This window comes from Oncorhynchus tshawytscha, linkage group LG04 (assembly GCF_018296145.1).
Source record: "Oncorhynchus tshawytscha isolate Ot180627B linkage group LG04, Otsh_v2.0, whole genome shotgun sequence".
NCBI classification, from domain to species: Eukaryota; Metazoa; Chordata; class Actinopteri; order Salmoniformes; family Salmonidae; genus Oncorhynchus; species Oncorhynchus tshawytscha.
In genome coordinates this window covers 6,608,165-6,680,253 of record NC_056432.1, presented here as the reverse complement: position 1 = coordinate 6,680,253, position 72,089 = coordinate 6,608,165, and the positions used below count along the sequence as shown (strand labels likewise).

The window sequence follows — 72,089 nt, the reverse complement described above, 5'->3', positions numbered from 1 at the left end:
CTATATCTGTGTTGTTCTAAATTTATGGTATTCTATATCTATGGTGGTCTATATCTATGGTGTTCTATAGCTATGGTGTTCTATGTCTATATTGTCTATATCTATATTGTTCTATATCTATGGTGTTCACCATCTTCCCTGTCCTGTCCTGGAGGTCAGAGGAGGCAGAAATGGTAGCCAGGATCCTTCAGGCCTGGTCAATCTTCCCCACCCTACCCCCAACCATCCCCATACCGTACAACCCCACTGATGTTTACATGTAGGACTGACCATCTCTGAATGAGGCTCTGGTCAAACATAGGTTTGGGAATTATTCCTATCATATTTGTTTTGTTGAATATGTTTATGTGAAATGTTATGTGTGGTTGTGCATTTGAGCATGACTGATCGTTGTGTGTATATATGTCTGTGGGTGCGTGTATGTCTGTGTGTATTTCTGTGTGTGTGTGTGTGTGTGTGTGTGCGTGTTTGTTAGTGAGTATAAACACATGGGAGTTCAGAGGAATTCCAGTGGTCTCCCTACTGTCCTGTATCTCCGCATTCCTACCTCACTGGAGGTGAATAGGTCAGGGGTCACCAATCACATTACCATGGAGAGAGAGAGAGCTCTGTTCAAACCACCCTGGAATTCCAGGTTGGGACTCGGAAAAGAGGGGTGGGAGGGAGGGAGGAGGGGAGGATTGAGGGGGTAGGCTTCCACACGGTCCCCAGAGAAGAGAAGGAGATGGAGGAGGGGGGGGAGGAGGGGAGGATGAGGGGGTGGGCTTCCACACGGTGCCCAGAGAAGAGAAGGAGATGGTGGAGGGGGGAGGGGGAGGAGAGGAGGATGAGGGGGTAGGCTTCCACACGGTGCCCAGAGAAGAGAAGGTGATGGGGGAGGGTGGAGCGGGAGCCAGGTTGAGGGGACAGGGGTGAAGGGTTAAGGGTGAGGGGTAAGGTAGGATGCCATAGCCCTTTCCTGCAGTCAATGACTTAAAGCGCCCTCTTTGGCCTCATGGGTGGAATGCTATTCATATTTTTCATAATTTCATAATTAATTAGGATGATTTTGTTTTGTTATATGTCAGTCTTCTGTGATTTATATGAAGTGTAATAGTGGAATGCAATCTAACAACTGAATAAATGTCAACTCTATATCTGACGTGGTTCAGGTGTCTTATTATTGTTAAACCCATAACCACGTGTGTGAGGTGTATACTTTTGTTTCAAAGTAGATTTGTTTCAGACTACCAAGAATCACTCTGTGTGACCCTGATTTAATCACTCTCTGTGACCCTGATTTAATCATTCTGTGTGACCCTGATTTAATCATTCTCTGTGACCCTGATTTAATCACACTGTGTGACCCTGATTTAATCATTCTCTGTGACCCTGATTTAATCATTCTCTGTGACCCTGATTTAATCACACTGTGTGACCCTGATTTAATCACACTGTGTGACCCTGATTTAATCATTCTCTGTGACCCTGATTTAATCATTCTCTGTGACCCTGATTTAATCACACTCTGTGACCCTGATTTAATCACTCTCTGTGACCCTGATTTAATCACACTCTGTGACCCTGATTTAATCATTCTCTGTGACCCTGATTTAATTACACTGTGTGACCCTGATTTAATCATTCTCTGTGACCCTGATTTAATCATTCTCTGTGACCCTGATTTAATTACACTGTGTGACCCTGATTTAATCATTCTCTGTGACCCTGATTTAATTACACTGTGACCCTGATTTAATTACACTGTGACCCTGATTTAATCACTCTCTGTGACCCTGATTTAATTACACTGTGTGACCCTGATTTAATCATTCTCTGTGACCCTGATTTAATCATTCTCTGTGACCCTGATTTAATTACACTGTGTGACCCTGATTTAATCATTCTCTGTGACCCTGATTTAATCATTCTCTGTGACCCTGATTTAATTACACTGTGACCCTGATTTAATTACACTGTGACCCTGATTTTATCACACTGTGACCCTGATTTAATTACACTGTGACCCTGATTTTATCACACTGTGACCCTGATTTAATTACACTGTGACCCTGATTTAATTACACTGTGACCCTGATTTTATCACACTGTGACCCTGATTTAATCACTCTCTGTGACCCTGATTTAATCACTCTGTGTGACCCTGATTTAATCACTCTCTGTGACCCTGATTTAATCACACTGTGTGACCCTGATTTAATCACTCTCTGTGACCCTGATTTAATCCACTACAATAAAAGGTTTAAGGAGCTATATGTAATATCTTTGCATATTATAATTTCAGAAAATAGCCTTAATGTATTCACAGTAATAGTGGCGTGATAGTTTTTCACAATATTCTCTTTTCGGAGGGCATCTGCAAGTTCTGCTGTATCTGTCAGGGCACTCTGGGAGAGAGAGAGAAAGAAAAGAAAGAGAGAAGGTGAGAGAGAGAAGTGTTTTGTTTGGCCAGCCACGTCTGGTGTGTTTGGGTTGGCCAGCCACATCTCTGGTGTGTTTTGGTTGGCCAGCCACATCTCTGGTGTGTTTGCCTGGCCAGCCACGTCTGGTATGTTTTGGTTGGCCAGCCACATCTCTGGTGTGTTTTGTTTGGCAGGCCACATCTCTGTTGTGTTTTGGTTGGCAGGCCACATCTCTGTTGTGTTTTGGTTGGCAGGCCACATCTCTGGTGTGTTTTGGTTGGCCAGTCACATCTCTGATGGTTTTGGTTGGCCAGTCACATCTCTGATGGTTGTGGTTGGCAGGCCACATCTCTGTTGTGTTTTGGTTGGCAGGCCACATCTCTGTTGTGTTTTGGTTGGCAGGCCACATCTCTGGTGTGTTTTGGTTGGCCAGTCACATCTCTGATGGTTTTGGTTGGCCAGTCACATCTCTGATGGTTTTGGTTGGCAGGCCACATCTCTGTTGTGTTTTGGTTGGCAGGCCACATCTCTGTTGTGTTTTGCGTGGCCAGCCACATCTCTGTTGTGTTTTGGTTGGCAGGCCACATCTCTGTTGTGTTTTGCGTGGCCAGCCACATCTCTGTTGTGTTTTGGTTGGCAGGCCACATCTCTGTTGTGTTTTGCGTGGCCAGCCACATCTCTGTTGTGTTTTGGTTGGCAGGCCACATCTCTGTTGTGTTTTGCGTGGCCAGCCACATCTCTGTTGTGTTTTGGTTGGCAGGCCACATCTCTGTTGTGTTTTGCGTGGCCAGCCACATCTCTGTACCCATGATGACCCCTCTTACAGACATCTGACACATAAGTGTCTCAGTCTATATTGTGGCAGCGGAATGTACACATTCTCTGACCCTCTGAAGCAAAGAACCTGTAGTAGAGGATACAACATGAGTTACTGTGAGGAGGAGGAGGAGGAGGAAGAGGAGGCAAAGTGACACCAAGGGCTTGTTTTAGTGAGGTAATGGGTGGGTTAATATTTTTTAATTTAACCAGGCAAGTCAGTTAAGAACAAATTGTTATTTACATTGACGGCTTAACTGCCTTGTTCAGGGGCAGAATGACAGATTTTACCTTGTCAGCTCGGGGGATCCAATCCAACAACCTTTTGATTATTGTCCCAACGCTCTAACTGCTAGGCTACATGTCGCCCCAAATATCATTAATATCGTTTCTCAAACGACACACGCACACACACACACACACACACACACACACACACACAAACACACAGCCGTCCTAAAGGCTCTAGGGTCCGTGACTGATGAAGTCAAATAAAATATTAATTGTCACATGCACCATAAAGAGCAGGTGAAGACTACCAGTGAAATGCGGACCCTTCCCAACAATGCAGAATAAATAAATAAATAAATAATAATAGAAAAAAAAGTAACACAAGGAATAAATCCACAATGAGCAATGATAGTATGGCTATATACTGTACATGGGACACCAGGACCAAGTCAATGATAACATGGCTATATACTGTACATGGGACACCAGGACCAAGTCAATGATAACATGGCTATATACTGTATATGGGACACCAGGACCAAGTCAATGATAGTATGGCTATATACTGTATATGGGACACCAGGACCAAGTCAATGACAGAGTCCAATGTGTGGGTATAGAGTCTAGTTTGTGGGCATAGAGTCCAGTGTGTGGGTATAGAGTCCAATGTGTGGGTATAGAGTCCAATGTGTGGTATAGAGTCCAGTGTGTGGTATAGAGTCCAATGTGTGGTATAGAGGCCAGTGTGTGGGCATAGAGTCCCAATGTGTGGGCATAGAGTCCAGTGTGTGGTATAGAGTCCATAAAGTCCAGTGTGTATGTGTATAGAGTCCAGTGTGTGGTATAGAGTCCGGTGTGTGGTATAGAGTCCAGTGTGTGGGTATAGAGTCCAATGTGTGGGTATAGAGCCCAGTGTGTGGTATAGAGTCCAGTGTGTGGGTATAGAGTCCAGTGTGTGGTATGGAGTGGCTTGGGTGGCTGGTGTCGTTGACCATTTTTAGGGCCTTCCTCTGACACAGCCTGATATTGAGATCCTGGATGGCAGGGAGTTCTGCCACAGTGAAGTACTGGGCCGTACCCACTACCCTCTGCAGCGCCCTGCTGTTGGATGCCAAACAGTTGCCATACCAAGCAGTGAAGCAGCCAGTCAAGATGTTGTCAATGGTGCCGCTGCAGAACTTGGCCCCATGCCAAATCTTTTCACCCTCCTGAGGGGGAAGAGGCGTTGTTGTGCCCTCTTCAGGACTGTGTTGGTGTGTGTGGACCATGATAGGTCCTTAGTGATGTGGACACCGAGGAACTTGAAGCTCTCGACCGTCTCCACTACAGCTGGTCGATGTGTTTTCTTATAGTCCTTACTGACGTGGAAGGAGAGGTTGTAGTCCTGGCACCACACTGTCAGGTCTCTGACCTCCACCCTATAGGCTGTCTCATCGTCGTTGGTGATCAGGCCTACCACCGTTGTGTCATCGGCAAACTTGACGACGGCCTTCGAGCCTTCTTAATGTTAACCTGTTTAAAGGTATTTTTAAAGGTCTTACTCACATCGGCTACGGAACAGCTGGTGCTCTTACGCATGGTTCAGTGTTGTGTGCCTCAAAGCGAACATCGTCTGGTAGGCTCGTGTCACTGGGCAGCTGTCGGCTGGGTTTCCCATTGTAATCCGTGATAGTTTGCGAGCCCTGCCACACCCGACGAGCATCAAAGCCAGTGTCTAGGATTCAATCTTAGTCATGTATTGACGCTTTGCCTGTTTGGTGGTTGGTCAGATGGCGCAGAGGAGTGTCTGTGTGCATATACAGTGCATTCGGAAAGTATTCAGACCCCTTGACTTATTCCACATTTTGTTACGTTACAGCCTTATTCTAAAATGGATTTAAAAAATAAATAATAATCAGCAATCTACACACAATACCCCATAATCACATTAAAATATCCCATAATGACATCACAAAACCCCAAAAGGACAAAGTGAAAACAGATTTATAGATATTTTTTGCAAATGTATTAAAAATAATAAACAGAATAAATATGTATTCAGACCCTTTGCTATAAGACTCAAAACTTAACTCAGGTGCGTCCTGTTTCCATTATTCATCCTTGAGATGTTTCTACAACGTGATTGGCATCCACCTGTGGTAAATTCAATTGATTGGCCATGATTTGGAAAGGCACACACCTGTCTATATAAGGTCCCACAGTTGACAGTGCATGTCAGAGCACAAACCAAGCCATGAGGTCGAAGGAATTGTCCATAGAGCTCCTGTTTTGGCTTTTTCATTATGGGGTATCGTGATGTCATTATGGGGTATTGTGATGTCATTGTGGGGTATTGTGATGTCATTATGAGGTATTGTGATGTCATTATGGGATATTGTGATGTCATTATGGGGTATTGTGATGTCATTATGGGGTATTGTGATGTCATTATGGGGTATTGTGATGTCATTATGAGGTATTGTGATGTCATTATGGGGTATTGTGATGTCATTATGGGGTATTGTGATGTCATTATGGGGTATTGTGATGTCATTATGGGGTATTGTGATGTCATTATGAGGTATTGTGTGTAGATTGATGAGGAGAAAAAAAACCTATTTAATTTCAGAAGACACTGTATGTGTTTTCTCTGTACCAACATAATGGGAAAATATGCTGTTAGAACCTCTGAATGATTAGTGTTCACACACATGGTTATCACAATGACGGTATGAATCTATAACTGCTAGGAATCTCACCTCAAATCAGAGCCAACCAGAGGAAGGATGTGGGTACCAGCAGCATCCATGAACGGATCTGGCACGGCCAGGAAGAAATGGGAGCAAACACGTCACCATGGCAACCCTAGCTGCTACAGACATGCTGGCTCACATGGTAACGGAATTGGACAGGAGAACAGTGTAACCTAATGTTCCACAGAGTCGCCGATCTATTCACCCAACCAACCAACGTGTCAGAAAACAGATGTTCACACCATGCCAGGGTCAGAAAGTCTGTTACAGAATCAAACAAGTAGCATTCAGTCTCTCTGACTACATCAGTCTCTCTGACTACATCATTCAGTCTCTCTGACTACATCATTCAGTCTCACTGACTACATCATTCAGTCTCACTGACTACATCAATCTCTCTGACTACATCATTCAGTCTCTCTGACTACATCATTCATTCTTTACCTCCTTTCCCACTTCCTCTCTCTCTCCTTCCATCTCAAAATCAAATCAAATGTTATTTGTCACATGCGCCGAATACAACAGATGTAGACCTTACAGTGAAATGCTGAATACAACAGGTGTAGTAGACCTTACAGTGAAATGCTGAATTCAACAGGTGTAGTAGACCTTACAGTGAAATGCTGAATACAACAGGTGTAGTAGACCTTACAGTGAAATGCTGAATACAACAGGTGTAGTAGACCTTACAGTGAAATGCTGAATACAACAGGTGTAGTAGACCTTACAGTGAAATGCTGAATTCAACAGGTGTAGTAGACCTTACAGTGAAATGCTGAATACAACAGGTGTAGTAGACCTTACAGTGAAATGCTGAATACAACAGGTGTAGTAGACCTTACAGTGAAATGCTGAATACAACAGGTGTAGTAGACCTTACAGTGAAATGCTGAATACAACAGGTGTAGTAGACCTTACAGTGAAATGCTGAATACAACAGGTGTAGTAGACCTCACAGTGAAATGCTGAATACAACAGGTGTAGTAGACCTCACAGTGAAATGCTGAATACAACAGGTGTAGTAGACCTTACAGTGAAATGCTGAATACAACAGGTGTAGCAGACCTCACAGTGAAATGCTGAATACAACAGGTGTAGCAGACCTCACAGTGAAATGCTGAATACAACAGGTGTAGTAGACCTTACAGTGAAATGCTGAATACAACAGGTGTAGTAGACCTTACAGTGAAATGCTGAATACAACAGGTGTAGTAGACCTCACAGTGAAATGCTGAATACAACAGGTGTAGTAGACCTTACAGTGAAATGATGAATACAACAGCTGTAGTAGACCTCACAGTGAAATGCTGAATACAACAGGTGTAGTAGACCTTACAGTGAAATGCTGAATACAACAGGTGTAGTAGACCTTACAGTGAAATGCTTACTTACAAGCCCTTAACCAACAATGCAGTTTTAAGAAAAATACGTGTTAATTAAGAAAAATATCTACTAAATAAACTAAAGTAAAAAATAACAATAACAATAACAAGGCTATACAGAGGGTACCGGTACTGAGTCAATGTGCAGGGATTCCTTATATGTATTTAACCAGGATAGTCCACTCAGTAACACTGCAAATAAAACAATACAAAAATGAAGTGTGTGATCCTCCTGAGATCAATCAGGATCAATCAGGATCACTCAGGATCACTCAGGATCACTCAGGATCACTCAGGATCCATCAAGATCACTCAGGATCCATCAAGATCACTCAGGATCCATCAGGATCACTCAGGATCAATCAGCATCACTCAGGATCCATCAAGATCACTCAGGTTCACTCAGGATCAATCAGGATCACTCATGATCAATCAGGATCACTCATGATCAATCATGATCACTCAGGATCACTCAGGATCACTCAGGATCACTCAGGATCCATCAAGATCACTCAGGATCCATCAAGATCACTCAGGATCCATCAGGATCACTCAGGATCAATCAGCATCACTCAGGATTCATTGGGAAACATTGGGAATCATTGCCGGGTGGTTCCACACTGACGGCCATTTAAATGGTGACTCATACATTCTCTGACCAGCTGTGGTACACACCCCATCCACTACCTTGACACCAACACACACACACACACACACGCACATTCACACACTAATTTACATAGACATCTCTTTCCCCCACTGTTACCTTCAGATGTCACCTTCAGATGTTACCTTCAGATGTCACCTTCCGATGTCACCTTCAGATGTCACCTTCAGATGTCACCTTCAGATGTTACCTTCAGATGTCACCTTCAGATGTCACCTTCAGATGTCACCTTCAGATGTTACCACCCGATGTCACCTTCAGATGTCACCTTCAGATGTCACCTTCAGATGTCACCTTCAGATGTCACCTTCAGATGTTACCTTCAGATGTTACCTTCAGATGTTACCTTCAGATGTTACCTTCAGATGTTACCTTCAGATGTCACCTTCAGATGTCACCTTCAGATGTCACCTTCAGATGTTACCTTCAGATGTCACCTTCCGATGTCACCTTCAGATGTCACCTTCAGATGTCACCTTCAGATGTTACCTTCAGATGTCACCTTCAGATGTCACCTTCAGATGTCACCTTCAGATGTCACCTTCAGATGTCACCTTCAGATGTCACCTTCAGATGTCACCTTCAGATGTCACCTTCAGATGTCACCTTCAGATGTTACCTTCCGATGTCACCTTCAGATGTCACCTTCAGATGTCACCTTCAGATGTTACCTTCAGCCTGATTCTCAATGTAAGATACTACAGTGGGTGACTACAGCCACTGGGGAAGCCAGAGTCCCTTTAGTTGTGTATTTCTAGGCTACATCATCCATCTATAATAGCAACACATTTTGAGCTTTGAAGAACTGACCGCTAATGCATTTGCATACATATGCATCTGTTAGAGGGCGTGGAGACATTTAGTCAACAGTCAGGGAAACAGGGGATGGTTCTCAGATAGAGGGCACACCCTCTATCACCTTACAGAAAGATCCAGCTACCCCCCCTCCACCCTCTATCACCCTACAGAAAGATCCAGCTACCCCCTCCACCCCATCACCCCACAGAAAGATCCAGCCACCCCCTCCACCCTATCACCCTACAGAAAGATCCAGCTACCCCCTCCACCCCATCACCCCACAGAAAGATCCAGCCACCCCCTCCACCCTATCACCCTACAGAAAGATCCAGCCACCCCCCTCCACCCTCTATCACCCTACAGAAAGATCCAGCTATCACCCCCTCCACCCTCTATCACCCTACAGAAAGATCCAGCTACCCCCTCCACCCCATCACCCCACAGAAAGATCCAGCCACCCCCTCCACCCTATCACCCTACAGAAAGATCCAGCTACCTCCACCCCTCCACCCCATCACCCCACAGAAAGATCCAGCCACCCCCTCCACCCTATCACCCTACAGAAAGATCCAGCTACCCCCTCCACCCTCTATCACCCTACAGAAAGATCCAGCTACCCCCTTCCACCCCCCTCTATCACCCTACAGAAAGATCCAGCTACCTCCCCTCCACCCCCCCTCCACCCTCTATCACCCTAGAGAAAGATCCAGCTACCCCCCTCCACCCTCTATCACCCTACAGAAAGATCCAGCTACCCCCTCCACCCTCTATCACCCTACAGAAAGATCCAGTTACCCCCTCCACCCCCCCTCCACCCCATCACCCTACAAAAAGATCCAGCTACCCCCCCACCCTCTATCACCCTACAGAAAGATCCAGCTACCCCCTCCACCCTCTATCACCCTACAGAAAGATCCAGCTACCCCCCTCCACCCTCTATCACCTTAGAGAAAGATCCAGCTACCCCCTCCACCCTCTATCACCCCACAAAAAGATCCAGCTACCCCCTCCACCCCCCCCAGCCCATCACCCTACAAATAGATCCAGCTACCCCCCCCCCAGCTCATCGCCCTACAAATAGATCCAGCTACCCCCCAGCCCATCACCCTACAAATAGATCCAGCTACCCCCCAGCCCATTACCCTACAAATAGATCCAGCTACCCCCCAGCCCATCACCCTACAAATAGATCCAGCTGCCCCCACCCCACAAAAAGATCCAGTCACCTCCCCTCCAGTCACCCCCTCCCACCCCCAACCCCCATATTCACCACTTCTCATCCCAAATGCCCCCCCCAACTCCCCACCTTCTCCCCTGTGACCCCTCCACCCCCAACTCTCAGAACTGAAGTGTCCCCAAGAGGGGAAGCAGTCCTATGGCTAACTGCCAGTAATATCGTTGTATTTCTCTCACATAAACAGCGTATTAAAATACATGAACAGTGCGGTAAAATGAAGATGTTTATTTAGGCTTTTCTGTTGTTGTTGATTAGACCTTGCAAGGCCTCTTGAAACCGAGGTACTCATAGGATTAGGAGTTAGTAATTTAATAGACTCTCCACGGGGACACCACTGTCAGTCACCCGCCTGTTCCATGGTGAAGAGTAGAATCAGAATGAAGAGCGTCAAAACATTTGTGATAGCCTCTTCTGCCATCTACTGGCCATAAGAGAAAATAGCACCCTGAATTTCAGTGCATTCAGTATTCAAACCCCTTGACTTTTTACACATTTTGTTACGTCGCAGCCTTATTCTAAAATTGATTCAATTGTTTGTTTCCCCTCATCAATCTACACACAATACCCCATAGTGACATCACAATACCCCATAGTGACATCACAATACCCCATAGTGACATCACAATACCCCATAGTGACATCACAATACCCCATAGTGACAAAGCAAATATTTGCAAATCACATTTAAGTCCCACAGTTGACCGTGCATGTGATAGTAAAACCAAGCCATGAGGTCAGAGGATTTGTCCATAGAGCTCTGAGACAGGATTGTGTCGAGTAACAGATCTGGGGAAGGGTACCAGAACATTTCTGCAGCATTGAAGGTCCCCAAGTACACAGTGGCCTCCATCATTCTTCAATGGAAGAAGTTTGGAACCACCAAGACTCTTCCTTGAGCTGGCTGCCCAGCTAAACTAAGCAATAGGGGGAGAAGGGCCTTGGTCAGGGAGGTCACCAAGAACCCAATGGCCACTCAGACAGAGCTCCAGACTTCCTCTGTGGAGATGGGAGAACCTTCCAGAAGGAAAACTATCTCTGCAGAATTCCACCAATCAGGCATTTATGGTAGAGTGACCAGACGGAAACCACTCCTCAGTAAAAGGCATATGACAGGTCACTTGGAGTTTGTCAAAAGGCACCTAAAGACCCTCAGACCATGAGAAACAAGATTCTCTGGTCTGATGAAACTAAGATTGAACAATTTGGCCTGAATACCAAGCGTTGCGTCTGGAGGAACCTGGTACCATCCCTACGGTGAAGAATAGTGGTGGGAGCATCATGCTGTGGGGATGTTTTTCATCGGCAGGGACTGGGATACTAGTCAGGATCAGGGTAAAGATGAACGGAGCAAAGTACAGAGAGATCCTTGATGAAAACCTGCTCCAGGGAGCTCAGGACCTCAGACTGGGGGCGAAGGTTCACCTTCCAACAGAACAACGACCCTAAGCACACAGCCAAGACAACACACGTGTGGCTTCGGGGCAAGTCTCTGAATGTCCTTGAGTGGCACTGCCAGAGCCCGGACTTGAACCCAATCGAACATCTCTGGAGAGACATGAAAATAGCTGTGCAGCAACACTCCCCATCCAACCTGACAGAGCTTGAGAGGATATGCAGAGAAGAATGGGAGAAACTCCCCAAATACAGGTGTGCCAAGCTTGTAGTGTCACACCCAAGAAGACTCAAGGCTGTAATCACTGCCAAAGGTGCTTCAACAAAGTACTAAGAAAAGGGTCTGAATACTTATGGAAATGTAATGTTTCAGTTTTATATTTTTTAAAATAAATTAGCAAAAATTCTGAAAACTTGTTTTTGCTTTGTCATTATGGGGTATTGTGATGTCATTATGGGGTATTGTGATGTCATCATGGGGTATTGTGTATAGATTGATGAGGGGGGAAAAAACAAATTAATCAACTTTAGAATTTCTTTATTTTACTAGGCAAGTAAGTTAAAAAAAATATATATTTTCAATGATGGCCTAGTGGGTTAACTGCCTTGTTGAGGGGCAGAACAACAGATGTGTACCTTGGGGACTTGAACTTGCAACCCTTCGGTTACGTGTCCAACACTCTAACCACTAGGCTACCCTGCCACCCCAGGTGTAACCTAACAAAAAGTCAAGGGGTCTGAATACTTTCAGGCACTGTATTGCCCTTATTGTCTTCAACAGATGCTCAAGAATGTAGGGGGCGTTGCCAGTAGTGACAGATAAAACAGTCTTTAAGAGGTTAATTAAGTGGTCCTTAATGTGGTTGGAACTTTTCTACTTTACGGCTCTCCACATTAGTGACACAGAATATAATATGTTTCCAACCATTTTCTGGTCGGCCTACATTCTAAATAATTTGCATTTTTCATTCATTTCAATCATTCATTCATCCACTAAACCCACCAACCCATCCATTCAGCATATCATTCCTGATTCTTCAATTGATATATTCAAACCTGACTGTCGCTGTGGTCTCGTTTATAATGCACCACTAAATGTCCATCACAATAGATGCCACTTATCCTCTAGCCCCTGGTCTCTCGGGTCCGTCTGCCGGTAAACTGCTGTGACGAATTACACTGTTTGTCTGCTAGAAGCTACCTCTGGATGATTAGAATGTTTTCCTTTTGTAATTTTGGTCTTTTAATCATTACCCACTGGGCACAGACGTCAATTCAACGTCTATTACACGTTGGTTCAATGTAATTTCAACCAGTGTGTACCCTGTGGGTAGTCTATGTTATTTGTATTTGTGTGTGTGTGTGTGTGTGTGTGGTGGCTATAATATCCTGAATACTCTCTTCCAGTCCGTGTGTGTGAGAGAAGATGTTTCATGTTTCCACATGCAGTACCTGGTTCGAGTCCAGGCTGCATCACATCCGGTCATGATTGGGAGACCCATGGGGCTGCTTACAATTGGCCCAGTGTCATCTAGGGTAGGCTGTCATTGTAAATAAGAATTTGTTCTTAGCTGACTTGCCAATTAAATAAAGGTTATATTTAAATAATACTAATAATTGTTAAATTCAGCAGAGAACATTCTCGCACTCTATTCAGCGCCTCTCTTATCTTGAGGGTTTTTTTCTTTAGTAAAATGCATCCAATCCCCTTGATCCCCAACATAACTAGGCCAATCGTATGCTTCAATGTGACATGGTTCACAGTGCTGTAGCAAGCCAGGAACGTCTCATAACATACCTACAAATAACCCCCGTTGACTCATCAGTAGGAAAGATTTGTTTTTCTTTTGGTTCATTCAACAATACTACGAGCCTTGTTACAACAGGATGTTGTATCTATCTATACCTTATGTCATGTCTTATTACAACAGGATGTTGTATGTATCTATACCTTATGTCATGCCTTATTACATCAGGATGTTGTATGTATCTATACCTTATGTCATGCCTTATTGCAGGTATTCCCAAACTGGGGTACACGCAATGCTGCCAAATAAAAATGTGATTCACATAAAAAATAAAAATAATTTAAACTCTGGGGGAAAATGTCACATTTTCCAACAGGGCTATACATTTGCTTGAGGTTTTTTTCTCACCTGAGGAGCCTCGTTTTACTGCCAAAAATAAAATTAAACCATTTAGTGTTCAGCGAAATAACAACAACATGTCAAATATAGGTAGCCTAGTCAAATAATGAACATCCAATCACATTAACCGTTACTCTCTTAGCGGTCTGTATGTAGCCAAACGTAGCTGCTGCTAATTCCGTTTGGTCAAAAATGTATAAATGGTAAAAAAAAAAGTAAGACCCGCGTCCATAGAGACACAAGTTGTTCTGTTTCCATAGAGACACATACCAGCTCTACTGGTAGTACTGCTACTACCAGCAGTACTACACCTGCACCTGTCAATGACACAAGTTGTTCTGTTTCCACGAGCACATCCAATGCTAGCATCAGTAATTCTACATTTGTTGTTAGCCCAGCTAGCATGGACACTGACAGTTGTGAATCTGATGCAGCCGAAGAGCTACTGCCCCCTAACCCGGGAAAGCACCTAACAACAGACAGGGACGTTGGACCAGCGAAGAGGCGCAAATTTGATGAGAACTACATTGATTTGGGGTTCACTTGTATTGGGACTAGTGTCTTTCCTCAGCCACAGTGTGTTATATGTGTAAAAGTACCATCTCACAACCCGATGAAACCTTCACTCCTGTGCAGACATTTAGAAAAAAAACATGACCATTTGAAAAATAAGCCACAGGAGGTTTTTTGAGCGAGAATAAAGATGACTTTCGAGTAGTAAGACATGTATAAAAGCAACAGATACCATTAATAAGAAGTGGCTAGAAGAGTCTTATAAGGTGAGCTACCGAGTCACTAGGACAGGCAGGACCCATACTATTGTGGAGGACTTCATTCTTCCTGCTGCTGTAGATATGGCTGGGACAATGCTGGGGGGAAAGGCCAAAAAACTATTCAGACAATGTCTTCATCAAACAACACTGTTTCCCGACGCATCAGTGACATGGCAGGAGATGTTTTGAAACAATTACTGCTTCGCATACAAGCCAGAGAATTCTATGCGTTACAGCTGGATGAGTCAACAGACGTGGCGGGCCTGGCACAGCTCCTGGTATATGTCTGTTACAGCTGGATGAGTCAACAGACGTGGCCTGACACAGCTCCTGGTATATGTCTGTTACAGCTGGATGAGTCAACAGGCCTGGCACAGCTCCTGGTATATGTCTGTTACAGCTGGATGAGTCAACAGACGTGGCAGGCCTGACACAGCTCCTGGTATATGTCTGTTACAGCTGGATGAGTCAACAGACGTGGCAGGCCTGACACAGCTCCTGGTATATGTCTGTTACAGCTGGATGAGTCAACAGGCCTGGCACAGCTCCTGGTATATGTCTGTTACAGCTGGATGAGTCAACAGACGTGGCGAGCCTGGCACAGCTCCTGGTATATGTCTGTTACAGCTGGATGAGTCAACAGACGTGGCAGGCCTGGCACAGCTCCTGGTATATGTCTGTTACAGCTGGATGAGTCAACAGACGTGGCAGGCCTGGCACAGCTCCTGGTATATGTCTGTTACAGCTGGATGAGTCAACAGACGTGGCAGGCCTGGCACAGCTCCTGGTATATGTCTGTTACAGCTGGATGAGTCAACAGACGTGGCAGGCCTGGCACAGCTCCTGGTATATGTCTGTTACGTTTATAGGGGGTCAGTTTAGGAAGACATCCTCTTCTGCAAACCACTGGAAACCAGGACATGAGAGGATATCTTTAAATTACTGGACAGCTTTGTGACATCAAATGGACTTTGGTGGTCAAGATGTGTTGGTATCTGTACTGATGGCGCAAAAGCCATGACACGGAGACATAGTAGAGGGGTAACGTGCGTGCAAGCAGTTGCTCCTGACGCCACTTGGGTACACTGCAGCATCCCCCGAGAGGCTCTTGCTGCCGAGAGAATACCTGACAGCTTGGAAAACGTTTTGGACACTACAGTGAAAATGGTTTACTTTGTTAAAGAAAGGCCCCTGAACTCTTGTGTATTTTCTGCACTATGCAATGATATGGGCATTACAACATACAGAAGTATGCTGGTTATCAAGGGGCAAAGTATTGACACGTTTTTTTAAATTGAAAGAAGAGCTTAAAGTTTTCTATACTGAACATCATTTTCACTTGTCTGACTGCTTGCATGATGACGAGTTTCTCACACAACTGGCCAAACTGGGTGATGTTTTTTCTCGCCTGAATGATCTGAATCTAGGATTACAGGAACAAGTTGGAGCTCTTCTCTGTCTGCATTAACAAGGACAACACACAGGTCTTTCCATCATTGTATGATTTTCTGTGTGCAAATGAACTCAATCTTATGGACAATGTCAAATGTTATATAGCGAAGCACCTGAGTGAGCTGGGTGCGCAATTACGCAGGTACTTTGCTGAAACGGAAGATACAAACAACTGGATTCGTTAACCCTTTCAGGTCCTGCCTCCAGTCCACTTACCGATATCTGAACAAGAGACCCTCATCGAAATTGCAACAAGCGGTTCTGTGAAAATGTAATTCAATCAGAAGCCACAGCCAGATTTCTGGATTGGGCTGCGCTCAGAGTATCTTGCCTTAGCAAATCGCGCTGTTAACACCATGCCCAGAATGGACGCGAGCGTGCACCATCGTGCGCAAATTGATTTTGTCCCTCCACACCAAACACAATCACGACACACAGCTTGAAATATCAAAACAAACTTTGTGCCAATTATATTAATTTTGGGACAGGTCAAAAAGCATTAAAAATGTATGGCAATTTAGCTAGCTAGCTTTCAGTTGCTAGCTAATTTGTCCTATTTAGCTAGCTTGCTGTTGCTAGCTAATTTTCCCTGGGATATAAATGTTGAGTTCTTATTTTACCTGAAATGCACAAGGTCCTCTACTCCCACAATTAATCAACACATAAAACCAAATCGTTTCTAGTCACCTCTCCTCCTTCCAGGCTTTTTCTTCTTTTGACTTTATATGGTGATTGGCATCTAAATGTTCATAGTATTCCCACGACTGACCTACCTCAGTTCAACTTTCAATCACCCACATGGTGATAACCAATGAGGAGATGGCACGCGGGTATCTGCTTCTATAAACCAATGAGGAGATGGGAAAGGCAGGACATGCACCGCGTTCAGTGTCACAAATAGAATTTACTTCTATTTTAGAGCTTGGCAACACAGACGCTCATTGGCGCATGTAAGTGTACATTTATTTTGCAAAGCTCGCGGCACGCGATGCGAGCGGTGTGTTCAGCATGTTAGACACTGATGCCCTTTGCAAACACGTACCTATGTGAGAGTGAATTCTCAGCGCTCACTAGCATGAAAACTAAATACAGGCACAGGCTGTGTGGAAAATGATTTAAGACTGAGACTCTCTCCAGTACAACCCAACACTGCCATTATGTGCATCTTTTCAAGCACACCCTTCTCATTAACCTGTGGTGAGTTAAATTATTGATTATTATTATATTATTATTATTTGTGCCCTGGAGCTAGAGGGGGTACAGCTGACCCTGGTGCTAGAGGGGATACAGCTGACCCTGGTGCTAGAGGGGATACAGCTGACCCTGGTGCTAGAGGGGTACAGCTGACCCTGGTGCTAGAGGGGGTACAGCTGACCCTGGTGCTAGAGGGGTACAGCTGACCCTGGTGCTAGAGGGGATACAGCTGACCCTGGTGCTAGAGGGGATACAGCTGACCCTGGTGCTAGAGGGGTACAGCTGACCCTGGTGCTAGAGGGGGTACAGCTGACCCTGGTGCTAGAGGGGGTACAGCTGACCCTGGTGCTAGAGGGGGTACAGATGACCCTGGTGCTAGAGGGGGTACAGCTGACCCTGGTGCTAGAGGGGTACAGCTGACCCTGGTGCTAGAGGGGGTACAGCTGACCCTGGTGCTAGAGGGGGTACAGCTGACCCTGGTGCTAGAGGGGATACAGCTGACCCTGGTGCTAGAGGGGTACAGCTGACCCTGGTGCTAGAGGGGGTACAGCTGACCCTGGTGCTAGAGGGGTACAGCTGACCCTGGTGCTAGAGGGGGTACAGCTGACCCTGGTGCTAGAGGGGGTACAGCTGACCCTGGTGCTAGAGGGGATACAGCTGACCCTGGTGCTAGAGGGGGTACAGCTGACCCTGGTGCTAGAGGGGGTACAGCTGACCCTGGTGCTAGAGGGGGTACAGCTGACCCTGGTGCTAGAGGGGGTACAGCTGACCCTGGTGCTAGAGGGGATACAGCTGACCCTGGTGCTAGAGGGGGTACAGCTGACCCTGGTGCTAGAGGGGGTACAGCTGACCCTGGTGCTAGAGGGGGTACAGCTGACCCTGGTGCTAGAGGGGTACAGCTGACCCTGGTGCTAGAGGGGGTACAGCTGACCCTGGTGCTAGAGGGGGTACAGCTGACCCTGGTGCTAGAGGGGGTACAGCTGACCCTGGTGCTAGAGGGGGTACAGCTGACCCTGGTGCTAGAGGGGATACAGCTGACCCTGGTGCTAGAGGGGGTACAGCTGACCCTGGTGCTAGAGGGGTACAGCTGACCCTGGTGCTAGAGGGGGTACAGCTGACCCTGGTGCTAGAGGGGGTACAGCTGACCCTGGTGCTAGAGGGGGTACAGCTGACCCTGGTGCTAGAGGGGATACAGCTGACCCTGGTGCTAGAGGGGGTACAGCTGACCCTGGTGCTAGAGGGGGTACAGCTGACCCTGGTGCTAGAGGGGTACAGCTGACCCTGGTGCTAGAGGGGGTACAGCTGACCCTGGTGCTAGAGGGGGTACAGCTGACCCTGGTGCTAGAGGGGGTACAGCTGACCCTGGTGCTAGAGGGGTACAGCTGACCCTGGTGCTAGAGGGGTACAGCTGACCCTGGTGCTAGAGGGGATACAGCTGACCCTGGTGCTAGAGGGGTACAGCTGACCCTGGTGCTAGAGGGGGTACAGCTGACCCTGGTGCTAGAGGGGGTACAGCTGACCCTGGTGCTAGAGGGGGTACAGCTGACCCTGGTGCTAGAGGGGGTACAGCTGACCCTGGTGCTAGAGGGGATACAGCTGACCCTGGTGCTAGAGGGGGTACAGCTGCCCTGGTGCTAGAGGGGGTACAGCTGACCCTGGTGCTAGAGGGGGTACAGCTGACCCTGGTGCTAGAGGGGGTACAGATGACCCTGGTGCTAGAGGGGGTACAGCTGACCCTGGTGCTAGAGGGGGTACAGCTGACCCTGGTGCTAGAGGGGGTACAGCTGACCCTGGTGCTAGAGGGGATACAGCTGACCCTGGTGCTAGAGGGGGTACAGCTGACCCTGGTGCTAGGGGGTACAGCTGACCCTGGTGCTAGAGGGGGTACAGCTGACCCTGGTGCTAGAGGGGATACAGCTGACCCTGGTGCTAGAGGGGGTACAGCTGACCCTGGTGCTAGAGGGGGTACAGCTGACCCTGGTGCTAGAGGGGGTACAGCTGACCCTGGTGCTAGAGGGGGTACGCAGCTGGAGGACGAATGTTTGAAGGGTTACAGCTGGAGGTGGAATGTTTGAAGGGTTACAGCTGACCCTGGTGCTAGAAGGGGTACAGCTGGAGGTGGAATGTTTGAAGGGTTACGGGACTATAAACATTTTGGGAGCACTGCCTTATTGGAATGATTTTATTGATAAGATATTTTGGAAAAAGTTAAGATGTTGCTACACACATACCTACTTATTAACACAATTAAGGGAATGTATTTTGAAATTATTCATAAATATTATCCTGCCAACCACTATATGAAGTGTTTTTGAAGTTTAAAAAATAAATAAATTCAAAGTGTATCTTTGTAATGACCACCCAGAAACAGTGTTCCATCTTTTTTTGGGCATTGTATTCATGTAAGAAATCTGTGGTAAGACATCAGTACATTTATAATTGAACACATTTATGAAGATTTCACACTATTATGGAGAGATGTGCTGCTTGGATTCTTTACTTAGAAATAAGTTGAAATTTGTATGTAAATTAATTTCATAATTTTTGAGGGACAAATGTCATATTCACAAATGTACATTTACAAACAAAACACCACATTTCCTTACCTTACAAAAACAAATATTTTAAGACAATTAAATACTTGACCAACAAAAAAGCTGTTAGAAGTATAAATGCGTGTATGCCCCTTAAGGTCCTTGTGTAATGTGATATTGTACTCTCTAGCCCAATTGTCCTTTGTATATTCTTTAAATATACTTGTGTTCCCCCATGTACCATTGTATTGATTTGTTGTTAATAATAATAGCAATAAAACAATATACAAATAAAAGACAATGATAGAGGTTACGCTCATGATGTTAAATTGCAGTCGCAGATGAGTGAGATTTAAGAGGTGTGTCGTGTGAGTGTGAGAATAGGGTCAAACGCGTGTGTCTCACGGCCAATGCGCGAGAGCTTGCAGCTCTGTGGACCCGTACCAAGCCGATAATCAATTTACCAATATGTCGTACATACTTCCGGTTAGGTTACACTTTCAACCGGAAGAGCATCTAGAAACTGTCATGGCGGCGTTGTGTTTATTGTGCTCGCCACTAACTTGACAATTAGCTTTTCCGTGGCACTTATGCTTCTTAGAACTTATAATCACATCTAAATATAATTTTGTTATTTACATTTTGTAAATAGCAGCTATTTGTTCTCAGCCGGCTAGCTAACTTAGTGTCGCTGTGCTGTTTCCAGTCATGAAGACAGTTTTGATGGTGGCGGAGAAGCCGTCGCTGGCTCAGTCAATTGCCAAAATCCTATCTAAAGGTAAGTGATCTCTAATGTTTACTATGTTAAAGCAACTAGCCAGCTTCCTTATTGTAAACACCTAGCAAGCTAGGAATCAACAACCATGTACCAGGGACAAGCCAGCAGCAGCAGCAGTAGTTAGTTATCGTTCATCTTGTGATTAACTCCTTATCTAATATGATTATCTCCATGTAAAGCAACAGAGAAACACGTGTTTTTGGTGCTGTAAAATTAGTTTATTTTCTGTTTTAAGCCTTTAGCAGATGATAAGGGAACAATTGACTTCTTCTTGACCAATGACCAATACATTTTCGATGCCATTGTGGTAAACAACTAACATGAGAGTTGGAACTTATACTGAGTGATGTCAACAATAACAACAATAATAATATTAATCTTTACCCTACTGTCAAAAACAAACAAACATTAAAAACACATATTCAATCTTAATTTATAGCCTCAACATTTATCGCCAAAATAAATAAATACTTTTAATATTTTAGAATCGATCGGTTAGAAATCCACTTTGTCTGGAAGTGGCGCATATACAGGCTATATTGATGGGCTCAAACTCCAGGGAGAAGGAGGTACAGCGGGGGTTTTTCCTCAGCACGGGCATCCTGAGGGTGATGGGGATGGTCTCTAACCTGAGGGTGCTGTCCAGACCCGTACAGGAGTGGCTTTCAAGGCAGTTGGCTTCATAAAGGACCGGAGGCACCCGGTTCAAGTCAATTTTTTCCCTGGAAGGAGGAAGAGGAAACAACAAGATTGTCAGACTCGGAACCAAGCCACAATTGAAGGAAGAAGAACATATATTTAGAATGGAAACGTGCATTTACACACAGTCTCCGAAGCCTAGTATCCAAGGATGCATTGGTGATTCAGCACTCATAAGTGTGTGGCTGTACATGCATTTTAATAGTCTAATACATTCTTCCAATCAGTCCATCCGTACAGTAAAGGTACTCACACGTAGTTCCAGGCGGCTACACTGCGTTCGTTAAGGCGGTTGGGCAGGCTGACTAGCTGTGCGTGGTACTCCTGCAGGCTGCTAGTGCAGAAGCTCTCGTCCACACACTGGCCACCCAGGGGCACACACAGGCACTGACGCAGGGCCAGCACGCACAGGAGTAGCAGACGAAGGTGCTGCATAGGAGAACACACACAGGGAGAAAACAGAGTTTTGAGTATCAATGTTGAGTTGGAGCTGAAAACAGAAAACACAAGGGGGTTGAATATCATTGTTAAACCCAGGGATATACTGTTTCTGGTTTAATGATATAATGTCCTGTCATTAGGCTACTGGCAGCTGAAGCTGAGTGGATATAAAACACCAGGGAGTAAACATTACATTTGTGCAACTAAAGACAAAAACTAGCCTTAGCTTAAATTACTTTTATTTTTTTTACCATCTCTTTAATCTGTTAAAAGGAATTTGTCCAAATGCCAGAAAATTCCGAGCTACATTCAACTCCATAAAACCCTTCTAATCAAAACTCAAACGAATAATTCATTTGACGGTTTGATCTTCCATAAAAATACAAAAATCCTCAGCCGATCACTCAGTAGCACTGTTGCTCATACTCTGCTATAAGAATGAGCCTAATAGAAAGAATGAGCCAATAGCAAAGGAGGAAAATCAAAGCACATAGTCTGTCTTTACATTATGCCCCACAGGATAATTATAGCCAATGAGAATCAAGAGCAGTCATAGTGAAAGTTAGCTCTAGTCCCTAGCCCCTGATCACACATCACCTGGAGAGTACCACTGGCTAGTTACAGCTTCTGTTGTTATGGATCTCTTTGTATCTCACCTGGAGCTGTTGCATGTTGAGTTCTGGAGTGAGTTCTGGCTTCCGGTTCTGGAGTCTCTTTCTGTCTCGGCTGTTCTGTGTGTTTCTGTAGCGTTCTGTCTCGGCTGCTGCTGCTCTTGGTACCCTTTGGTTGGTTCAGAGCTGATGTCCATCGTCTCGAACCAGGGATGTATTTATGCACCTGAGATTGTAAGGGTGGTGGGGGTCAGCTTCACAGCTAGAGATGGGTAGAAGGGGGGTCACTCAGTCACTGGCTTGTTGTGTCTCTCATTACCATGGTCTTTACCATGCATGTACCGCCATTAGCATTCAGCCTTGAGAGAGGCATGTCATTAACTTTACTTCGTCACGACGTAGCGTTTAGCTCCGGTAGTATGAGCCCCATGACAGGGTCAGGGGAAGGTCAGTGGAGTTTCCGCTATGGTTTAGCCTTGATATACTTTGAAATCCTTTTTGTTTTTTATAAGAGTTGAATCATGCTATTAGCTTCCGTTTTTTTTTGTTGTGTAAAATAACCTCCCGAAATAGTTTGAATCTGTATTTTCAATAAGTCATGACATTTCAAAAACAAAAACATTTGATTAGTTTGACCAAGGCAAGTCAGCTAGGTAGCTTTTCCTTTTCACATCTTGTCACATGTAGACCAGTTGGGTCCTTAAAAGGTCTTTTTTTTAAAACAAGGGTAGTCTCCTCGGGTGGTCTCCTCGGGTGGTCTCCTCGGGTGGTCTCCTCGGGTAGTCTCCTCGGGTAGTCTCCTCGGGTAGTCTCCTCGGGTAGTCTCCTCGGGTGGTCTCCTCGGGTGGTCTCCTCGGGTGGTCTCCTCGGGTAGTCTCCTCGGGTAGTCTCCTCGGGTAGTCTCCTCGGGTAGTCTCCTCGGGTAGTCTCCTCGGGTAGTCATCTCGGGTAGTCTGGGAGAATTACCACCTTTTACAAGTCACACTATTTTAAGGATGGATTTTGTATGTTCCTCTGTTGGTTCTTTTCATCAAGTGGTTCACAGTATATAGTCTACAATGTTGACTGGGTGTGTGTGGGTGTGTCCCAAATGGATCCATAACACTATATATAGTGCCAACCAATAGGGAATAGTGTGCCATTTAGGAGACGCCATAGATCTTAACTCCTCATGTTTCTCTTCTTAACCCCAGGCAGCTGCTCCAGTCGTAAAGGTCTCAACGGAGCATGTTCGGTCCACGAGTACATGGGCACTTTCTCAGGCCAGAGTGTGCGCTTTAAGATGACATCAGTGTGTGGGCACGTGATGAGTCTGGATTTCATAGGTAGGTTTTTTTGTTGTTGATTTTAGGCTAAATCTTACATTTTTGACTGGATTCAATCTGTGTCTCAAATCTTAGTGGGATGAGTTGATAACTCCGGTGCCTGTTCGGTCCCCCTCTCTCCAGGGAAGTATAATAACTGGGACAAGGTGGATCCAGCTGAACTCTTCACTAAAGCCCCTACTGAGAAGAAGGAGGCCAACCCCAAACTCAACATGGTCAAGTTCCTACAGGTTCGTCTGTGTCTCTAGTCACAGCTGAAGGGGTTTTGACCTTTGGAAACAGGGTCGTTTTCCTGTCAATCGTTCATGTAGCTGTTCCAGCCCCCCCCCCCCTCTATATCAGTTGATTGGTCTCCTTTGTAAAAAATAAAAAAATAATTCTGCCACTGTCTTTCTCCAGGTTGAAGGCAAGGGATGTGACTACGTGGTTTTGTGGTTGGACTGCGACAAAGAGGGAGAGAACATCTGCTTTGAGGTAACCCCAATGCAACGTTACGTTCTCTAGTGCTAGAGGTGTCACTACAGATCCGGGTTCGATCCCAGGCTGTGTCACTACAGATCCGGGTTCGATCCCAGGCTGTGTCACTACAGCAGGGCCTTCCGAGTGGCTCGGCGGTCTAAGGCACTGCAGTGCTAGAGGCATCACTTGCTGCTGGTCTTAACCCACCCTCTCCTTGCTGCTGGTCTTAACCCACCCTCTCCTTGCTGCTGGTCTTAACCCACCCTCTCCTTGCTGCTGGTCTTAACCCACCCTCTCCTTGCTGCTGGTCTTAACCCAGTCTCTCCTTGCTGCTGGTCTTAACCCAGTCTCTCCTTGCTGCTGGTCTTAACCCAGTCTCTCCTTGCTGCTGGTCTTAACCCAGCCTCTCCTTGCTGCTGGTCTTAACCCAGCCTCTTCTTGCTGCTGGTCTTAACCCTCTCTCTAGGTTGGAAAGTGTTTTATTTAAGCTTATTCATAACAGTTATTACAAGGTTGTTACTTTCCCAGGTCCTGGACGCCATTGAGCCGGTGATGAACCGTCCGTACGGCAGTGAACGGACCGTCTACCGAGCCAAGTTCAGCTCCATCACCGACACCGACATCTGGGCAGCCATGAATAAGCTGGGAGAGCCCAACCGTAACGAGGCTCTGTCCGTAGACGCCCGGCAGGAGCTGGACCTGCGCATTGGCTGTGCATTCACCCGGTACACTACACGACCCGACAACACACCCCATTCCAACACGACATATATATACAGAGAGAGGTGGCCTTCACCTGGTACACTACCCTACACAACACTACAAAACACTACCCTACACAACACTACAAAACACTACCCTACACTACACTACACTACACTACAATACACTACACTACACTACACAACAATACACTACACTACAATACACTACAATACACTACACAACACTACACTACAATACACAACCCTACACTACAATACACTACCCTACACTACAATACACTACACTACACTACAATACACTACCCTACACTACAATACACTACAATACACTACACTACACTACAATACACTACCCTACAATACACTACAATACACTACAATACACTACCCTACCCTACAATACACTACCCTACACTACAATACACTACAATACCCTACACAACACTACACTACAATACACTACCCTACACTACAATACACAACCCTACACTACAATACACTACAATACACTACCCTACACTACAATACACTACAATACACTACCCTACACTACAATACACTACAATACACTACCCTACACTACAATACACTACAATACACTACCCTACACTACAATACACTACCCTACACTACAATACACTGCCCTACAATACACTACACAACACTACAATACACTACCCTACACTACACTACACTACCCTACACTACAATACACTACCCTACAATACACTACCCTACCCTACAATACACTACAATACACTACACTACAATACACTACAATACACAACCCCACACTACAATACACTACAATACACTACCCTACACAACACTACACTACAATACACTACACTACACTACTCTACACAACCCTACCCAACCCTACAATACTCTACCCTACCCAACCCTACAATACTCTACCCTACACTATCCTACACAACCCTACACAACCCTACACTATCCTACACAATCCTACCCTACACAACCCTACCCCACACAACCCTACACTATCCTACACAACCCTACACTATCCTACATAACCCTACACTATCCTACCCTACCCTACACAACCCTACACAATCCTACCCTACACTATCCTACACAACCCTACCCTACACAACTCTACACAATCCTACCCTACACAACCCTACACTATCCTACACAACCCTACACAACATTACACAACCCTACACTAACCTACCCAAAAATACACAACTCTACATTACCCCACCCCAGACTGCCCTACCCTACCCCAGACTGCCCTACCCTACCCCAGACTGCCCTACCCTACCCCAGACTGCCCTACCCCACCCCAGACTGCCCTACCCCACCCCAGACTGCCCTACCCCACCCCAGACTGCCCTACCCCACCCCAGACTGCCCTACCCCACCCCAGACTGCCCTACCCCACCCCAGACTGCCCTACCCCACCCCAGACTGCCCTACCCCACCCCAGACTGCCCTACCCCACCCCAGACTGCCCTACCCTACCCCAGACTGCCCTACCCTACCCCAGACCGCCCTACCCTACCCCAGACTGCCCTACCCTATCCCAGACTGCCCTACCCTACCCCAGACTGCCCTACCCTACCCCAGACTGCCCTACCCTACCCCAGACTGCCCTACCCTAGACTACCCTACCCTAGACTGCCCCACCCTAGACTGCCCCACCCTAGACTATACTCGACTACAATACCCTAGACTAAACTATACTACCCTAGACCTTCCTACCCTCATCAGTCTTTCACCTGGTCAGTTATTTCAGATCAGTGCAATGAAGGCGAGGAGAGATGATTTTCTTTTGTTGTTGTTGAGAAAGAGCCACAGAGTTTGACTGATTTGAATTCAGCCAATGTTGAGGTTATTCTGTCAACTATGCTGATGCCAGTGGTGCTATCCTGTTTTTTGGAATGTGTTCCAGGTTCCAGACCAAGTACTTCCAGGGTAAATATGGTAACCTGGACTCATCCCTGATCTCCTTTGGGCCATGTCAGACCCCCACACTGGGCTTCTGTGTTGAGCGCCACGACAAGATCCAGTCCTTCAAACCAGAGACCTACTGGGTCATACAGGCTAAGGTGAGCCCCCAACCCTAAACCGAGTCTTTAAAAAGATACATCAGGATTATTCTATGTAAAAAAAAAAAATCCTGAAGTGTTCCTTAAAGGCTAACCTCGTCCCGAACCTCGAACCTAACCATGACCCTCGATCCAGTCCCTCTAACCAGAGACCTACTGTGTGTTACAGCAATGTAGGCTGGTGGATGGCGATATAGGAGGATGTGCTCATTGTAATGGCTGGAATGGAATAAATTGAAAGGTATTAAACCCATCAAACATATGGAAAACATGTTTGACTCCGTTCCAATGTATTCCATTTCTGCCATTACAATGAGCTCATCCTCCTTGTGCTCCTCCCACCATCCTCCACTGTCATACAGGTGAGGTGAGCTCCCCCCAAAAAAATCCTGTCAGAGGGTTTCATGTGGGAATGGGGTGCTTCTTTGAGTAAATATTTTATATCCTGACCCTTCTCCCTCAACAACACCCAAAGATGACCTTGGATACTCTCAGAACCAGGTGCTGAAAGAGCCATTAGTCTAACATAATAAATGTAATGTTGTTCTGTAGGTTTTCAAAGGGAAAGAGTCTCCTCTGACTCTGGACTGGGACAGGGTGAGGGTCTTTGACAGAGAGGTGGGACAGATGTTTGTCAACATGACTAAGACCTCCAGAGAGGCCAAGGTAAGACCTGTCTCTCTACCTGTCTAGCTGCCTGTCTCTCTACCTGTCTAGCTGCCTGTCTCTCTGCCTGTCTAGCTGCCTGTCTCTCTGCCTGTCTCTCTGCCTGTTCTAGCTGCCTGTCTCTCTGCCTGTCTCTCTGCCTGTCTCTCTGCCTGTCTCTCTGCCTGTCTCTCTGCCTGTCTCTCTGCCTGTCTCTCTGCCTGTCTCTCTGCCTGTCTCTCTGCCTGTCTAGCTGCCTGTCTCTCTACCTGTTCTACCTTCCTGTCTTTTTTTCTCTCTGTCTTTCTGTCTCTCTCTCACTCTCTTTCTGTCTCTGTTCCTCTGATGGTCGTTAGTAGCCTACCAAACTTGCTTACTGCCTGGTACTCCGCTCTCTATTGCCCCTTTAATCACTCTGACATCAGTGCAAATGTAATCGAAAATCTAATCAAACACTTCATTAGATCCCATGAGTTCATGTTGTGCAACATTTCTAAAGGAATTGCGTGAGAAAACATAGTGATGGCCTCTACTAAAAATAGGAGCATCCCATCAGCTTTCTTTAGGCTAGGCCTACTATTTATCGGCATTCCTAATATTAAGCTCATTGTTTGTCTTTACAACAGGAGTCTTACAACAGGAGTATAGCCTAGCTAGCTGGCATGAAAATGAACCATGGGAAAATCATCCTCCATTCGCTATTTAAGTGCATAGATGACACTTCTATTTTTTTCCCCATGCCCCTGTTTCGAGACAGGTGGATGAAAATGGTCCTTTCTAAATCAAAACTAATTTCACACACATATTATTTAGTATTTCTAAAGACAACATTCAATTAAGAATAGTCTGATGGGGGGGGTGACAATATTAGCCTTACTTTAGGATGATGTATTATAACTTGTGAATGATGCCCAGCATGTGCAGTAAGGCAAGGAACAGCACATGCCTTTTTTTTTGCACATTTTTAAAATCCTCGTCGCACACCTCATGTAGTCTTAGCCCATAGGCCTATATGTTTTGATTTCTGACACAACTAAAGTGACCAAATAACTAATTTGTTTTATAACTGGTGTAGAGCCTAACTGGCATACATAGGCTGCGCATGAGCTTCAAGTTAGGAGAAGAAAATGTTCACCATAAAAATTCACCTTTTTAATAATGCATTATTACATGCATAATCCCATTTGCATTCACATTTTCGAGAATAGTGTTTTCCAGCTAATTTATTGAATTTGGGAACATTCGTGCTTATAGCTTACTGCCGTGTGTGCATTGCCAGTCCTATAACATTTTAAGCTAAATGTTCTGATCTGTTGCATCAGCCTCATTGCTTCTAAGTTTATTTTTGTTGATGTGAATGGTTGTATTAATTTGGCATCTATCGCATCCCACAACTGTCCCAGAGTATGTTTGGAATATTTACTTATTGTACAGATGGACAAGTTGACCAATAGCATAGGTCAAATTTTGTATTATGGGGGATAGTGGATTGTCATAGGCTAGTGCATTTCCTGTTTGTTAGATCTACTCATCTTATTGGCTGACAAAGTAAATTTGGACAGTTCTAACATCTTCTATATGCGCCTCAGAATTCAATAAGAGAGACGTGCACAGTTGCGTCCCCGATGTGTCTGTCTTCATTCACTTGTAGCCTACTTCTTAGCTGAAGTGCCTGTGAGATGAACCTGATAACGTGACAGGCATTGGCTATGTCTGAGCCAATTTTGGGCAAAATATCTGATATGATTGGTTAAAAGATCAGAATTGGGCTGCCTGTGTAAACGCAGTCAAAAGAACGCCTTTATGAAAGGTGTAGTTGTCTTCCCGTCCTGAAGGTGGAGTCGGTGAGTAAGAAGGAGAAGGCCAAGCAGAGACCTCTGGCCTTGAACACTGTGGAGATGCTTCGAGTGGCCAGCTCCTCCCTAGGTGAGACCACCAATCACAGCACAGACATTAGCATCTGTTCAGCCAGTAGGCAAGCCATTCAGCCAGTAGTCAAGCCATTTTTATTTTACCTTTATTTTACTAGGCAAGTCAGTTAAGAACAAATTCTTATTTTCAATGACGGCCTAGGAACAGTGGGTTAACTGCCTGTTCGAGGGCAGAACGACAGATTTTGTACCTTGTCAGCTCGGGGATTTGAACTTGCAACCTTTCGGTTACTAGTCCAATGCTCTAACCACTAGGCTACCCTGCCGCCCCATTCAGCCAGTAGTCAAGCCATTCAGCCAGTAGTCAAGCCATTCAGCCAGTAGTCAAGCCATTCAGCCAGTAGTCAAGCCATTCAGCCAGTAGTCAAGCCATTCAGCCAGTAGTCAAGCCATTCAGCCAGTAGTCAAGCCATTCAGCCAGTAGTCAAGCCATTCAGCCAGTAGTCAAGCCATTCAGCCAGTCAGCCAGTAGTCAAACCATTCAGCCAGTTAGCTAGTAGTCAAACCATTCAGCCAGTAGTCCAGCCAGTAGTCAAGCCATTCAGCCAGTAGTCAAACCATTCAGCCAGTAGCCCAGCCATTCAGCCAGTAGCCCAGCCATTCAGCCAGTAGCCCAGTCATTCAGCCAATAGTCAAGCCAGTCAGCCAGTAGTCAAGCCAGTCAGCCAGTAGTCAAGCCAGTCAGCCAGTAGTCAAGCCATTCAGCCAGTAGTCAAGCCATTCAGCCAGTAGTCAAGCCATTCAGCCAGTAGTCAAACCATTCAGCCAGTAGTCAAACCATTCAGCCAGTAGTCAAGCCATTCAGCCAGTAGTCAAACCATTCAGCCAGTAGTCAAGCCAGTCAGCCAGTAGCCCAGTCATTCAACCAGTAGCCCAGCCATTCAGCCAGTAGCCCAGTCATTCAGCCAGTAGCCCAGCCATTCAGCCAGTAGCCCAGTCATTCAACCAGTAGCCCAGTCATTCAACCAGTAGCCCAGCCATTCAGCCAGTAGCCCAGCCATTCAGCCAGTAGTCAAGCCAAGCCAGTCAGCCAGTAGTCAAGCCAGTCAGCCAGTAGTCAAGCCAGTCAGCCAGTAGTCAAGCCAGTCAGCCAGTAGTCAAGCCAGTCAGCCAGTAGTCAAGCCAGTCAGCCAGTAGTCAAGCCAGTCAGCCAGTAGTCAAGCCTTTCAGCCAGTAGTCAAGCCATTCAGCCAGTCAGCCAGTAGTCAAACCATTCAGCCAGTAGTCAAGCCAGTCAGCCAGTAGTCAAACCATTCAGCCATTCAGCCAGTAGTCAAGCCATTCAGCCAGTAGCCCAGTCAGCCAGTAGTCAAACCATTCAGCCAGTAGCCCAGCCAGTCAGCCAGTAGTCAAGCCATTCAGCCAGTAGTCAAGCCATTCAGCCAGTAGTCAAGCCATTCAGCCAGTAGTCAAGCCATTCAGCCAGTAGTCAAGCCAGTCAGCCAGTAGTCAAGCCAGTCAGCCAGTAGTCAAGCCAGTCAGCCAGTAGTCAAGCCAGTCAGCCAGTAGTCAAACCATTCAGCCAGTCAGCCAGTAGTCAAGCCATTCAGCCAGTAGTCAAGCCATTCAGCCAGTCAGCCAGTAGTCAAACCATTCAGCCAGTCAGCCCAGCCAGTCAGCCAGTAGTCAAGCCATTCAGCCAGTAGTCAAGCCATTCAGCCAGTAGTCAAGCCATTCAGCCAGTAGTCAAGCCATTCAGCCAGTAGTCAAGCCATTCAGCCAGTAGTCAAGCCATTCAGCCAGTAGCCCAGTCATTCAACCAGTAGCCCAGCCATTCAGCCAGTAGCCCAGTCATTCAACCAGTAGCCCAGTCATTCAACCAGTAGCCCAGCCATTCAGCCAGTAGCCCAGCCATTCAGCCAGTAGCCCAGTCATTCAGCCAATAGTCAAGCCAGTCAGCCAGTAGTCAAGCCAGTCAGCCAGTAGTCAAGCCAGTCAGCCAGTAGTCAAGCCAGTCAGCCAGTAGTCAAACCATTCAGCCAGTAGTCAAGCCATTCAGCCAGTCAGCCAGTAGTCAAACCATTCAGCCAGTAGTCAAGCCATTCAGCCAGTCAGCCAGTAGTCAAACCATTCAGCCAGTAGCCCAGCCAGTCAGCCAGTAGTCAAACCATTCAGCCAGTAGTCAAGCCATTCAGCCAGTAGTCAAGCCATTCAGCCAGTAGTCAAACCATTCAGCCAGTAGCCCAGCCAGTCAGCCAGTAGTCAAACCATTCAGCCAGTAGTCAAGCCATTCAGCCAGTAGTCAAGCCATTCAGCCAGTAGTCAAACCATTCAGCCAGTAGCCCAGCCATTCAGCCAGTAGCCCAGTCATTCAGCCAGTAGCCCAGCCATTCAGCCAGTAGCCCAGTCATTCAGCCAGTAGCCCAGTCATTCAGCCAGTAGCCCAGCCATTCAGCCAGTAGCCCAGCCATTCAGCCAGTAGCCCAGCCATTCAGCCAGTAGCCCAGCCATTCAGCCAGTAGCCCAGCCATTCAGCCAGTAGCCCAGCCATTCAGCCAGTAGCCCAGCCATTCAGCCAGTAGCCCAGCCATTCAGCCAGTAGCCCAGCCATTCAGCCAGTAGCCCAGCCCATTCAGCCAGTAGCCTCAGCCTTTCAGCCAGTAGCCCAGCCATTCAGCCAGTAGCCCAGCCATTCAGCCAGTAGCCCAGCCATTCAGCCAGTAGCCCAGCCATTCAGCCAGTAGTCAAACCATTCAGCCAGTAGCCTAGCCTTTCAGCCAGTAGCCCAGCCATTCAAAAGTGGATACACTGCATTCACAATCATCAAGCATGGCACAAATGTATCACAACTGTTCCTCTGAAGTCTGAATTGAATATGCTGTGTTCTCTTCCATTTTAGGAATGGGTCCACAGCACACCATGCAGATAGCAGAGCGTCTGTACACCCAGGGTTATATCAGCTACCCCCGTACTGAGACCAACCACTACCACGACAACTTTGACCTGAAGGGGACACTCAGACAGCAGGCTAACAACCCCTTCTGGGCTCAGGAGGTGAGAGCAGAGCGACACCGAGGCTGCGTGTGCTTCCACTATTTCTCCAACTCTTATTCCAGAAGTGTGCACTTGCAAACTCAGCGTCGTAGATTCTAAAAGCGTAAGATTGGCTGGAGAAAGTGTGTGAACTTTAGGAGACTGGCGGAGAATCAGGAAGCAGTCTGAGACTGAGGAGGTCACACACCGTATCGAAGACATGTACGCACGCACACACACACACCGATACAAAGACATGTACGCACGCACACACACACACCGATACAAAGACATGTACGCACGCACACACACACACCGATACAAAGACGCGCACGCACACACACACACACACACACACACACACACACACAGATAAAACATGTATACTCTAACAAGAGGACAAACCTATCAAATAGACAAGGACTCACACTGATTTAATGCGTAACATGTGATGAATTCAGGTTATTGTTATTGCATACTGCCCTGAATTACGTAATTTGGAAGTTACCTCTCAAATAAATTAAAAATGTAGTGAAAAGCATCTAACAAAGCTGGGACAGACACACACACACACACACATTATTATGCAGGCAAACACTTGCTCCAACACGTGATTAGTTGTGAATTAGATACATCCTCCTGGTTGACATTATTTGAAGTTACCTTCAAAAAATTGTGCCAAGACAAAATACAGTGAAACTGATCCCAGAGCAGCAAGCCTACGTTGAGACTCAATGAAAACCAGCCTTGACGTGGTCTATCCCCCTCTAGGTGAAGGCTCTGCTGTCAGAGGGACTGAACCGTCCCAGGAAAGGAGCTGACGCAGGAGATCACCCTCCCATCACCCCCATGAGGGCTGCCTCCGAAGGAGAGCTAGGTGGGTAGTGGCACCTTGAAACTAGCCTGGTAACATCTGCTTGCGTTTCCTCACTATTGCCGACTGCAGCACAAACAATTCATGGAACCAGGCTACCTTGTATCATGTCATGTTTCACCTGCTATATCTACATATCTTTCCTTTTGACTACTTCTTCTCCTCCTGTCCTTCGATTCCTTATGTTAGCTTCTCTCCATCACTTTCCAGTCTCCACCAGGGTCAATGTTCATTAAGGCACGTCCTTGGAGAAAAAAAATGTTTTGTCGACGTGAAACGGAAATGAGCATTTCATATTGGACAATTTGGTTGAGGTAGTCCCTCCCTGTTTGTTTGTTTGTTTTTTTTCCTTCCATTTGGAGCCTAATGAACATGACCCTGGCATCTCATTGTGCTGCCTTCATTCTCACACACCTTGCACAGTCTTTACATGATGCCTTAAAATTAAATGCAAAAAAATTATTACATTAGATTTTTTTTCCCCTTACCAGTCAATGTACACCAGTCCGTGTACAGTTAAAGACTATATATATTTTTATTCTACCCCCCCCTAAAATGTTTTTTAATTTTTTAATGATAAATTAAGTTGTCTTGATCGTGTATGTTGGTACCCCAGAGTTAGTACGTGGTGGGAACATTTTTAAGATTCGACAAACTTTTAGGGCAAGATGTTTCCAAAGTTTGTGTCAAAATTGCTCAAACTCAAGTCAATTTGGTTGGGGATTATTGATGGACAGGAATATTCAAACCTTGTCTCTGATTTTCAAGCAAATTTAAGTCAGGACTGAGAATGGACCGTTCAGGAACACTCACAACCTCTTGGAAATTCATTCTGTTGTGTCTAGCATAAAACAATTGTGTAATTGTCCCGCTTAAAAAATAAAAACCATCCCAGGTTTTTCAGAAGATTGAGGTGGGTTTTCCTGTATCTGTAAAAGGAAAATTAAAACGAGTGTTTCATGTTGAAAAAAGTGTTTTTCTAAAGTTTCTTCTGTTTGGTACCGAATGAACACACCCACTGCCTGTCTCCCCAACAGGAAGTGACGGGTGGCGTCTGTATGAGTACATTGTGCGTCACTTCATCGCCACGGTGAGCCAGGACTGTAAGTACCTGCAGACAACCATCTCCTTCACCATCGCCTCCGAGGGTTTCTCCTGCAGTGGGAAGACACTCATATCGCCTGGTGAGGTCCTGTTGTTGTTTACTGTTGTTGTTGTTGTCCTCTGGTCTTGTTTCCTAATATTGTTATGCTGAGAAATGTATTCTGATACACATGACTAATACAGTTCAACCAACTAATTAGTGTTGCCGTTTTCATGAATAAGACATTAATAAATCCTTCTAAATGCTTCATAAATGATACTAAATGTTAATAAGCTGTTGTCTAAAATCTTTATAAATGATACTAAATGTTAAGCTATAGTTTAAATGCTTTATAAATTGTACTATTTATTTATAATGCTAATAGATGTCTAAATGTTCTCTAAATGTTTGTTGTGACTGGGACACAGGCTTTACGGAGGTGATGCCGTGGCTGGGTATCCCTCTAGAGGAGGCCATGCCAGTGTGTGAGAGGGGAGATGTCTTCACAGTGGAGGAGATTAAACTAGTGGAGAGGCAGACCAGCCCTCCAGATTACCTTACTGAGGCCGACCTCATCACACTGATGGAGAAACACGGCATAGGTGTGTGTGTGTGCGTGCGTGTGTGTGCGTGTGTGTGTGCGTGCGTGCGTGTGTGTGTGTGTGTGGTGTGTGCGTGTGCGCGTTGAGGCTGTGGGTTTTTGATTCATATTATATCACCGCAGGTGTCTGTCTGTCTGTCTGTCGGTCTGGTCTGGTCTGGTCTGTGATTAAGTTCATGGTGGAATACTGTGTGTGTCCCCATCCCTCCCTCCAGGTACTGACGCCAGTATCCCGGTCCATATCAACAACATCTCTCAGAGGAATTATGTGACGGTGGAGAACGGACGCAAGCTCAAACCCACCAACCTGGGCATCGTCCTGGTGCATGGATATTACAAGACAGGTGTGTGTGTGTGGGCATCGTCCTGGTGCATGGATATTACAAGACAGGTGTGTGTGGGGGGCATCGTCCTGGTGCATGGATATTACAAGACAGGTGTGTGTGTGTGGGGGCATCGTCCTGGTGCATGGATATTACAAGACAGGTGTGTGTGTGTGTGTGTGAGCATCGTCCTGGTGCATGGATATTACAAGACAGGTGTGTGTGTGTGGGGGCATCGTCCTGGTGCATGGATATTACAAGACAGGTGTGTGTGTGTGTGTGGGCATCGTTCTGGTGCATGGATACTACAAGACAGGTGTGTGTGTGTGTGAGCATTGTCCTGGTGCATGGATATTACAAGACAGGTGTGTGTGTGTGTGTGTGTGTGTGTGTGTGTGTGTGTGTGTGTGTGTGTGGGCATCGTCCTGGTGCATGGATATTACAAGACAGGTGTGTGTGTGTGAGCATCGTCCTGGTGCATGGATATTACAAGACAGGTGTGTGTGGGCATCGTCCTGGTGCATGGATATTACAAGACAGGTGTGTGTGTGTGTGTGTGAGCATCGTTCTGGTGCACATATTCTTCAAGACCGGTCAGTACTAACTTTTAACACTCATCACACTTGCAGGTGGATCCTACATTTGCCATTAGCACAAGATAGAATGGGCATATTTTCATGTATGTTCTAGGTCATGTGTATCCATATGTGTGTGTGTGTGTGTGTGTGTGTGTGTGTGTGTGTGTGTGTGTGTGTGTGTGTGTGTGTGTGTATTTACCCCACAATGTTTGTGTAGATGCTGAGCTGGTGCTGCCTACCATCCGTGGTGCGGTAGAGAAACAGCTAAACCTGATTGCTCAGGGCAAGGCCAACTACCAACAGGTTCTGCAACACACACTGGACATCTTCAAGAGGAAGTTCCACTACTTCTTTGACACCATTGCTAGTGAGTACAACACACTCACACACACACACACACACACTGGACATATTCAACAGGAAGTTCCACTACTTCTTTGACACCATTGCTAGTGAGTACAACACACACACACACACACTGGACATATTCAACAGGAAGTTCCACTTGAAAAGGAACTAGCAGGAGCGCTTCAGGTATCCCATAAAACTCACAGGTGCTCTCGGATGGGAATAGTGATTGAAAAGCAAAGAAAAACAACCACAAATACTGTAATTTAGTCAATACTCTACTGCAATAGAGTCAATACTCTACTGTAATAGAGTCAATACTCTACTGTAATAGAGTCAATACTCTACTGTAATAGAGTCAATACTCTACTGTAATAGAGTCAATACTCTACTGTAATTTAGTCAATACTATACTGTAATAGAGTCAATACTCTACTGTAATTTAGTAAAAAGGTAGGTAGGTATGGACTAGCTAATGGATGGCATAAACTACCCATGTATCTGTCCTGTAGGTATGGACGAGCTAATGGATGGCGTAAACTACCCATGTATCTGTCCTGTAGGTATGGACTAGCTAATGGATGGCGTAAACTACCCATGTATCTGTCCTGTAGGTATGGACGAGCTAATGGATGGCGTAAACTACCCATGTATCTGTCCTAGGTATGGACGAGCTAATGGATGGCGTAAACCACCCATGTATCTGTCCTGTAGGTATGGACTAGCTAATGGATGGCGTAAACTACCCATGTATCTGTCCTGTAGGTATGGACTAGCTAATGGATGGCGTAAACTACCCATGTATCTGTCCTGTAGGTATGGACTAGCTAATGGATGGCGTAAACTACCCATGTATCTGTCCTGTAGGTATGGACTAGCTAATGGATGGCGTAAACTACCCATGTATCTGTCCTGTAGGTATGGACTAGCTAATGGATGGCGTAAACTACCCATGTATCTGTCCTGTAGGTATGGACTAGCTAATGGATGGCGTAAACTACCCATGTATCTGTCCTGTAGGTATGGACGAGCTCATGGATGGCGTAAACTACCCATGTATCTGTCCTGTAGGTATGGACTAGCTAATGGATGGCGTAAACTACCCATGTATCTGTCCTGTAGGTATGGACGAGCTAATGGATGGCGTAAACTACCCATGTATCTGTCCTGTAGGTATGGACGAGCTAATGGATGGCGTAAACCACCCATGTATCTGTCCTGTAGGTATGGACGAGCTCATGGATGGCGTAAACTACCCATGTATCTGTCCTGTAGGTATGGACTAGCTAATGGATGGCGTAAACTACCCATGTATCTGTCCTGTAGGTATGGACTAGCTAATGGATGGCGTAAACTACCCATGTATCTGTCCTGTAGGTATGGACGAGCTAATGGATGGCGTAAACTACCCATGTATCTGTCCTGTAGGTATGGACTAGCTAATGGATGGCGTAAACCACCCATGTATCTGTCCTGTAGGTATGGACGAGCTCATGGATGGCGTAAACTACCCATGTATCTGTCCTGTAGGTATGGACTAGCTAATGGATGGCGTAAACTACCCATGTATCTGTCCTGTAGGTATGGACTAGCTAATGGATGGCGTAAACTACCCATGTATCTGTCCTGTAGGTATGGACGAGCTCATGGAGGTGACGTTCTCTCCCATCGCTGCCACCGGCAAGCCCCTGTCTCGCTGCGGCAAGTGCCATCGCTTTATGAAGTACATTCAGGTCAGTGTTACAAAACGACAACAAAAGGTCACTGGGTCAACCCCCATCTTATCTGATCGATACTTATCTGATCTATACTGCTAATCACCATCTGATCAGTACTGCTAATCACCATCTATCTGATCAGTACTGCTAATCACTATCTGATCTGTACTGCTAATCACCATCTGATCAATACTGCTAATCACCATCTGATCAATACTGCTAATCACCATCTGATCAATACTGCTAATCACCATCTGATCAATACTGCTAATCACCATCTGATCAGTACTGCTAATCACCATCTGATCAGTACTGCTAATCACCATCTGATCAGTACTGCTAATCACCATCTGATCAGTACTGCTAATCACCATCTGATCAGTACTGCTAATCACCATCTGATCAGTACTGCTAATCACCATCTGATCAATACTGCTAATCACCATCTGATCAGTACTGCCAATCACCATCTGATCAGTACTGCTAATCACCATCTGATCAGTACTGCTAATCACCATCTGATCAGTACTGCTAATCACCATCTGATCAGTACTGCTAATCACCATCTGATCAGTACTGCTAATCACCATCTGATCAGTACTGCTAATCACCATCTGATCTGTACTGCTAATCACCATCTGATCAATACTGCTAATCACCATCTGATCAGTACTGCTAATCACCATCTGATCAGTACTGCTAATCACCATCTGATCAGTACTGCTAATCACCATCTGATCAGTACTGCTAATCACCATCTGATCAGTACTGCTAATCACCATCTGATCAATACTGCTAATCACCATCTGATCAATACTGCTAATCATCTATTTTAATAATTATACATCATAATAATACATAGGATTTAAAGGACGCTGTAAAGAAGATTTCCGTGACAAACCTTTTTAATCGATCTAAATGGTTTATGTCAACTATTTTCATAGTTCCTTAATGTGATTGCGTTGTGTGTTCCCCTTTAAGAGTGTCCCGCAAATCCGTGCTAGAAAGAAAAAAATGCAGCTCTGGTAAAATATAGTTATTTAGTTTTGAACGGTTTGGGCTGCTACAGACTAGCGGTTTTCTGTAACGGTGCAACCATGGAGACACTTCCTTTTGACTTTAACATAAACATCCTGTCACCAAAGTAGGTCTCTCTCGCCATCTCTCTATCTCTCTGCTCTCTCTCCCTCTTTTCCCTCTCATCTCCCCTGCTCTCTATCACCCCCCTCCCCTTCACTAATGTGGAAAAGTTGTCCCCCCCTATTGAGTTGGTCTCCTCATTGAAAAACATCACAAACTTGCCGGCCAGCTGGAGAGCAAGCCAGAGAGCTAGCCGGCCAGAGGGCCAGCCGGTCAGAGAGCCAGTCGACCAGCCAGCCGGCCAATGAGCCAGTCGGCCAGCCAGCCAGTCAGTCAGAGAGCCAGCCAGCCAGTCATCCAGTCAGTCAGAGAGCCAGCCAGTCAGCAGGTGTAGACCTTACAGTGAAATGCTTACTTACGAGCCCCTAACCAACAATGCAGTTTAAAAAAACAAACAGATAAGAAGTAAAAGTAACTAAAGAGCAGCAGTAAGCCAGTCTAGTGGTTACCGGTGTCTCATTAACCCTAAGCTAGGTCAGGGATGGTAACCGCAAAGATATTTTTTAACCAAGATAGTTAATCTCTGTCATTTTACAGTTGAAGCAAATGAAGCATAGTGGGCAGAACGCGGAAAGGAGGTAGGCAATGCCAAGTACGAGCTAGCGAGATGCTATTGGCGCATCGTAGCTTGTATTTACATATATCCGTTAGGGATTGCCTCCTCTGTGAAGTGAACTCAATTTGACCTAGCATTCCTTCTAAACAACACATTTTTTTATTCTATAAAACTTAGCACACGGTGTTCCTTACAGATTTTAGTTTTGGGAACAGAAACATTTATTGAGATCAGATGTTTAATCAATGAGAATGTGAATCTTGGTCCAGTTTTACCTAGTTCCATCCTCTCCCAATACACGCGACTGGACTTCCTCTCACCACCATATTTGGTGGTGAGAAAACATTCTATCGTGTGAAGAGACCGCCTTGAAAATGTTCATCTTGTCTTTTGTGTCATAAATAATCCTTGGTTCCTGTCTGTGCTTGGTAAAGATATGGGATGGCGACATAACCCCCCTCCTTGGGACCATCTGGCAGAACGTCCAGAATATGTTCTATAAGTTAAGATAGGAGACGGTGCCAGACACATGCCAGAACCAAACCTATGAGCCATGCCTTAGTAACGTGTCTGTAACCAGTATATAAGGGAACTAACGGGACTGCCCCGTTCGTGCTCCTGACAGACCGGTTCCTTATGCAGCTGTTTGACTGTGACGTCTCCAGCTTGCTGTTAATATACAATGATTCATTTAAGATGGACTTCGACTGTCCCATGGGTAGAATTTCCACCACAGGATGCTTCAGCTTTATAGCCCCTTGTGACGTGTCTGTCTATGGTAAAACTTGTTGGACGAGTGTGATGTTAGCATCGCTAGCTTTTGGCTAAAAGCTTCAGCTAAGTAGCGTACCGGTATGTTACTGTAAATTATTATAATTATCCATGCTAGGACACTACTAATTTGGTTACATAGTAATGTGCTATGCTTACTATTATTTTACTTTGGCAAAATGTGGAATATATAGTGAGTACTTACTAGTTACTCTTCTGCTACGTTGGGATTTGAAAGTTTGAGAAAGTAGCCAACTAGCCATTGATGCAGTGTCACTCTTATTTCTTAATAGATACAGGTTTACCCAGTAAGGGGACGGGATGGTCAATCAAAACAGGGAATACTCAATATATTTTTTTGGGGGTGGAAACTTGCCTCATTTAAGAGTCAAGTTCAAAATCTCTTGACTGCCTTCAACAACGAAAAGGCATGTGCCAAAATTAGATGACTGACACACACACACACACACACACACACTTTGGTTGTCGGGGAGAGTGGCATAAATTGAGCCGTTATTTACATTCAACATCACTCCGTCAACAGACCATATAGTTTTATTTCTAGATATTTCAGGATGTTGTGTATCCCTGGAAATAATCAGAATTCATGTAAATGTTACAATTTTGAAAACGACTAAACCCCCCAAAAAGTGGCCACTTGTGGGTATGTTGAGCTGCGTGACAGGGTAGGTTGAGCTGCGGGACAGGGTAGGTTGAGCTGCGGGACAGGGTATGGGTAAGTTACCCCTGACAGGGTAGGTTGAGCTGCGGGACAGGGTAGGTTGAGCAGCGTGACAGGGTAAGTTACCCCGGGACAGGGTAGGTTGAGCTGCGGGACAGGGTGTGTTGAGCTGCGGGACAGGGTGTGTTGAGCTGCGGGACAGGGTATGGGTAAGTTACCCCGGGACAGGGTAGGTTGAGCTGCGGGACAGGGTAGGTTGAGCAGCGTGACAGGGTAAGTTGAGCTGCGTGACAGGGTAAGTTGAGCTGCGTGACAGGGTAGGTTGAGCTGCGTGACAGGGTAGGTTGAGCTGCGTAACAGGGTAGGTTGAGCTGCGTGACAGGGTAGGTTGAGCTGCGTGACAGGATAAGTTGAGCTGCGTGACAGGATAGGTTGAGCTGCGGGACAGGGTAAGTTGAGCTGCGGGACAGGGTATGTTGAGCTGCGGGACAGGGTAGGGTTGAGCTGCGGGACAGGGTAGGTTGAGCTGCGGGACAGGGTAGGTTGAGCTGCGGGACAGGGTAAAGGAAAGTTGAACTGCGGGACAGGGTAAGGGTATGTTGAGCTGCTGGACAGGGTAGGTTGAGCTGCGGGACAGGGTAAGGGTAAGTTGAGCTGCGGGACAGGGTAGGTTGAACTGCGGGACAGGGTAGGTTGAACTGCGGGACAGGGTAGGTTGAGCTGCGGGACAGGGTAGGTTGAGCTGCGGGACAGGGTAGGTTGAGCTGCGGGACAGGGTAAAGGAAAGTTGAACTGCGGGACAGGGTAGGTTGAGCTGCGGGACAGGGTAGGTTGAGCTGCGGGACAGGGTATGGGTAAGTTACCCCTGACAGGGTAGGTTGAGCTGCGGGACAGGGTAGGTTGAGCAGCGTGACAGGGTAAGTTACCCCGGGACAGGGTAGGTTGAGCTGCGGGACAGGGTGGTTGAGCTGCGGGACAGGGTGTGTTGAGCTGCGGGACAGGGTATGGTTGTTACCCCGGGACAGGGTAGGTTGAGCTGCGGGACAGGGTAGGTTGAGCAGCGTGACAGGGTAAGTTGAGCTGCGTGACAGGGTAAGTTGAGCTGCGTGACAGGGTAGGTTGAGCTGCGTGACAGGGTAGGTTGAGCTGCGTAACAGGGTAGGTTGAGCTGCGTGACAGGGTAGGTTGAGCTGCGTGACAGGATAAGTTGAGCTGCGTGACAGGATAGGTTGAGCTGCGGGACAGGGTAAGTTGAGGCGGGACAGGGTATGTTGAGCTGCGGGACAGGGTAGGTTGAGCTGCGGGACAGGGTAGGTTGGCTGCGGGACAGGGTAGGTTGAGCTGCGGGACAGGGTAAAGGAAAGTTGAACTGCGGGACAGGGTAAGGGTATGTTGAGCTGCTGGACAGGGTAGGTTGAGCTGCGGGACAGGGTAAGGGTAAGTTGAGCTGCGGGACAGGGTAGGTTGAACTGCGGGACAGGGTAGGTTGAACTGCGGGACAGGGTAGGTTGAGCTGCGGGACAGGGTAGGTTGAGCTGCGGGACAGGGTAGGTTGAGCTGCGGGACAGGGTAAAGGAAAGTTGAACTGCGGGACAGGGTAAGGGTATGTTGAGCTGCTGGACAGGGTAGGTTGAGCTGCGGGACAGGGTAAGGGTAAGTTGAGCTGCGGGACAGGGTAGGTTGAACTGCGGGACAGGGTAGGTTGAGCTGCGGGACAGGGTAGGTTGAGCTGCGGGACAGGGTAGGTTGAGCTGCGGGACAGGGTAGGTTGAGCTGCGGGACAGGGTAGGTTGAGCTGCGTGACAGGGTAGGTTGAGCTGCGTGACAGGATAGGTTGAGCTGCGGGACAGGGTAGGGTTGATCTGCGGGACAGGGTAGGTTGAGCTGCGGGACAGGGTAGGTTGAGCTGCGGGACAGGGTAAGGGTAAGTTGAACTGCGGGACAGGGTAAGGGTATGTTGAGCTGCTGGACAGGGTAGGTTGAGCTGCGGGACAGGGTAAGGGTAAGTTGAGCTGCGGGACAGGGTAGGTTGAACTGCGGGACAGGGTAGGTTGAGCTGCGGGACAGGGTAGGTTGAGCTGCGGGACAGGGTAGGTTGAGCTGCGGGACAGGGTAGGTTGAGCTGCGGGACAGGGTCTGTTGAGCTGCGGGACAGGGTCTGTTGAGCTGCGGGACAGGGTCTGTTGAGCTGCGGGACAGGGTCTGTTGAGCTGCGGGACAGGGTCGGTTGAGCTGCGGACAGGGTAGGTTGAGCTGCGTTGACAGGGTAGGTTGAGCTGCGGGACAGGGTAGGTTGAGCTGCGGGACAGGGTATGTTGAGCTGCGGGACAGGGTAGGTTGAGCTGCGGGACAGGGTAGGTTGAGCTGCGGGACAGGGTCTGTTGAGCTGCGGGACAGGGTCTGTTGAGCTGCGGGACAGGGTCTTTGAGCTGCGGGACAGGGTCGGTTGAGCTGCGGAACAGGGTAGGTTGAGCTGCGTTGACAGGGTAGGTTGAGCTGCGGGACAGGGTATGTTGAGCTGCGGGACAGGGTATGTTGAGCTGCGGGACAGGGTAGGTTGAGCTGCGGGACAGGGTCGGTTGAGCCGGGACAGGGTTGTTGAGCTGCGGGACAGGGTCGGTTGAGCTGCGGGACAGGGTATGTTGAGCTGCGGGACAGGGTAGGTTGAGCTGCGGGACAGGGTATGGGTAAGTTACCCCGGGACAGGGTATGGGTAAGTTACCCCGGGACAGGGTATGGATAAGCAGCGTACACATTTCTGTACTGAATGAAATATTACCACAACCTTTTTAAAAACCTTTTTCTATTTTTATTTTCAAAACACAATTCAACACAATCGCTTTTTTTGTCTTTTTAATAATTTTAAGCATCTTTTAACACCAAACAAACACTTTGCTCCTTAACCCTTAACGTAGGCAAGGCCCTGTTGTTACTTAATATCCAAGGCCCTGTTGTTACTTAATATCCTAGGCCCTGTTGTTACTTAATATCCTAGGCCCTGTTGTTACTTAATATCCTAGGCCCTGTTGTTACTTAATATCCTAGGCCCTGTTGTTACTTAATATCCTAGGCCCTGTTGTTACTTAATATCATAGGCCCTGTTGTTACTTAATATCCTAGGCCCTGTTGTTACTTAATATCCTAGGCCCTGTTGTTACTTAATATCCTAGGCCCTGTTGTTACTTAATATCCTAGGCCCTGTTGTTACTTAATATCCAAGGCCCTGTTGTTACTTAATATCCTAGGCCCCTGTTGTTACTTAATATCCAAGGCCCTGTTGTTACTTAATATCCAAGGCCCTGTTGTTACTTAATATCCTAGGCCCTGTTGTTACTTAATATCCTAGGCCCTGTTGTTACTTAATATCCAAGGCCCTGTTATTACTTAATATCCTAGGCCCTGTTGTTACTTAATATCCAAGGCCCTGTTGTTACTTAATATCCTAGGCCCTGTTGTTACTTAATATCCTAGGCCCTGTTGTTACTTAATATCCTAGGCCCTGTTGTTACTTAATATCCAAGGCCCTGTTGTTACTTAATATCCAAGGCCCTGTTGTTACTTAATATCCTAGGCCCTGTTGTTACTTAATATCCTAGGCCCTGTTGTTACTTAATATCCTAGGCCCTGTTGTTACTTAATATCCAAGGCCCTGTTGTTACTTAATATCCAAGGCCCTGTTGTTACTTAATATCCAAGGCCCTGTTGTTACTTAATATCCAAGGACCTGTTGTTACTTAATATCCAAGGCCCTGTTGTTACTTAATATCAAGGCCCTGTTGTTACTTAATATCCAAGGCCCTGTTGTTACTTAATATCCAAGGCCCTGTTGTTACTTAATATCCTAGGCCCTGTTGTTACTTAATATCCTAGGCCCTGTTGTTACTTAATATCCAAGGCCCTGTTGTTACTTAATATCCAAGGCCCTGTTGTTACTTAATATCCAAGGCCCTGTTGTTACTTAATATCCAAGGCCCTGTTGTTACTTAATATCCAAGGCCCTGTTGTTACTTAATATCCTAGGCCCTGTTGTTACTTAATATCCTAGGCCCTGTTGTTACTTAATATCCTAGGCCCGGTTGTTACTTAATATCCAAGGCCCTGTTGTTACTTAATATCCAAGGCCCTGTTGTTACTTAATATCCAAGGCCCTGTTGTTACTTAATATCCAAGGCCCTGTTGTTACTTAATATCCTAGCAATACGGCCTTGCAATGATTGGCTCAACCCACACATCCCACAATGATTCACTTTCATGCTATTGAAGCTTATAGAGCCTCCGACTGATGTATCTAACAATAAAACAATGATCTACTTTGGTTTAGATACAAGCATCATGAAACCTCTATATATTCATCTGACTTGGTGAAAATCAGTTTCTTTTGGATTTTAACTCGCTTTTTCCATGTGGTTTCTTCCTTCACAGACTCCATGAAAAGATGACCTCTTTCTTAAATATTTGGTCAAATTATACATTGTGTTTATGGTTTCTTAGAAACAAGGATGGCTCAACTTTATCCCACTCTCCTCTACGGGAAGGCACTAGACTTTCTGACCCGTGGCCAGCCCCCCTTACCCCGTTCTACCGGTTTGGTGGCCGAGCTACGGCCTTCGGTCGGCGGAAAGGGACCAGAAAAGGGAGCTTTTAAATGAAAATAAGCCACTTCAACTGAGGAAGTCATAGAGGCATGTATTATTCATCAGGGTCCTTCATTAGGGGACATTGTTACAAAACGTTTTGCAAATGGAAAACCTAAGAAGGAGTGTTTTGTCATTGGACCAGGTAGTCCCTCTCATGTTCTAGTCTGATTGCGTCTGCATGTTGCTATGGGACAACGTGTCCCCAGAGTGGCGTGTACCGGTCTATTGACGTTGGGGAGAGCGGGGGAGACAGACAGAGGGGTAGAGGCAGAGAAGGACAGAGGGATAGACAGAAAGACCCACGTGTACAGAGTCAGTGTGGAGGCTATATACAGGGGGCACCGGTACCGAGTCAGTGTGGAGGCTATATACAGGGGGTACCGGTACAGAGTCAATGTGGAGGCTATATACAGGGGGTACCGGTACCGAGTCAGTGTGGAGGCTATATACAGGGGTACCGGTACCGAGTCAATGTGGAGGCTATATACAGGGGGTACCGGTACAGAGTCAATGTGGAGGCTATATACAGGGGGTACCGGTACAGAGTCAATGTGGAGGCTATATACAGGGGGTACCGGTACCTATTCAGTGTGGAGGCTATATACAGGGGGTACCGGTACAGAGTCAATGTGGAGGCTATATACAGGGGGTACCGGTACAGAGTCAATGTGGAGGCTATATACAGGGGTACCGGTACAGAGTCAATGTGGAGGCTATATACAGGGGTACCGGTACAGAGTCAATGTGGAGGCTATATACAGGGGTACCGGTACAGAGTCAATGTGGAGGCTATATACAGGGGTACCGGTACAGAGTCAATGTGGAGGCTATATACAGGGGGTACCGGTACAGAGTCAATGTGGAGGCTATATACAGGGGGTACCGGTACAGAGTCAATGTGGAGGCTATATACAGGGGGTACCGGTACAGAGTCAATGTGGAGGCTATATACAGGGGTACCGGTACAGAGTCAATGTGGAGGCTATATACAGGGGTACCGGTACAGAGTCATGTGGAGGGTATATACAGGGGCAAGTGACTGTACAGTGTAGATAATAACAGGGGGTAGTACAGAGTTAGTGGAGGCTAATATGTACATGGGGTGGGGGTAAAGTGACTGTACATAGATAATAAACAGTAGTACAGGTTAGTTGAGGTAATCTGGACATGTAGGGGGTAGGGGTAAAGTGACTGTACATAGATAATAAACAGTAGTACAGGTTAGTTGAGGTAATCTGTACATGTAGGTAGGGGTAAAGTGACTGTATTCAGTAGGAGGCTATATACAGGGGGTACCGGTACAGAGTCAATGTGGAGGCTATCTGTACAGGGGGTACTGGTACAGAGTCACTGTGGAGGCTATAAACAGGGGTACTGGTACAGAGTCATATGTGGAGGTTATATACAGGGGGTACCAGTACAGAGTCAGTGTGGAGGCTATATACAGGGGGTACCAGTAGTCTGTACATGTAGGTAGGGGTAAAGTGACTGTACATAGATAATAAACAGTAGTACAGGTTAGTTGAGGTAATATGTACATGTAGGTGGGGGTAAAGTGACTGTACATAGATAATAAACAGTAGTACAGGTTAGTTGAGGTAATCTGTACATAAACAGTAGTAGGTTAGGGGTAAAGTGACTGTACATAGATAATAAACAGAGTAGCAGCAGTGTACAAAAGGGGGGTCATCCGGTGGCCATTTTATGAATTGTTCAGCAGTCTTATGGCTTCGAGTTAGGTGCTGTTCAGGAGCCTTTTGGTCCTCCTTAAAAGTTACATTTCACAAAATGTTGATTTGAAATATTTTGGACATCAGAGGGAATCTTATTTCAGTCAGAAACTGACAATCTCTTCGAAAAACACATCATCTATTAGAACCTAGAAAAGGACATTGAATGAGTGGCCTAGTTAGGGTTTTGTCTTAAATCGGCTTGAAAATCCTATGGCGGCCTCCCGGGTGGCGCAGTGGTTAAGGGCGCTGTACTGCAGCGCCAGCTGTGCCACCAGAGACTCTGGGTTCGCGCCCAGGGTCTGTCGTAACCGGCCGCCACCGGGAGGTCCGTGGGGCGACGCACAATTGGCCTTGCGTCGTCCGGGTTAGGGAGGGCTTGGCCGGTAGGGATATCCTTGTCTCATCGCGCACCAGCGACTCCTGTGGCGGGCCGGGCGCAGTGCACGCTAACCAAGGTTGCCAGGTGCACATTGGTGCGGCTGGCTTCCGGGTTGGATGCGCACTGTGTTAAGAAGCAGTGCGGCTTGGTTGGGTTGTGTATCGGAGGACGCATGACTTTCAACCTTCTTCTCTCCCGAGCCCGTACGGGAGTTGTAGCAATGAGACAAGACAAGATAGTAGCTACTAAAACAATTGCATACCATGAAATTGGGGAGAAAACGGGGTAAAAATTCAGCAACAAAAATAAATAAATCCTCTGGCAAGACTTAAAAATGGCTGTTTGGCAATGATCAACAACCAACTTGACAGAGCTTGAAGATTTTTAAAAATCATAATGGGTAAATGCTGTACAATCCAGGAGTGGAAATCTCTTAGAGATTTACCCAGAAAGACTCACAGCTGTATTTGCTGCCAAAGGTGATTTTAACGTTTATTGACACGGGAGTGTAAATGTTTGTGTGTGTGTGTGTGTGTGTGTGTGTTTTGTTAGATTCTGCATTTCATTACGAGGTAACTTCCAAATTACATCATCCACAATGTATGCATGCATAATCAGAATTGCAGGGTGGGTGCGCGCGGTCTCTGTGTGTGCGTTTGCGGTCTCTGTGTGTGCGTTTGCGGTCTCTGTGTGTGCGTTTGCGGTCGCTGTGTGTGCGTTTGCGGTCGCTGGGTATCCACACGGTCACTGTGTGTGCGTGCAGTCCCATCTCAAAACATCTTAACCAAACACAAGGACTCGCACACAGCGACCGCAATGCGATGCTTTTTGTTTTGCATTTCATTGAGTTCCACAAGTCTTCCAAATGATGTCGTCCAGGAGAGAAGACATTATATTCACACTGAGTGAACAAAACATTTAAGAACGCCTTCCCAATATTGAGTATTGACCCCCTCCCCTTTCCCCTCAGAACGGGCTCGTCTGGGCATGGACTCTAAAAGTTGTCGAAAGCGTTCCACAGGACACTTAAATATTTTGTCTTGCCCATTCACCCTCTGAATGGAGCATCAGAGCATTCGTGTGTGTGTGTGTTCTTGTCAGTTTCCTGGTATGTCTACTTTAGGAGTGTTTGATATAACTTGCACGGTACAGTGGAACCAATTGTCCCAGAAGTGCAAACTGCACTCTAATGATGGATTGTTTCTCCCAGGCCAAGCCCAGCCGGCTGCACTGTGCTGGGTGTGATGAGACGTACAGCCTGCCTCAGAACGGAGCCATCAAACTGTACAAGGAGCTGCGCTGCCCACTGGATGAGTTTGAGCTGGTGCTGTGGACCTCTGGATCCAGGGGAAAGAGCTACCCCCTTTGTCCCTACTGCTTCAGCAACCCCCCCTTCAGGGACATGAAGAAAGGTGAGGGGAGTGTGTGGGTGGTGAGTGATAGGTCGTTATAGGGTTTGGGGTCAATTTCAATTCAGGAAGTAAACTGATGTTCCAACTTTTCCTTGTTGTTTTTCTCTCCCCCTCCCCATCTCTCCCCCTCCCTCCCCCTCCCTCCCTCCCTTTTTTCTCTCTCCCTTTTTCTCTCCCCTCCCTCCCTTTTCTCTCCCCCTCCCTCCCTTTCCCTCTCCCTCCCCCCTCCCTCCCTCCCTCCCTCCCTCCCTCCCTCCCCCTCCCTCCCTCCCTCCCTCCCTCCCTCACTCCCTCACTCCCTCACTCCCTCACTCCCTCCCTCTCTCCCTCTCTCCCTCTCTCCCTCCCTCCCAGGTATGGGATGTAATGAGTGCACCCACCCGTCCTGCCAGCACAGTCTCAACTCCCTGGGTATTGGTCAGTGTGTGGAGTGTGAGGGCGGGGTGCTGGTTTTGGACCCTACCTCTGGCCCCAAGTGGAAGATGGCTTGCAACAGGTGCAACGTGATGGTGCACTTCTTTGAACACGCACACAGGGTGCAGGTAGGCAGGAAGAGGACTTTAGTTGTTTTCATTGTTAATTCTCATAAACCTCATTTGCATTTTTTCACAGTGTTTATTTGATTTATATTCCATTATTTATTTATCCTTTTATTTAACTAGGCAAGTCAGTTAAGAATAAATTATTTTTTACAATGACGGTCTAGGAACAGTGGGGTTAACTGCCTTGTTTAGTGGCAGGATGACAGATTTTTACCATGTCAGCTCGGGAATTCGATCCAGCAACCTTTCAGTTACTGACCCAACACTCTAACCACTAGGATACCTGCTATCCCTTATAACAGTTATCTCTCTCTCTCTTCCCTCTTGCTGTGTTCACCCCACCACCCCTCCCTCCCCCACCCCTCGTCTCCTAGGTAACCCAGGAGAGCTGTGAGGCGTGTGAAGCGTCCCTGGTAGCGGTGGACTTCAACAAGACGCGCTCCCCGCTGCCTGACGGAGAGACGCAGCACAGCGGCTGTGTGTTCTGCGACCCAGTCTTCCAGGACCTGGTTGAACTGAAACACGCCACCATGAGACACCCCTCCATGACCCGCGGCGGGGGTGCACGGCGAGGGGGGCGGGGCAGGGGCAGAGGACGCAGGGAAAAGAAACCTAAAGACAAGATGGCTGCCTTGGCAGCGTACTTTGTGTAGCAGTAGATCAGGGTCATTATGTGAAGCTGGGTTAATATGTGATGTTATGGCATCTATAATAAACGATGGCATCATGTGGAAAGTAAATGCCTTTTTGTAAACAGAAATTGGTCGTTGTGTTTTCTGAGTCTTTGTTATTGTAGCTGTCTTAGCAGATTGTGCCTGGGGAGAGAAACACTGATCTATGTCATCTACATCTTCATCAGTAGGCAGGTTTCCATTGACCCAGTTAATTAGACAAAAGCAATGTCGCCCCCCAAAAAATCGCTGTGACGTGTGTATTGGGACAGGGCAGCATGTGTATTGGGACACGGTAGCATGTGTCATGGGACACGGTAGCATGTGTAATGGGACAGGGCAGCATGTGTAATGGGACACGGACGCATGTGTAATGGGACAGGGTAGCATGTGTAATGGGACAGGGTAGCACGTGTAATGGGACAGGGTAGCATGTGTAATGGGACAGGGTAGCATGTGTAATGGGACAGGGTAGCATGTGTAATGGGACAGGGCAGCATGTGTAATGGGACAGGGTAGCATGTGTAATGGGACAGGGCAGCATGTGTAATGGGACAGGGCAGCATGTGTAATGGGACACGGCAGCATGTGTAATGGGACACGGCAGCATGTGTATTGGGACAGGGTAGCATGTGTAATGGGACAGGGTAGCATGTGTAATGGGACAGGGTAGCATGTGTAATGGGACAGGGTAGCAGGTGTAATGGGACAGGGCAGCATGTGTATTGGGACAGAGCAGCATGTGTAATGGGACAGGGCAGCATGTGTAATGGGACAGGGCAGCATGTGTATTGGGACAGGGTAGCATGTGTAATGGGACAGGGTAGCATGTGTAATGGGACAGGGTAGCATGTGTAATGGGACAGGGTAGCATGTGTTATGGGACACTGTAGCATGTGTAATGGGACAGGGTAGCATGTGTAATGGGACAGGGCAGCATGTGTAATGGGACAGGGCAGCATGTGTAATGGGACACGGACGCATATGTAATGGGACAGGGTAGCATGTGTAATGGGACAGGGTAGCATGTGTAATGGGACAGGGCAGCATGTGTAATGGGACAGGGTAGCATGTGTAATGGGACAGGGCAGCATGTGTAATGGGACAGGGCAGCATGTGTAATGGGACACGGCAGCATGTGTAATGGGACACGGCAGCATGTGTATTGGGACAGGGTAGCATGTGTAATGGGACAGGGTAGCATGTGTAATGGGACAGGGTAGCATGTGTAATGGGACAGGGTAGCATGTGTAATGGGACAGGGTAGCAGGTGTAATGGGACAGGGCAGCATGTGTATTGGGACAGAGCAGCATGTGTAATGGGACAGGGTAGCATGTGTAATGGGACAGGGCAGCATGTGTATTGGGACAGGGTAGCATGTGTAATGGGACAGGGTAGCATGTGTAATGGGACAGGGTAGCATGTGTAATGGGACAGGGTAGCATGTGTTATGGGACACTGTAGCATGTGTAATGGGACACGGACGCAATAGGAGAAATGTTCCAAAGATTGGAAACAGTTTAATCCATTAGACCGGTGGATTTCTTATTTGTCCATTTAAAAAATAAAAAATCATCCACTCCACATTTCATTATTAATGCCTACTGCTGGCTAAATCTAGTTTTCAACTATAAAAATGCAGGACAAACGATTGTCTTTTTTCTTTACAGGAGTTTCACCATCCAATTAGGCTATTTCAGATCCAAGGATGAAATCTCTTGATCCACCATCTTGTTTTCAAGAGTCTAAATGAAGAAAAAAACAACCAACAATACTTAGTAACAAGAATAATAATGCAACTGTCTAATAATAATAATGAAATAACTCGCAAATTATTAACTGCCTTGCTCAAGGGGAGAACGGCAGATTTTTCCACCTTGCCGACTTGGGGATTCGAACCAGCGACATTTCAGTTACTGGCCCAACGCTCTTAGATCTGTATGGTAACCCAAGCTTACAGTTAATTATTTTATTAATATAATCAATAATTAGCTTTCCAAAAATGTATTCAGAATCTATCCTCAAAATCAGATATTTCAAACAATCAACACATTCAAACCTTGTTCTATCACTTACAGTGGGGCAAAAAAGTATTTAGTCAGCCACCAATTGTGCAAGTTCTCCCACTTAAAAAGATGAGAGGATTTTTAATGAATTTATTTGCAAATTATGGTGGAAAATAAGTATTTGGTCACCTACAAACAAGCAAGATTTCTGGCTCTCACAGACCTGTAACTTCTTCTTTAAGAGGCTCCTCTGTCCTCCACTCGTTACCTGTATTAATGGCACCTGTTTGAACTTGTTATCAGTATAAAAGACACCTGTCCACAACCTCAAACAGTCACACTCCAAACTCCACTATGGCCAAGACCAAAGAGCTGTCAAAGGACACCAGAAACAAAATTGTAGACCTGCACCAGGCTAGGAAGACTGAATCTGCAATAGGTAAGCAGCTTGGTTTGAAGAAATCAACTGTGGGAGCAATTATTAGGAAATGGAAGACATACAAGACCACTGATAAACTCCCTCGATCTGGTGCTCCATGCAAGATCTCACCCCGTGGGGTCAAAATGATCACAAGAACGGTGAGCAAAAATCCCAGAACCACACGGGGGACCTAGTGAATGACCTGCAGAGAGCTGGGACCAAAGTAACAAAGCCTACCATCAGCAAGGGCATTGAAGATGAAACGTGGGTCTTTCAGCATGACAATGATCCCAAACACACCGGCCGGGCAACGAAGGAGTGGCTTCGTAAGAAGCATTTCAAGGTCCTGGAGTGGCCTAGCCAGTCTCCAGATCTCAACCCCATAGAAAATCTTTGGAGGGAGTCCGTGTTGCCCAGCAACAGCCCCAAAACATCACTGTTCTAGAGGAGATCTGCATGGAGGAATGGGCCAAAATACCAGCAACAGTGTGTGAAAACCTTGTGGAAGACTTACAGAAAATGTTTGACCTCTGTCATTACCAACAAAGGGTATATAACAAAGTATTGAGATAAACTTTTGTTATTGACCAAAAACTTATTTTCCACCATAATTTGCAAATAAATTCATTAAAAATCCTACAATGTGATTTTCTGGATTTTTTTCTTCTCATTTTGTCTGTCATAGTTGAAGTGTACCTATGATGAAAATTACCTCTCTCATCTTTTTAAGTGGGAGAACTTGCACAATTGGTGGCTGACTAAATACTTTTTTGCCCCACTGTACGTGCATTTTGAAATTGCCAGCTGTGGATTATTCGCCCTGTAACAAACAGCATGATATAGGACTTTTTGATTTAAAACCAAATTATACAGTATGTAATGTCAAACAATGAAAATTCAAACAATATTATTCTTTTTTTTTTGCTCAGAAAACTTGTGGGCCAAATAAAACCGTGTGTGGGGGCCAAGTTCGGCCCGGGGCCGCCAGTTGGGGAACCCTGGTATACATACAGGTACATACAGGCTGTCGCAAATGTATTAATGCGCAATATGCCTAAATGGAGCATGGAAACACATCCACCACTTCATTTTATTCGACACTGGGTTTCAGTGAAAACGTTTTTTTGTGTGTGTGTGAGGTCGGCAGGGTGGCCTAGTGGTTAGAGCGTTGGACTAGTAACCGAAAGGTTGCAAGTTCGAATCCCGAGCTGACAAGGTACAAATCTGTCGTTCTGCCCCTGAACAGGCAGTTAACCCACTGTTCCCAGGCTGTCATTGAAAATAAGAATGTTCTTAACTGACTTGCCTAGTAAAATAAAGGTAAAATAAAAAATAACGTCTAGCAGTTTTTATCGACACGACAGTTCAATGGAAACGTATCGCAGCAGGCATATTGTACCATCTATTGTATATGCCGAACATTCTAAATGTCGACAAAAAAAATCACAGGACAAGTTAATGGAAACGTAGCTAATGTGTCCTGTGAGGGAGTGTCACATTTGCTGAAGTGCAAATCTTTCTGAATACCCCTGACTGAATAGGCTTTCGTTTGTCTCGTCTGGCCAGCCTTCTACAACATCTGTTTCGTTCAGTTTAGGCTTCCAAGGCTCGTATTTTATAATATAATAAAACGGTTCAGATTTTGCCCATTTTGAGACTATCTAATATGTTCATAGATCTGTGTTTGGCTGCGTAGACACTACGGGAATTTAACGTTCCTGAACATTGGACTCGACTTGCAGAGCGCATGACAGACCATGGGAGAATCTCAAATATGTCGTCCTCGTGTCCTCTCTCTCCTGCTGAAAACCCATTGGATTAAGGAAGCCAGAGGTCCCGCCCCTCTAACCTTCTCCTCCAATAGGTTTTGACGAGGCGAAGAGCGAGGACCCATGTAGTGTAACACTTGAGATTCTCCCATGGTCTGTCGTGTGCTCGGCAAGTCGGAGTCTGGTGTTCAGGAACGTCAAATTCCCGTAGTGTCTACGCAGCCAAACACAGATCTATGAACATAGTCTCAAAATGAGCTTGCGCCCACCACGAGCAAGCCCATGATCTACAACTCAGTGATATGCGCAATATTCAGTGTATTAGCGGTCTTCGAACAAAGTGGTTCGTTTTCACGTCGCCACGCTTCTTCTGGACTTCCATGACTTTAAACTATTTTTGTGTCAGTCTTGGAAGGGCGTGTAGTTGTCTAGCTCAGTCCAGTAGCGAGCTAGTAAAGGGAGTGCCCTGAAGAAGATAGGCCAAGGTAAGAAATGTTATCGTGTCGTACTGTAGCTTGAAAGTAGTTTGTGCTTTTTTTTTTTTTTGCAAAGCAGGAAATAAAATCAAACATGTTGTTTGTGGAGACTCAGACTGGACCTCTGACGGTATAATATATAGCAAATAGGTTTTGCAACTAGGAATGTAGACATCGAATGGCCTAACAGAAACATTGTGTCAAATACACGCACGTCTCAACAGTGATTTTTATTCGTCATGTTGTGTTAAATTATTGTATTATTAAACATTAATTCACATCATGTGCACAACATTTCCTCTATTTCTGTTCTTAAGCTACACTCACAGGTGACCACGAGCCCCTTGCTAAAGCTACACTACATCAAATCAAAGTTTATTTGTCACGTGCGCCGAATACAACAGGTGTAGTAGACCTTACAGTATAAATGCTGAATACAACAGGTGTAGTTGACCTTACAGTGAAATGCTGAATACAACAGGTGTAGTAGACCTTACAGTGAAATGCTTACTTACAGGCTCTAACCAATAGTGTAAAATATGTATTAGGTGAACAAGAAAAGAAATAAAAACAACAGTAAAAAGACAGTGAAAAATAACAGTAGCGAGGCTATATACAGATACCGGTTAATCGGGCTGATTGAGGTAGTATGTAGGTATGGTTAAAGTGACTATGCATAGTTGATGAACATGGAGTAGCAGTAGTGTTAAAGAGAGGGTGGTGAGTGGGACACAATGCAGATAGCCCGGTTAGCCAATGTGCGGGGGCACTGGTTGGTCAGGCCAATTGAGGTAGTATGTACATGAATGTATAGTTAAAGTGACTGTGCATATATGATGAACAGAGAGTAGCAGCAGCGTAAACATGGCCAAAAGTATGTGGACACCTACTCGTCAAACATCTCATTCTAAAGTCAAACATCTCATTCTAAAGTCATGGGCATTAATAAGGAGTTGGTCTCCCATTTGCTGTTGTCGGACACTGATGTCGGGTGATTAGTCCTGGCTTGCAGTCAGCGTTCCAATTCATCCCAAAGGTGTTCGATGGGGTTGATGTCAGGGCTCTGTGCCGGCCAGGCAAGTTCTTCCACACCGATCTTGACAAACCATTTCTGTATGGACCTCGCTTTGTGCCCAGGGGCATTGTCATGTTGAAACAGGAAAAAAGTTGGAAGCACAGAATCGTCTAGAATGTCATTGTATGCTGTAGCGTTAAGATCTCCCTTCACTGCAACTAAGGGGACCGAACCATGAAGAACAGACCCAGACCATTATTCCTTCTCCGCCAAACTTTACAGTTGGCACTATGTATATGGGCAGTATGCATTCCACCAAACCCAGATTCATTCTTCGGACTGCCAGATGGTGAAACGCGTTTCCACTGCTCCAGAGTCCAATGGAGGCAAGCTTTACAACACTCCAGCCGACGCTTGGCATTGGGCATGGTGAACTTAGGCTTGTGTGCGGCAGCTCGGCCATGGAAACCCATTTTTTTAAGCTCCTGACGAACAGTTATTGTGCTGATGTTGCTTCCATCGGCAATCTGGAACTAGGTAGTGAGTGTTGCAACCGGGGACAGATACATTTTACGCGCTTTAGCACCCGGCGGTCCCGTTCTGTGAGCTTGTGTGGCCTACCACTTTGATGCTGAGCCGTTGTTGCTCCCAGACGTCTCCACTTCACAATAACAGCACTTACATTTGGCCGTGGCAGCTCTACCAGGGCAGAAATTTGACGAACTGACTTGTTGGAAAAGTGGCATCCTATGACGGTGCCACAATGAAAGTCACTGAGCTCTTCAGTAAGGTCATTCCACTGCCAATGTTTGTCTATGGAGATTGCATGGCTGTGTGCTCGTTTTTATAGACCTGTCAGCAATGGGTGTTACTGAAATAGCCGAATCCACAAATTTTGATTTCATATCAATGGGAAATAATTTTCAAAAAGTAAAAAGTTACAGTGCCTTCAGAAAGTACTCACACCCCATTACATTTTCCACATTGTGTTACAAAGTGGGATTAAAATGTAATTTTACACAAACTTTCACACAAAATACTCTGTCAAAGTGGAAGAAAAATTCTAACAACAAAGTCAACATAGTCCTTAAGTGAAATCCCTGAGCGGTTTCCTTCCTGTCCGGCAACTAAGTTAGGACGGACACCTGCATCTTTGTAGTGACTGGGTCTATTGTTACACCATCCAACGTGTCATTAATTACCACCATGTTCAAAGGGATATTCAATGTGTATATATATATATATATATATATAATTTTTTTACCCAATAGGCAATGGAAAACCTCCCTTTTTTGTGTTTGAATCCCACATGGCCATCGTTCCATGTTGCAGTGCTTGTTTTTTTTAACGGAAATCAGACGGAAGGCAGAGGCGCATACCTTTGCTAGTTATCTATCTATCTATCTATCTATCTATCTGTCTATCTGTCTGTCTGTCTGTCTGTCTGTCTGTCTGTCTGTCTGTCTGTCTGTCTGTCCGTCCGTCCGTCCGTCCGTCCGTCCGTCCGTCCGTCCGTCCGTCCCGTCCCGTCCCGTCCCGTCCCGTCCGTCTGTCCGCGTCTCAAAACATCTGTGTTAACTGAAGACGGGGACGTCACAAACGTGTTGTCACTGAAAATTACGGTCGGCTGCAACTGTGTTAAAACAGTGTAGTGTATATTTAGCATTTGTGGAATACTTGTGATGGGATATGAAAGTAGAGGAATTTGTTTCTAGAATTGTACCGCAATTGAGAATCAATTTACGTTTAGATGGAGAATATGGCTGTTTTGGCTGCGGGAGCCAATTCACCCTTTAAACAGAACATGTAAGGTCCTTGGACTGTAAGGAGTAACTCATTTGGTCCGTTATTGGGCTAAAGCAGTGATGGTGTGTCCTTCACATTGACAGGAATAATATTGAGGTATTATTGTTTTGTCCCTCATAGAAGTTGGACCTGTGAGTCTCACTGAACCGAGAGACAGACAGGCAGACAAAAGAACAGACGAACACAGACAGACAGGGCGGATGCCAGGCCTCTGGTTGTCGTGGGGACCACTTACTGCACCTGTTTGACCTTTTAACTGACCTCTGACACTTAACCTGAAGGGAAAATAAATTATTATTAAGTGTGTAAGGGAAATCATTATTAAAAATAATTTAAAAAAAACATCCCACGGTTCCAAGGCAACCCTCAAACGTGTGACCCTAAGGTCCAGAGATGAAGACGTTACCGCCGCTCCAAGAAAGCGATCTCCCTTGGGAGAGCGGTAATCAGTGTAATCAGTGTCTTACAATAATATACAATACAGCGGTAATCAGTGTCTTACAATAATAAAACCTAATGGTAAAAATGATTTTCCAATCATTCTGAGCAGAACTCCTATTTTTCTTTTTGTTCCATTCGGATGTTCCGATGTTCCGATAAGAAAATAAAGTTCTGAAACGTTTCGACCCTCTAAAAATTGACGGTTCATATGGTTCCTTTTATAAAAATGAAAAAATGTAACTGTGAAATCAACGTTGTTTACATTTGGCTCTTTAATTGAGTCCCTAATTAGCACCGATGGAGCAGCTTATTGTACAAGGGTGTGATAGTTGTTTACCAGTGTTGGGGAGTAGTGAACTGCATATTGTTCAACGAGTAATTTAACTACATTTTGTAGTACTTTGGCGGTAGTTGAGCTAAATTCAAATCTTGGTAGTGTTTCCAGTAGTTATTTACCTAATTTTGCCATGTAGCGGTGTAGCTAACTACTAGAACTACACACTACTGTTTTACCATGTAGCGGTGTAGCTAACTACTAGAACTACACACTACTGTTTTACCATGTAGTGGTGTAGCTAACTACTAGAACTACACACTACTGTTTTACCATGTAGCGGTGTAGCTAACTACTAGAACTACACACTACTGTTTTACCATGTAGCTAACTACTGGAACTACACACTACTGTTTTACCATGTAGCGGTGTAGCTAACTACTGGAACTACACACTACTGTTTTACCATGTAGCGGTGTAGCTAGCTACTGGAACTACACACTACTGTTTTACCATGTAGCGGTGTAGCTAGCTACTGGAACTACACACTACTGTTTTACCATGTAGCGGTGTAGCTAGCTACTGGAACTACACACTACTGTAGTTTGGATGTAGTGAGCTACTTTTTCAAAGTACCTTGAGTTAAAGGAAAGATTCACCCATTTTGAATGTTCTATTGTTTTTGTGCGTCTCTGAGCGATGTTCTATCGATTCCTGCGGTCATTTCATGCTTTCATGTGTATCTGAGCTATTCGCCCTGTTCAAGAAGGCAGAAATGCTGCCGTTTCAAGAACAGTAGAGATCACTTTCATTCCCGGGTTCTGTTTCAATTCCAATTCCTTTTTTTTCTTTTTTTCTCAGTTCCGTTCCCTGAACCGGTACAAACCCCTGAATGGTATGCTGTGTGTGTGTGTTCCAAGTTCAGGTATGGGTGGTGTCATGGAGGAGGAGGTGGTGCGGGGGTGCCTGAGGAGGTTCCTAGAGGATTTCCCTGCTCCGCTGGGTCCTGAAGACCCCCTGCCTCTCAACCCCCTCAGCAGGAAGGTCACCCTGGACGAACTAAGAGGAGAGAGCCTGGATCTGGGCTTACGCCTACTCAACACCAGGTGTGTGTGTGGACAAGCTGACGGCAGACAGCATGGACCTGGGCCTATGCTTGCTCAACACTGTGTGTGTGTGTGTATCTGTCTAGGTATAGGACTACCTGGTCCAATAAGAATCACTTGTTTTTTTTATTTTCAGTTGAAAAATGTTTTGTTCCGGTTTGCTTTAATGAACATGACCCCGGTGGTGTTGATGCTGCAGCTTGCAGACCGCATTGTTCACATTCCTGTTGTGCAGCAGCAAGCTGATCCTCATATCTGTGTCCTGTCCTGTTCATTATACCCTGCGTGAGTAGAGGGGCTGAGTTACAGGGCTGTCTATCACAGAGAGAGAGAGCGAGAGAGGGGGAGGGAGAAAGAGAAGAGGGAGAACAAGGAGAGGGAGAAAGGAAATGAGAGAATATGCAGTTAGATAGTTACGAAGAGTAGTCAGATAGTTACGAAGAGTAGTCAGATAGTTACGAAGATCAGTTAGATAGATCATTACGAAGAGTAGTCAGATAGTTACGAAGAGCAGTCAGATAGTTACGAAGAGCAGTGAGATAGATAGTTAGATCGTTACGAAGAGTAGTCAGATAGTTACGAAGAGCAGTCAGATAGATCGTTACGAAGAGTAGTCAGATAGTTACGAAGAGTAGTCAGATAGTTACGAAGAGTAGTCAGATAGTTACGAAGAGCAGTGAGATAGATAGTTAGATACGAAGAGTAGTTACGAAGAGTAGTCAGATAGTTACGAAGAGTAGTCAGATAGTTACGAAGAGCAGTGAGATAGATAGTTAGATCGTTACGAAGAGCAGTGAGATAGATAGTTAGATAGTTACGAAGAGCAGTGAGATAGATAGTCAGATAGTTACGAAGAGTAGTCAGATAGTTACGAAGAGTAGTCAGATAGTTACGAAGAGCAGTTAGATAGTTACGAAGAGCAGTGAGATAGATAGTTAGATCATTACGAAGAGCAGTGAGATAGATAGTTAGATCATTACGAAGAAGAGCAGTGAGATAGATAGTTAGATCATTACGAAGAGCAGTGAGATAGATAGTTAGATCATTACGAAGAGCAGTGAGATAGATAGTTAGATCATTAAGAAGTCAGATAGTTCAGTCAGATAGTTACGAAGAGTAGTCAGAGTAGTCAGATAGTTACGAAGAGTAGTCAGATAGTTACGAAGAGTAGTCAGATAGTTACGAAGAGTAGTCAGATAGTTACGAAGAGTAGTCAGATAGTTACGAAGAGTAGTCAGATAGTTACGAAGAGTAGTCAGATAGTTACGAAGAGTAGTCAGATAGTTACGAAGAGTAGTCAGATAGTTACGAAGAGTAGTCAGATAGTTACGAAGAGCAGTCAGATAGTTACGAAGAGTAGTCAGATAGATCGTTACGAAGAGAAAGCAACACAGCCACAGGGAGGGCTGTATGTAAACTGCCTCTGAACACACTTCAGGGATATTTACCCAGCTGGGCAACACTTTACTTGACACTCAGCGTCATAACATGTTGTGGCAATGTCATAACCACGTCATATGTCATAGCAGCTGACATAACTTGTCATAATATGGTCATAACACTGTCATGACACATATTTACACCTGTTGTGAAATATATTGTGTTATTTTATGGCTGGTTATGACACCTACATAAGAGTGTCAAAACACCACTAAACCTACCACACGAGGCAAAACATTCCATTACACCATAGCCTACCTGTCAACAGTATGTTTATGTTACATAACATTTTATGAAATCATTGTAATTGTGCAAACATGCACCAACCCCAATGCTCTGTTTGCTGATGACTGGGATGAACTGTAGGAGCAGATTTCAGGAGCAGGACAAGACACCCTCTTTGTTGACTGATATATAAGAACATGTACGTGATTGGCCTATCTGGCTTATGTGATTATGATGTCATAATGCTTCTTGACAGTGTCATAAAGTGTATGTTCTACAAGTTATTTAAAATATGATGGGGGAGGGGGGGTGGGGGAGCATGACTGTAAAGAATGAATTACAGCAACAACAGAGGACTTAAGAAATCAACTTTCAAACAAAAGGAAACGTCTTGGCAGGGAAAAAAACACATTTGAATACATTTGGGTTTTGACACTATGTAGGTGTCACAACCAGCCATAAAATAACACAATGTATGTCACAACAGGTCTAAATATGTGTGTGATGAGTGTTGTTATGACCATATTATGACAAGTTATGACACGTTGTCAGAGGTTATGACCGTGTCATAACGTCTTCTTTTGCTGGGTGTCAAGTAAATTGTTTTCGAAAGCAGTAGTATTGAAAACAACAAATGTCAGAGATGTAAACAACAATGTGCCTCGCCAGGCCAGAGGAGCTCTAGACAACAATGTGCCAGGCCATAAGAGTTAGGTCTCTGATAGTGTGTCCTCTTTTCCTTCTGTCTTCTGACTCTGAGGCACTTCCTGTTTGTATGACCTAATTTCCTGTCTGTAGAATCACTATTGTTCTACCCACTTCCTGTTTCCCCCTGAGCATGTATCAGTCCCCTGTTCCACCCTGGCAGGACTCTAATCTCGTACAGAGAAATTACAGATATGTGTGTGTGCTGTTTAGCTTTGTTTAATTTTGGCTGTGTGTGTTTACCATAGAGAGAGAGAGAGGACTCCTCTTTGTATCTGTAGTGTTATAGTGTCCATGACAGCATAGGCAGTGCCATTAAGGCAATATCCATTTTGAAGTAGTCCGTTTTTTTCTTCTTCATTCCTCCTGATGACCTGGTTGGACATAGACTCCCAACGGGGTCACCAGGGAGGATTAACCAAAATAAGTTGGAAGTACCACTACAGTAAAATTAAAGCCTTCAATGTTGCTGCCCATGCAATGTTGCTGCCCATGCAATGTTGCTGCCCATTTTTTGTCCACTAGAGACCTCTAACATTCTCTATGGTGTTCACTCATAAGGACTCTCTCTCTCTCCTCTCATGCAGAGACGCTCCTTCAACACTGAATGCAGCCATGTGCCACACAGCCTTGGCTGAGCTGCTGAAGGCTGACCTTTCACCTTTCCACCTCCCCCAGGAAACCGAACAGCAGCAAGGAGAGGAACAGGAAGTTGTTTGTGAGTTCGGACTCATGATGTCATCTGTGATTCAGACCACCTGTGTCCAGCAGAGCGTCCCCTTCTCTGTGTGTGTGCCGTGGCGGGGAAATGTAACCAGTTGTCATACTTGAGTAAAAGCAAAGATACCTTGAGTCATTTTCTATTAAAAGGTCAAAGTGAAAGTCACCCAGTAAAAGACTAAATTGCAGTCCGCTAGCCAGGCTGGCCGGTTCCATCACTGTGTGTGTGTGTGTATGTGTGTGTGTGTGTATATGTGTGTGTGTGTGTATATGTGTGTGCGTGTATCCATTGACCACCCTTTAACCCCTGGGGTTTCATCTCCCAATACCAATTAACCCCTAGACACTTGTGTAAGTCTGAAAGGCTTGGATATGTGTCCTACAATATGGAGAACATTCTCATCTGGATTATCAGAGACCTAACTGAATTTCCTTTGGCCCCTCCCCTCTCGTCCTAAGTGCTCCAATCGGAGCCCGTCCAGCGGCTGTTTCTCAATAAGCTTCGAGAGGTGGGTGTGGCTTGGCATCAGAATCTCCCCTCCCCTCTCCCAATAGGACCCTCCCGTTTCCTCATGTGCTCCGCCCACGCCATCAGGAACACTCGAAGGAAGATGGAGGATCGCCATGTGACCCTCCCTGACTTCAACACACTCACTGGCCTCAAGGTAATAACTCTGTTTATCTCAGCTGGACCCAATTCGGTTCATACCCCTTCCCCTCTGCCCTAACCAGTGCTTAACAGGAACAGGAACCTTGCCGTTTCGTTCTGGAACCTATTTGACCTGATCCAGTACTTCTCGTGGCACTTTTTTTTGTAATGTAGAAATTCAAATAAGAGTGATCAAAGTTCATTTGAGTGTCCTTTTCGTTAAATCTCCTGCCCCCCCCCAAGGTGTCCTCCAACACATTGGTGCGGCTGGCTTCCGGGTTGGATGCGCGCTGTGTTAAGAAGCAGTGGTTGGGTTGTGTATCGGAGGACGCATGACTTTCAACCTTCGTCTCTCCCGAGCCCGTACGGGTGTTGTAGCGATGAGACAAGATAGTAGCTACTAAAACAATTGGATACCACGAAATTGGGGAGAAAAAGGGGTAACATTTTAAAATAGAAATATCTTGTCTCATCGCTACAACTCCCGTACGGGCTGAAGAGCACAAAAACGTGTATATTTCTAGATATCATTGAAAAGCGAATCAGGTAAAGAGCTTTTATCTTTTTTTCTTAAAGAGGCAGTGTTGTATTTTGAGACAGGCATTGTATAAGCTAAGTAGCCAATAGGTAGAGGGTAGCATAATTTGTCTGATTCTCTGAAATAATGATATGAGAATAATAATGCATTTTATTTTGTAAATTGAGAATCATTATTGTAAAGTGGTTTTGTTGCAGCAAACAACACAACATGTTCAGTCACCACCTTGTCTGAAGGACAAGTGGATAAACAGGTTCATGTCAAGCCCTGCGTGATTTTTTTTCTCCAAGTCTCATGGAATGTTGGCCTACATTGAACACCACACATTGGCTGCTAATATAGGCTATTATATACAGCTATTTCAATGTTACAATGTCATGGGAGGCATTTTCTCCATAGTTTTTTATGGTAGGCCACTTTGGTCGGCCTACATTATGATCAAGTAGCCACAGTAGCCTACTTGGCCGCTGTTATAGCTGTAACTTAAAGTAGGTAGAGCCTCAGTGTTCACAGTAAAACTGTAACTTAAAGCAGGTAGAGCCTCAGTGTTCACAGTAAAACTGTACCTTAAAGTGGGTACAGCCTCAGTGTTCACAGTAAAACTGTACCTTAAAGTAGGTAGAGCCTCAGTGTTCACAGTAAAACTGTAACTTAAAGCAGGTAGAGCCTCAGTGTTCACAGTAAAACTGTAACTTCAAATCAAATCAAATCAAATTTTATTTGTCACATACACATGGTTAGCAGATGTTAATGCGAGTGTAGCGAAATGCTTGTGCTTCTAGTTCCGACAATGCAGTAATAACGAGCAAGTAATCTTAACTAACAATTCCAAAAAAAACTACTGTCATACACAGTGTAAGGGGATAAAGAATATGTACATAAGGATATATGAATGAGTGATGGTACAGAGCAGCATAGGCAAGATACAGTAGATGATATCGAGTACAGTATATACATATGAGATAAGTATGTAAACCAAGTGGCATAGTTAAAGTGGCTAGTGATACATGTATTACATAAGGATGCAGTCGATGATATAGAGTACAGTATCAACGTATGCATATGAGATGAACAATGTAGGGTAAGTAACATTATATAAGGTAGCATTGTTTAAAGTGGCTAGTGATATATTTACATCATTTCCCATCAATTCCCATGATTAAAGTGGCTGGAGTAGAGTCAGTGTCATTGACAGTGTGTTGGCAGTAGCCACTCAATGTTAGTGGTGGCTGTTTAACAGTCTGATGGCCTTGAGATAGAAGCTGTTTTTCAGTCTCTCGGTCCCAGCTTTGATGCACCTGTACTGACCTCGCCTTCTGGATGGCAGTGGGGTGAACAGGCAGTGGCTCGGGTGGTTGGTGTCCTTGATGATTTTTATGGCCTTCCTGTAGCATCGGGTGGTGTAGGTGTCCTGGAGGGCAGGTAGTTTGCCCCCGGTGATGCGTTGTGCAGACCTCACTACCCTCTGGAGAGCCTTACGGTTGAGGGCGGTGCAGTTGCCATACCAGGCGGTGATACAGCCCGCCAGGATGCTCTCGATTGTGCATCTGTAGAAGTTTGTGAGTGCTTTTGGTGACAAGCCGAATTTCTTCAGCCTCCTGAGGTTGAAGAGGCGCTGCTGCGCCTTCCTCACGATGCTGTCTGTGTGAGTGGACCAATTCAGTTTGTCTGTGATGTGTATGCCGAGGAACATAAAACTTGCTACCCTCTCCACTACTGTTCCATCGATGTGGATGGGGGTGTTCCCTCTGCTGTTTCCTGAAGTCCACAATCATCTCCTTAGTTTTGTTGACGTTGAGTGTGAGGTTATTTTCCTGACACCACACTCCGAGGGCCCTCACCTCCTCCCTGTAGGCCGTCTCGTCGTTGTTGGTAATCAAGCCTACCACTGTTGTGTCGTCCGCAAACTTGATGATTGAGTTGGAGGCGTGCATGGCCACGCAGTCGTGGGTGAACAGGGAGTACAGGAGAGGGCTCAGAACGCACCCTTGTGGGGCCCCAGTGTTGAGGATCAGCGGGGAGGAGATGTTGTTGCCTACCCTCACCACCTGGGGGCGGCCCGTCAGGAAGTCCAGTACCCAGTTGCACAGGGCGGGGTCGAGACCCAGGGTCTCGAGCTTGATGACGAGCTTGGAGGGTACTATGGTGTTGAATGCCGAGCTGTAGTCGATGAACAGCATTCTCACATAGGTATTCCTCTTGTCCAGATGGGTTAGGGCAGTGTGCAGTGTGGTTGAGATTGCATCGTCTGTGGACCTATTTGGGCGGTAAGCAAATTGGAGTGGGTCAAGGTTGTCAGGTAGGGTGGAGGTGATATGGTCCTTGACTAGTCTCTCAAAGCACTTCATGATGACGGATGTGAGTGCTACGGGGCGGTAGTCGTTTAGCTCAGTTACCTTAGCTTTCTTGGGAACAGGAACAATGGTGGCCCTCTTGAAGCATGTGGGAACAGCAGACTGGTATAGGGATTGATTGAATATGTCCGTAAACACACCGGCCAGCTGGTCTGCGCATGCTCTGAGGGCGCGGCTGGGGATGCCGTCTGGGCCTGCAGCCTTGCGAGGGTTAACACGTTTAAATGTCTTACTCACTTTGGCTGCAGTGAAGGAGAGACCGCATGTTTCCGTTGCAGGCCGTGTCAGTGGCACTGTATTGTCCTCAAAGCGGGCAAAAAGTTATTTAGTCTGCCTGGGAGCAAGACATCCTGGTCCGTGACTGGGCTGGGTTTCTTCCTGTAGTCCGTGATTGACTGTAGACCCTGCCACATACCTCTTGTGTCTGAGCCGTTGAATTGAGATTCTACTTTGTCTCTGTACTGGCGCTTAGCTTGTTTGATAGCCTTGCGGAGGGAATAGCTGCACTGTTTGTATTCAGTCATGTTACCAGACACCTTGCCCTGATTAAAAGCAGTGGTTCGTGCCTTCAGTTTCACACGAATGCTGCCATCAATCCACGGTTTCTGGTTAGGGAATGTTTTAATCGTTGCTATGGGAACGACATCTTCAACGCACGTTCTAATGAACTCGCACACCGTATCAGCGTATTCGTCAATGTTGTTGTCTGACGCAATACAAAACATCACCCAGTCCACGTGATGGAAGCAGTCTTGGAGTGTGGAGTCAGCTTGGTCGGACCAGCGTTGGACAGACCTCAGCATGGGAGCTTCTTGTTTTAGTTTCTGTCTGTAGGCAGGGATCAACAAAATGGAGTCGTGGTCAGCTTTTCCGAAAGGGGGGCGGGGCAGGGCCTTATATGCGTCGCGGAAGTTAGAGTAACAATGATCCAGGGTCTTTCCACCCCTGGTTGCGCAATCGATATGCTGATAAAATTTAGGGAGTCTTGTTTTCAGATTAGCCTTGTTAAAATCCCCAGCTACAATGAATGCAGCCTCCGGATAAATCGTTTCCAGTTTGCAGAGAGTTAAATAAAGTTCGTTCAGAGCCATCGATGTGTCTGCTTGGGGGATATATACGGCTGTGATTATAATCGAAGAGAATTCTCTTGGTAGATAATGCGGTCTACATTTGATTGTGAGGAATTCTAAATCAGGTGAACAGAAGGATTTGAGTTCCTGTATGTTTCTTTCATCACACCATGTCACGTTGGCCATAAGACATACGCCCCCGCCCGTCTTCTTTCCAGAAAGATGTTTGTTTCTGTCGGCGCGATGCGTGGAGAAACCCGCTGGCTGCACCGCTTCGGATTGCGTCTCTCCAGTTAGCCATGTTTCCGTGAAGCAGAGAACGTTACAGTCTCTGATGTCCCTCTGGAATGCTACCCTTGCTCGGATTTCATCAACCTTGTTGTCAAGAGACTGGACATTGGCAAGAAGAATGCTAGGGAGTGGTGCACGATGTGCCCGTCTCCGGAGTCTGACCAGAAGACCGCTTCGTTTCCCTCTTTTTCTGAGTCGTTTTTTTTTTTTGGTCGCTGCATGTGATCCACTCGGTTACACTGGTTGTGAGGCAGAACACCGGATCCGCATCGCGAAAAACATATTCTTGGTCGTACTGATGGTGAGTTGACGCTGATCTTATATTCAGTAGTTCTTCTCGGCTGTATGTAAAGAAACCTAAGATGACCTGGGGTACTAGTGTAAGAAATAACACGTAAAAAAACAAAAAACTGCATAGTTTCCTAGGAACGCGAAGCGAGGCGGCCATCTCTGTCGGCGCCGGAAGTAAGCTAGTCCAGGTACAGCCTCAGTGCAGGTACAGCAGGTACAGCCTCAGTGTTCACAGTAAAACTACCTTAAAGCAGGTCGAGCCTCAGTGTTCACAGTAAAACTGTACCTTAAAGTAGGTACAGCCTCAGTGTTCACAGTAAATGTGTGCTGGAAGTTGCACAGAATTCAAGTTTTTAAACGAATTCAAACGATCAAGTTTGCACTCAGCAGACCTGAAATGATGCTCAGTGACAAATATTTTAGGGAACATTGGTTGCACCCCCCCACCCCTTTTCCCTCAGAACAGCCCCAATATGTCAGTGCATGGGACTCTACAAGGTGTCGAAAGCGTTCCACAGGGATGCTCGCCCATGTTGACTCCAATGCTTCACACAGTTGTGTCAAGTTTTCTGGATGTCCTTGATACACACAGGAAACTGTTGAGCGTGAAAAACCCAGCAGCATTGCAGTTCTTGACATAAACTGGTGCGCCTGACACCTACTACCATACCCCGTTCAAAGGCACTCACATCCTTTGTCTTGCCCATTCACCCTCTGAATGGCATGCATAGACAATCCATGTTTCAATTGTCCCCAAGACTTAAAAATCCTTATTTAACCCGTCTCCTCCCCTTCATCTACACTGATTGAAGTGGATTTAAAAAGTGACATCAATATGGGATCATAACCTTCACCTGGATTCACCTGGTGTTAATAAGTATACACTGAGTGTACACAACATTAAGTATCAAAAGTAAAAGTATGAATAATTTCAAATCCCTTATTAGGCAAACCGAACAGTATGATTTTCTACTTATTTTTGTGGTTGCATTGGTGGAAAAAATACCCAATTTTCATACTTGAGTAAAAGTAAAGATACCTTAATAGAAAATGACCCAAGTAAAAGTGAGAGTCACCCAGTGAAATACTACTTGAGTAAAAGGCTAAAAGTATTTGGTTTTAAATATACTGAAGTATCAAAAGTAAAAAGTATAAATCATTTCAAAATCCTTATATTAAACAAAGCAGACGGCACCATTGTCTTGTTTTTGATTTATTTACGGATATCCAGGGGCACACTCCAACGCTCAGACAATTTACACACTCCAACGCTCAGACAATTTACACACTCCAACGCTCAGACAATTTACACACTCCAACGCTCAGACAATTTACACACTCCAACGCTCAGACAATTTACACACTCCAACGCTCAGACAATTTACACACTCCAACGCTCAGACAATTTACAAACTAAGCATTTGTGTCCAACGCTCAGACAATTGACCAGGGATGTTCTAGAGTAGTGAGTCCTCCAACACTAGGGAGACAGGGATGTTCTCTGTTTCCAACACTCCAGACAATTTACAAATGACCAGGGATGTTCTCTGTTTAGTGAGTCCTCCAGATCAGAGGCAGTAGGGATGACCAGGGATGTTCTCTTGATAAGTGTGTGAATTGGACCATTTTCCTGTCCTGCTAATGTAACCGGTGTGAAATGGATAGCTAGTTATCGGGGTGCGCGCTAATAGCGGTTCAATCAGTGACGTCACTCGCTCTGACACCTTGAAGTAGTTGTTCCCCTTGCTCTGCAAGGACTGCGACTTTTGTGGTGCGATTGGTGACGGTGCTTCGTGGGAGGCATTTGTTGATGTGTGCAGAGGGTCCCTGGTTCGAGCCCAGGTAGGGGCGAGGAGAGGGACGGAAGCTAAACTGTTACACTAACTAGTACTTGAAAGTATCTTTACTTAAGTCATTTATACCACTGGCTGTGCTTGTGTGATAAATAATACACGGCAATTTAATTCCACCAAATTATGCAAATTAACCTGTGAATGCTCTCAATGGGATTTGATAGGAGTGAAGTCAAATTCAAACTGGCTTCCTTTGACACTTTTTTGTGCGCCAGGACCAATCACAGTTGAGCTCACTCAGTTTAGCTCAATGCTGATTGGTTAGTTTGTTTTGTCAAGGGAGGCCAGATGCTCGCTGGCTTCCGTTGCCTACGGGTGGCAACAATGTCATACTCGTTTGGCTTACCCATAGAGAGACAGAGGGGCGCTGTTTCGCTCGCTCGGATGCTTTCTCCTGTGAGATACGGTGCATTTGGAAAGTATTCAGACCCCTTGACTTTTCCCACATTTTGTTACGTTACAGCCTTATTCTAAAATAAATTATATTAGTTTTTTCCCCCTCATTGATCTACACACAATAACCCATAATGATGAAGCAAAAACAGGTTTTTAGAAATTTTTGCAAATTTATGAAAATAAAAAACTATCACATTTACATAAGTATTCAGACCCTTTATTCAGTACTTTGTTGAAGTACCTTTGGCAGCGTTTACAGCCTTGAGTCGTCTTGGGTATGACGCTACAAGCTTGGCACACCTGTATTTGGGGAGTTTCTCCCATTCTTCTCTGCAGATCCTCTCAAGCTGTGTCAGGTTAAATGAGGAGCGTCGCTGCACAGCTATTTTCTGGCCTCTCCAGAGATGATAGACCGGGTTCATGTCCAGGCTCTGGCTGGGCCACTCTCAAGGACATTCAAAGACTTGTCCCAAAGCCACTCCTACTTCTACGTTGTCTTGGCTGTGTGCTTAGGGTCGTTGTCCTGTTCGAATGTGAACTAAGGTCCTTAGCGCTCTGAAGCAGATTTTCATCAAGAATCTCTCTGTACTTTGCTCCGTTCATCTTTCCTTCAATCCAGACTAGTCTCACAGTCCCTGCCGCTGAAAAACATCCCCACAGCATGATGATGATGCTGCCACCACCATGCTTCACCGTAGGGACGGTGCCAGGTTTTTCCTCCAGAAATGATGCTTGGATTTCAGGCCAAAGAGTTCAATCTTGGTTTAATCAGACCAGAGAATCTTGTTTCCCATGGTCTGAGATTCTTTAGGTGCCTTTTGGCAACTTCAAGCAGGCTGTCATGTGCCTTTTACTGAGGGGTGGCTTCCGTCTGGCCACTCTACCATAATGGCCTGATTGGTGGAATACTGCAGAGATGGTTGTCTTCTGGAAGTTTCTCCCATCTCAACAGAGGAACTCTGGAGCTCTTTCAGATTGACCATCGGGTTTTTGATCACTTCCCAGACCAAGGCCCTTCTCCCCCGATTGCTCAGTTTGGCCGGGCGGCCAGCTCTAGGAAGAGTGTTGGTGGTTCCAAATTTTTTTCCATTTATGACTGATGGAAGCCGGGGGTCCTCCCGAGTGGCGCAGCAGTCTAAAGCACTGCATCGTAGTGCTAGAGGCGTCACTACAGACTCGCGTTTTAATGCCAGACTGTGTAGCACATTGGTGAGGCTGGCAGTGCAGCTTGGGTCGTGTTTCGTTAGACACATGGCTCTCGACCTTCGCCTCTCCCGAGTCTGTACGGGAGTTGCAGCGATGGGACAAGACTGTAACTACCGGCCTCCCGGGTGGCGCAGTGGTTAAGGGCGCTGTACTGCAGCGCCAGCTGTGCCATCAGAGTCCCTGGGTTCGCGCCCAGGCTCTGTCGTAACTGGCCTTGCGTCGTCCGGGTTAGGGAGGGCTTGGTCGGTAGGGATGTCCTTGTCTCATCGCGCACCAGCGACTCCTGTGGCGGGCCGGGCGCAGTGCGCGCTAACCAAGGTTGCCAGGTGCACAGGTTGGATGCGCGCTGTGTTAAGAAGCAGTGCGGCTGGTTGGGTTGAGTATCGGAGGATCTTCCCTGTAGGCCTAACTTCCCCGTAGGCCTAACTTCCCCGTAGGCCTAACTTCCCCGTAGGCCTAACTTCCCCGTAGGCCTAACTTCCCCGTAGGCCTAACTTCCCCGTAGGCCTAACTTCCCCGTAGGCCTAACTTCCCCGTAGGCCTAACTTCCCTGTAGGCCTAACTTCCC

At 46.0% G+C, this 72,089-nt stretch overlaps 3 protein-coding genes across 6 annotated transcripts in view; all 3 read left to right on the top strand.

Annotated features, from left to right (window-relative positions):
• Positions 1 to 3,325: 3,325 nt before the first annotated feature.
• On the top strand, positions 3,326 to 9,976 carry LOC121846403 (extensin-like). Its single transcript, XM_042321250.1, has 2 exons — positions 3,326 to 3,369; positions 9,199 to 9,976. Exons 1-2 carry the CDS (start codon positions 3,326 to 3,328, stop codon positions 9,974 to 9,976), a joined length of 822 nt encoding a protein of 273 aa, XP_042177184.1.
• A 10,278-nt stretch (positions 9,977 to 20,254) lies between these two features.
• Positions 20,255 to 50,557, top strand: top3b (DNA topoisomerase III beta). The gene is made up of 18 exons (XM_042320255.1): positions 20,255 to 20,535; positions 23,480 to 23,611; positions 23,735 to 23,841; positions 24,011 to 24,085; positions 24,599 to 24,795; positions 26,714 to 26,870; positions 27,423 to 27,536; positions 29,351 to 29,441; positions 32,286 to 32,440; positions 33,191 to 33,296; positions 34,331 to 34,477; positions 34,806 to 34,979; positions 35,194 to 35,322; positions 36,097 to 36,246; positions 37,860 to 37,960; positions 49,054 to 49,255; positions 49,610 to 49,797; positions 50,172 to 50,557. Exons 1-18 carry the CDS (start codon positions 20,466 to 20,468, stop codon positions 50,448 to 50,450), a joined length of 2,574 nt encoding a protein of 857 aa, XP_042176189.1. The 5' UTR covers positions 20,255 to 20,465; the 3' UTR covers positions 50,451 to 50,557.
• A 4,373-nt stretch (positions 50,558 to 54,930) lies between these two features.
• ppm1f (protein phosphatase, Mg2+/Mn2+ dependent, 1F) overlaps positions 54,931 to 72,089 on the top strand; it is a 21,780-nt gene continuing 4,621 nt past the window's right edge. For 2 of the 4 annotated variants that reach the window (XR_006083185.1, XM_024416601.2), the window contains exons 1-3: positions 59,576 to 59,783; positions 62,741 to 62,871; positions 63,333 to 63,538. Coding sequence is in view for 3 of the 4 variants with exons in the window: in XM_024416601.2 (XP_024272369.2) it covers positions 59,605 to 59,783; positions 62,741 to 62,871; positions 63,333 to 63,538 (516 nt within the window). In the remaining variant the exon portion in view is untranslated. Of the gene's footprint in view, positions 55,151 to 59,575; positions 59,784 to 62,740; positions 62,872 to 63,332; positions 63,539 to 72,089 lie in introns of those variants that run through there. The other 2 variants (XM_024416603.2, XM_024416602.2) reach the window with 2 other exon arrangements.

Bases quoted from the DNA above. Each gene is read 5' to 3' on its own strand.
- LOC121846403 (XM_042321250.1), top strand. From the start codon at position 3,326: ATGAGTTACTGTGAGGAGGAGGAGGAGGAGGAAGAGGAGGCAAA. The intron at 3,370-9,198 runs GTGACACCAAGG...ATCACCCTACAG, and splicing joins GAGGAGGAAGAGGAGGCAAA to AAAGATCCAGCTACCCCCTC.
- top3b (XM_042320255.1), top strand. From the start codon at position 20,466: ATGAAGACAGTTTTGATGGTGGCGGAGAAGCCGTCGCTGGCTCAGTCA. The intron at 36,247-37,859 runs GTGAGTACAACA...TCTGTCCTGTAG, and splicing joins CTTCTTTGACACCATTGCTA to GTATGGACGAGCTCATGGAG. The intron at 37,961-49,053 runs GTCAGTGTTACA...TGTTTCTCCCAG, and splicing joins GCTTTATGAAGTACATTCAG to GCCAAGCCCAGCCGGCTGCA.